At 34.2% G+C, this 71,456-nt stretch overlaps 4 protein-coding genes across 8 annotated transcripts; 1 reads left to right on the top strand and 3 right to left on the bottom strand.

Annotated features, from left to right (window-relative positions):
* Window positions 1-12,914: 12,914 nt before the first annotated feature.
* Window positions 12,915-35,013, bottom strand: LOC114369467 (CLIP-associated protein-like). Of its 4 annotated transcripts, XM_028326698.1 has the most exons (22): window positions 34,385-35,012; window positions 32,796-32,951; window positions 32,595-32,657; window positions 31,865-31,933; window positions 31,518-31,683; window positions 30,674-30,835; window positions 29,601-29,698; window positions 29,036-29,110; window positions 28,882-28,950; window positions 28,102-28,187; window positions 27,912-28,029; window positions 26,936-27,034; window positions 26,498-26,852; window positions 24,573-26,350; window positions 23,805-23,906; window positions 23,255-23,359; window positions 21,770-21,844; window positions 21,616-21,684; window positions 21,417-21,485; window positions 20,669-20,770; window positions 14,076-14,152; window positions 13,263-13,394 (listed from the first exon to the last, which is right to left on the bottom strand). In XM_028326698.1, the coding sequence occupies exons 1-21, from the start codon at window positions 34,715-34,717 to the stop codon at window positions 14,120-14,122; spliced, it is 4,182 nt and encodes a 1,393-aa protein (XP_028182499.1). In that variant the 5' UTR covers window positions 34,718-35,012; the 3' UTR covers window positions 13,263-13,394; window positions 14,076-14,119. The 4 variants fall into 4 exon arrangements, 3 of the variants coding, with proteins under 3 accessions (XP_028182498.1, XP_028182500.1, XP_028182499.1); XM_028326697.1 differs by lacking the exon at window positions 14,076-14,152 and having other exon boundaries at window positions 12,915-13,394; window positions 34,385-35,009; XM_028326699.1 differs by lacking the exons at window positions 14,076-14,152; window positions 34,385-35,012 and adding an exon at window positions 33,997-34,043 and having other exon boundaries at window positions 12,915-13,394.
* Window positions 35,014-37,222: 2,209 nt separating this feature from the next.
* On the bottom strand, window positions 37,223-42,110 carry LOC114370563 (GDSL esterase/lipase At4g28780-like). Its single transcript, XM_028327950.1, has 5 exons — window positions 41,797-42,110; window positions 41,493-41,620; window positions 40,314-40,556; window positions 39,327-39,579; window positions 37,223-37,735 (listed from the first exon to the last, which is right to left on the bottom strand). Exons 1-5 carry the CDS (start codon window positions 42,038-42,040, stop codon window positions 37,500-37,502), a joined length of 1,104 nt encoding a protein of 367 aa, XP_028183751.1. The 5' UTR covers window positions 42,041-42,110; the 3' UTR covers window positions 37,223-37,499.
* Window positions 42,111-56,896: 14,786 nt separating this feature from the next.
* On the top strand, window positions 56,897-61,604 carry LOC114370373 (tetraspanin-18-like). The gene is made up of 6 exons (XM_028327693.1): window positions 56,897-57,270; window positions 57,794-57,893; window positions 58,243-58,323; window positions 58,430-58,534; window positions 60,341-60,544; window positions 61,111-61,604. Exons 1-6 carry the CDS (start codon window positions 57,068-57,070, stop codon window positions 61,150-61,152), a joined length of 735 nt encoding a protein of 244 aa, XP_028183494.1. The 5' UTR covers window positions 56,897-57,067; the 3' UTR covers window positions 61,153-61,604.
* A 1,846-nt stretch (window positions 61,605-63,450) lies between these two features.
* LOC114370371 lies at window positions 63,451-68,329 on the bottom strand. Of its 2 annotated transcripts, none has more exons than XM_028327689.1 (4): window positions 67,904-68,329; window positions 65,781-67,656; window positions 64,883-65,039; window positions 63,451-64,365 (listed from the first exon to the last, which is right to left on the bottom strand). In XM_028327689.1, the coding sequence occupies exons 2-4, from the start codon at window positions 67,569-67,571 to the stop codon at window positions 63,617-63,619; spliced, it is 2,697 nt and encodes an 898-aa protein (XP_028183490.1). In that variant the 5' UTR covers window positions 67,572-67,656; window positions 67,904-68,329; the 3' UTR covers window positions 63,451-63,616. The 2 variants fall into 2 exon arrangements, with proteins under 2 accessions (XP_028183490.1, XP_028183491.1); XM_028327690.1 differs by having other exon boundaries at window positions 63,496-64,365; window positions 65,781-67,674.
* Between the last annotated feature and the right edge of the window lie 3,127 nt (window positions 68,330-71,456).

Here is a 71,456-nt window from a genome sequence, read left to right as displayed (position 1 = left end):
AAAAAAATTAATTTTTTTAAAAAGCATTGTGGTTGATGGTTTCGTGCTCCACGACAACTACGGAGGAGATTATGGAGGTGCAAACAACATTGCAAAAAAAGTAAAGGTTAATCACGCATTAGGGTTGAGGTTACAATCTGGGATATATAGAATCCACATTTTAGGCTTTGGGCTGCATTTTGGATGCTCTAGAAGATAATTAACCGGATGTGAATGAAAAATAGAAGTGTGCAACAACAAATTATAAAATAATTAAGAAATTAAATAATTATATGTGCAATGACAACACTATTTGGGTTAACTTAAAACCATGAGAAATTAACATAGAGACCCTATTATAAATTTAAAATTAATATAAGGACCTAATTAAAAAAATAAAGCACAAGGAATTTAATTAAAAATTTTGTAATAATATGGGAACCTAGAGACTAGTTTAACTTTTTTTATTTAGATACACAGAGGATTAAAGGGGCAAAGTGGAATATTTTCAACCTGTTTCAGATTAGTGGCAAACATTAATGGGAAACTCCCCTTATGATGCGTTAACCTAATTCAGATTTAAAAATTTATGCAGGGATCTCCGATAATTTTTTTTCATATAAAGTATCGATAAATAATTTATACCTTAAAAAATATTTTCTTTAGCTATACTTGTCAGGGCCATAAGGCCCAAGACTGAATAAATAAAATGTACATAAAATATACAAAAAATAATTAAATTTAATTACATTTTCATTATTTGAGTTTTTTACTTCAGGTGTTCATAACGTCCTTTTATTATTTTATTTTATGTTGGTTTAAGCGATAAGAAACTTGGTTCTTCTTAAATAATATTTCAATTTTAAATCTTATGAAGGAAAGAAGAAATAGACTTAAGAATACTTTTATTCTTTAAATACGTTCATTTAACTTGACATACATTTTTTTATGGATAACTTGACTTGCATAGTTACATTAATTCAAGTTTAATTAATCCTGTAAAAAAAGTTAAAGTTTAATTAACTTTCAAACATTATGGACCAAATGGACCAAGACCTAAAATCATAATGGGAAAACAAAATAACTTCATTTAATTTTTCAGTTATTAATTTAGGGCTTCGTTTTCACATTAAAATTGAGATTACAATTGTCTTGTTAGATTTTCTTTTTTCTTTTTTTGGTGGATGGACAAAAGTGTCTTGTGTTAGATTTGACTTTGTGAAAATGAGAAGTATATACTTTAAATAATAAAACATGGAGTCATAATAATTAATTAAAAAATTAATATAAAATTGTAACATATATATTATTAATAATAACTATTAATAAAAACAATTATTTCTTTTGGTTAACTTCTAAATCTTTTTTTTCTTTTTTATTTTTATTTAAAACATGTAAAGAGGCACAATCTTTCTTTCCCCTAATTTTTATAATTGTAAGTACATGCATTTTTAATTATCATAATATCAATTATTAATTTTAAGTTAACTATTAATCTACTTTTTACCATTAAAAGTGCATCCAATATTTTAACGGAGTCAAATTTTGTTTCAACGAGTGAATTATGACTTATAGCATCTACAATGTATATATGTTTATATGAGTAATTTATTTTATATGAAATTTAAACATTTTAAATAAAAATTTAGTCTAATGTTAAGGTCGTTAAAGTGTGTACTTAAATTAATTTTATGAATCCTACCATACTTAAAAAATATGTTATTTATTTTATGGTATAATAATGTTAAACAACAATTGTTTGTATAAATAATTTCATTTTATATGTTCTAGTTAAAGAAAAAAACTTAAGTCATGTTACTTTAAAGTTAAACCACTCATACAAGCATCTCATTTGAAAAAACTCTTATAATACTTTGAATATGAATTTTTCATAATGAATTATCTTGAATTGATTATTAAAAAATTATCATAATCACATATTTACATTTCCTTTTTGTTTTATCGTTTAATTTCAAAAGCAATGCAAGTACATCATCATTATCAATGTAAAACACAGAATCCACCGAAATAATCTCTTCGTTTATTCAAGTGATTGCAACCCACAACAAAACATCATTATCAATCTGAAAACATATATATTAACCAAAAATAATCTCTCCGTTCGTTTAAATGCATGGAAGCTTGTTGGATGCAATAGTAAGCTATTGCAGCACTCTTAAATAAGGTAACAACTGGGGACTTCTTAATCATGGCGTACGGTATTATCCAGAGTAGTTACTCACATTAATATTGAAATGACTTTTTTTTTTTTACAGAATATTGAAATGACTTGAAAAAATTTAATAATTATTAGGAGTGAAAATAGTTCCTCCTCCATTTTATGTTTTATATAGCCTAAGCTACAACAGTAGAATAACATATAAAAGAGATTTGATTCCTAGCTATACATGTGAATAGAATAATATTTGTAGGAAAAAAATTAATCTAATAATTTTTTACTGTCAAAGTATCTTACTTTTTTTATGAAAAAATATCTTACTTTCAGTAAGCTTCAACAATAGAAGAATCCAAAATTAGCACTTTCACAGATTCACACGAAATCATATTACAAGAATGTGGTGTATTACAGTCCACGTACAAGTTAGCATTGGGCATGATCAATGTTATCAGCGTCAATTTGATCGATGTTAATTAACTTGGTGTGATTGATACTATGATAATTTTTTTCTATTATAATTATATATTTGTGTTGACTAGGTCAACACTATTTTTTAAAATTAGTATTGGCTTAACCAACAAAGCGATCATTTATTATATTGGTATACTCCGTGTTAATTAGCTAAGTATATATAATATTAAGCATTTTTTCTTTTCTTTTCACATCAGTCAAGTATTAAACTTATTCTTGCCATAACCACCTTTCTCCTTCACTCCATCTAATCCACCAATGTAAAACAACCCGTCGACACACTTCCACCAGCGCAGCACCCCTCTGCCACTAGAAACTTCAAAAATTTTCAGTTGCTTCCCATTGTGATTTATCTATTACTACTTTTTTTTAAAAAAAATTTCCTAATCTATATGTGCTTACATTAATTTTTTTAATTCATATAGGCGTTATGTACCAAAAAATTCAATAAGCTTTTGCTCAGGGATGAAAACAAAGTTTCCCTACCTAATTATCCTTTTACATATGTACGCAAATATTAATTTTAAATTTCTACATATGAAAACTCTTGATTTATGCTTGACATCAAAATAGATAGTTGAATTATCTTAAAAGTCATAATAATTTTTTTAATTAGTTAACTGTACATCTATTAAACTCAAATAACAATTAGTTAATGACATGGACTTTAAAGATTATTCCATCAATTTATGAGAAAATTATAGTATTGTTTCAACTTTTTCGATGTAACTGTGGTATAAATATTTTATTCGGCCTATATTTTATATATGATGATCCTATCATCTCTTCATTTGTATTGATGTACACAAAACGTCTTAGCAATTGCATTGTTTCTAAATCATTTTTTAGCACCATGTGCATAAATTAACTAACCCAAGATTATTTTAACTTAATTAGTTTTCTCAAATTTGAGTTATGAGTATATAATTATATTAAATATTTATAGATAATTTTTTTTATTTATAATAATTCTATTCAATTTGATGATTTTTTTTTTGGAAATATGTGTATCTATATTGCCCATCTATTTGTCTATGTGTTATCCAAGGAGTTCAAGTGTTTGAAGAGCATATCTTTTCAGACCAGATATGATTGCTTCAACATGATATTTCTTTCATTCTTCTCCAATGTTGCTTAGAAAATCTGGTTCAAATTGATGATTGTTACTCAATTTCATTGCTTTCAATAGAAAATACTTGTGATTAAAAAAAAAAAAACAAAGGAAAGAGAGAAAGATGACAATACTCAAGAGGAAGTAAAAAAGAAAGTGGTCCAACTATGTATGTGCTACTGCATTGGAGAATTGTGACGTACGAAAGCTGAATAGCAAAGGTGATGGAGCGAGCAATGATATAGTTTGAAGACTGCGTATGATTAGCAGTAATGAATTTGCATCATGGTTGGATCTTGGATAGAAAAGTACCTAATGAGGTTATGTCTGGAAAATGACCTATCTTGTAATTATATATAGTCATATTTATCCCAGCAATGAGAGATGTTAAGAAATAAGTCAACACTAAAAGCCACTGCCCACTTGAGTGAGTACTTGACATATTGAAATAAGGTACAATGAACCTAAATAGTTAAGTGGATCATCTTAATTCATTCACGTACTCATATAGATTGACTAAGGCTACCAACTAGCTAGTTTGTAGTTTTTGTATAAATGGCCTAAACAATATCAACTAGTAAGAGTTTAGGATAAGAAATATTCTTATGTTTTTCTATCTGAGCATCAGACTGACTGAAAATTTTAATCAAAATATTTTATTTTGAAACATGGCCACAGTTCCAAAAAGGGATAATTATACAAATGTCTCTTAAGGTGATGATAGTTACACATAATTCCTATTTATTTTAAAAAAATACACTTATCTTATACATCCATGTCTTGTTTGTTTATTTTAAAGATATTAATTATGTGTATAGTTCATACATAAAAGTAAGGGTAACAATGTAATTTTTTGAAAATAAAAAGTGTCAAAATAAGAAGTAAAATTTCTGACTCAAGCATGATTATATATCTGGAGAATAATAACCGTTAACCTAAGGGAAAATCAGTGTAATTATCCCTAAAAAAAAGAGAAAAAAGATAATCCATAACACCTTAAACATGACCAAGTCCATAGTTAATATATATTACTGTTGAGTCATGATGGCAATTACGTACGCCCTTTTTATAAAACCAAACCTGTGATCCAATGATGCTATTTCCCGTGGTAGCTAGTCCTCCAATGATGTTTCTTCAAATTACACTCCATAAGAGTATGAGAAATTATTGTCACTCTTAACAAGCAAAAAATCATCATACTCCATCTAAGTAAGAATCAATGGCATGTTGATTTGAGTACCAGCAACGAACATGCTTCTCCAAACATAAATTACAGCTACCACCTTGCTAACAAAGCAATAAGACTTGCATGACCAAGCATAATAAATTACCATTTATTATTGTAACACACCTAAAAATAATAAAGGGTGTGTTTGATTTACATTTTCATTTTATGTTTTTATTTCTTATTTTTATTTTTTGAAAATTGTTTTCATTTTCAAAAGATTAAAATTCTGAAAACATATTTGGTTTGACTTTTTGTTTTCTATTTTCGGAAAATAAAAATAAGCAAATTTATGATGTATTAACTTTTTATCTTTTTTGTATTTTTAGATTTACTTAAAATTATATTTTTTGTCATTGTATTTTCATTTTAGTCAAAATGAAGTTTCTGTTTTCAATTGAAAACGAGATTTTCTTATTTTCATTTTCTGATTATTTTTTGTTTTCATTTTCACTAAAAATATTTTAAAAAATTTAACCGAACACATTTTTGGTACCATTTTCTGTTTTTCAGTGAAAATGAAACCAGAAAACAACCAAATCAAATATTCCCTAATGTATCTCACAAGGGACACAATGGTCAAATACGTGTACATTAATAATCAATCAAAGCAAGCATTTTATGTTTTAATATTTGTCAATAGTTTCCAAGTAGCTCCATCAGTTCTATATGTCCTCTAACATTGCCATAAAATCGAAATTAATTGGTGGTGTAAAATCGCCATAAATCTAAAAAAAATAAAATCGTGTGACATTTTTGATAATGCGATACTGATCGTTAGAATGTGTTCGATCTCCAATTATCTTTTTTGCATAAGTGGATATTTACCATATAATTTAAACCTTATCCTAGTCAAAATATTTTTATAATATTAATACGTAAAAATATCATCTATGTTCTTATCAAATTCCATATAGTAATTTTAGCACCTACTTTTTACCAACGTTTGAACACTAAATAAAGAAGTAAGAAAATACTTATGTTTAATTCCACTTTTATCCTTTAGGTATTACAATTTATAATTGTGTCCTCTTAAATTTTAATTGAGTTAGATCTTTTAGGATATTGTAATTGTGCGATCTTAATCTCTTCATATGTGTTAAATTAAATTTGTAACGGTCTTTACTAACATAACATTTGATTATAACATGTCAATGACGCAAAAATTGATTTGTTATGTTACACAAGTTTTTGTGACTTATATAATTGTATTTTTATCATGCAGGTATTGCAGTCTTGTGTGAGGAACCATTCATCAACATATGCTAGACAACATATTAATTAAGATCACATTGTCAAGTCAGTGTCACATTAATAAATTTGTTAACAAAAGATTGATAAAAAAAACAAATTCTACAATTGCTATACCTAAAAAGAATCTATTTTTTACAATTAAAATATAAAAATCAAAATCACACGATTATAAAATTTAGGAGAAATAAGTATAATTAAGCCATGTGTAGCCAGGCACATGTTAACATTTTTCTTAAACAATTATTTTTCAAATGTTGTCTAACTTTAAAATTTGAAAGTTTTTTTTAATTTTTTTAGTAATTTCAAATTTATTTTTTCAATTTGAAAGCTTTTTATGATAAGTGTGATATTCAAATATCAATAATAAATAAATAAAATTATAAAAAAATTCTAAAGAAACTTTTATTTATTAGGGACTTTCCAAAACTCACCAGCACATTTAATCAAATTGAACATTTTCTTCTCACTTTCGAAGAAATCAAAATGTCTACATTGTCATGTTACAAGCCGGATTCTCACAAGTAAATATAAACTATAACCAAGATAAAGCAAAACACTAGGTTGGGAAGAAAAATAAATAAATAAATGAGATAGATACTAATCATCCAATAAAAAAATATATAAATATAACTTTTTTTACTGAAAAAAGATTGGAAAAGGAATGTAGTCACTTTCAACTCATTGGACATTTATGTTGCAAATTATTATAATTATACAATGATGAGTACCTTTTCCACATTATTGTTTCTTTCCATATTGTGTCCCTGTACTGTTTCATCAAAATAATACTACATAACAGTTGTATTAATATTTTAATAGTGATATTTAATTTTAAAAATTACCAAAATGTATGATTTTAAAGGAATAATATAGGAAGTAACAATAAAGAAGATAAATCCAACAAACAAGGAGCTTTCATCTTAACCTGAAAGTGGACATGTCAAACAATCTAAGCATTTGACTCTTTCAACGCGCGGCATCATGTAACCAAGGGCAATTTTTGGTTCTGTCCATGAAAACTCTATTTATTATGCAGACCAAACCAATTACTAAACAGTGTCTTGCTATTAATTAGTGCTAAGCACAATTATCAATCAGAGGAGATTGTCGTCCAGAGAGTGAAATCCAAATAATTCGAATCATTTCAGAGGTAGTACGCAGTTCTCTCAGCTATAGTTCAGTGACTGACATTAATTTTATTTGTTTGAATAATTGTAAACATTTTTTATAAAATATTTTTACTAATCTTCCTACTTGGTAAATTAAAAAAAACTATTTTTTTTAGTTTTAAAAACTTTAGATGTACTTATTTGTTTATTTCATACTTTCTTTATAAAGTATTAAACAAAGGGTTTTGCTAACTAGTTAAGAAATTAAAATAAAAAATATTTAGTGTGAAAATTATAAAAAAACACAAAAAAGATTATTAATAATATAATTTTTCATTTCTTAATAAAAATATTTATATTTTAAGTTTTTTAATTAGTATCCTATGAATAATGATTAACATGGTCTTAAACAAATTTTACGAGCTAGAAATTCTAAGAGAATGTAATAATATTCTATTTCCTTTTTATCTTTCTTGTTTTTTATTATGCTTTTTAACTTGTGGGTCATCACTCATCACAACCCATTGCAAGTGATAAATAGTCAGAAAATATATGGATCTCCATTTCTTCAGTTTACAGAGGATTAAGCTCTTTTAGATGTGAAACATTGACAACTTTAATCCAATAATTTATTAACTTTGAGCAAAGATGAGCTGAGTGATATCAATCTTTTTTTTATATAAATTTCTACGTACCTAAAAACAGAATGGAGAATCTACAAAATATTACATAAATATGCACATATTTCTATATTAAAAGTATTTAATCGTAAGGCATGCAAGCATGGCAAACGTAAGAGCGTGCCATGTTGCGAATACACCGACAATTGGGGCTTGAGTTCCATGCTAAGACCCCATTCTATATATCTTGTTCCATTCTCTCTCACTATCCACTTGCAATTTCAATTTATTGCAAATTGCAATGCTTTCTTTAATACTGTGAGTGCCTCACCTAAGCCACCCAATCCTTTGGCTTATTGCTATTCCTACTTCTTCTTGTTACCCTCATTATTGAAGATAAATTCTTGATTAAAAAAAGAAGGTTGAAACTCTCCGTTTGTTTCTTTTTATTTTTTATAGAAAAATTTGAACTCTCATGTTACATGTACGTGCATCTTCATGATTTTATTAATTGATTACTGTCTGAAGTATTCTTTTTTCAAATTAAGACTAATTTTCCTTTGGACATTTTTAAAATTCACGATTTTTTTATTAGCTTTTACTTATTTTTTTTATCACTTTCTCTTTACTGAGTCATCTTTTAAGATTGTTGCTTACAAGGATTCTTTCAAGTTAAGCCACGTTCCTTAACAAAAGTTATCATTAGAGCATATAATCCCAAGGGCATTAGCTTCCATCGTAGCTTTCAACTCTTGAGGAGCTTGCGTAAATATTACCAAGGGCCTCGCACTTGTTAATCCCATCTTGGTAATAGCATCAATGCTTTGTTTTGCCTCTCTCAACGTGTGTTCTGACATGCAAGCCCAATCTCTCTCCATGAGTTTCTTGACCAGGCTCATTTCATTACTATACTCATGATGCTCCTTCAACGATTTCTTAACCAACTCACCTGTTAAAGCAGAATATGAGTAGCAACAGACCTTCCTGAAGCCCTTATCCAAAACATCTCAACTTGAAGTGTACCTTGATTGGCTGACCCGCAATGGAAACCAAACAGCAACTGCCCTTGCCAATCCCTATTGGCATGGTTGCTTCCACCTGATCATCCTTACATCAGTAGTCACACTCCCAGCTCCACCAAAAGCTTTAACCGTGCAAAAATGGCAGGTAACTAGACAATGCAAAATGTCTTCTTGATGTTGCAGGCAACGAGGACAAACCTCCCCCATAGCCAGTTTTATGCGCTCTTGGTAGTGTAAATACCCAAGACCTCCTTTTCCCTTACCTACACACCATTCATATCCTCCACTATCATTGGATTGACAGCTTATGCCGCTTCCTCCAGAATACTCGTAAATAACCAATCCACGTTCCAGCAACCTGATTCTGAATCCATCCTCTAGCACTACCAGCGCCTTCTAAATAAAGTTCCAAATTGATGACCCATGCTTAGCCCTCCTTTTAGCCAAATTTGGGCTTGCATAAATCATTGTGCAACATCAGGCCTGGACTCCTCGTTTTATAGACACAGTCACACCTTGAGGCATGGATTCTAACACATCAACCTTAGCCTAGATACCTTTATGCGACAGTATCCAAACTCCCCCCTCATGTCCTTGCACTTCCTCCACCCCTATTGCTCCATACCCTATTCTTTGCCAAAATTGCCCTGACGATTCAATCCTAACGTGAGTCTCAAACAAAAATACTAAATCTGGCTGGTAACGAGTCAACAACTTTCTCATGTGAGTATGACTCCTCTTGTTCGTAAACCCTCGAACATTCCATGCCAGGATAGAAAAATCTCCAAACCTTATCATTAAATATATAAGGGAATGGAACATTAGCCAGACACACACTCCTATGTTGCTCCTATTACTAACTCTTTCTCCATATCTACTACAAGAGCATCTTGTGCATCAGTCACCCCATACCCAGTTCCACTCGAACTTCCCAGCTCCATTGTACCCATAATTGTATCAGGGGGTTCTGGTGGGTCCAAATTTTTCTTCAAATTGGACGAAATACCTTCCCTAAGCGCTTCCACCATGTTTCCAAGCATCGTCGTACCTGGTCCATCCTTTGACATGGGAATGGCAGTCGTGTTCTACAAACAAGGAACCCTCTTTGAGACTTGAGACATACCTTCATGCACTTTTTTATGAGTTTGCCCCTCCTGAATAAGAATACCATGTGTGTTCCCCTTCACGTGATTCACTTTTCCCTCACCAGACTTTAATTATTAATGTTTATATCTTTTACCACTTTTACCCCCTTATGTCCCTCTCTAGCTTGAGACCCCACCGTATAGCTTAGGCTAGCGCCATCCACACTCAATCCTTCTACTCCTAATGAACTACTTTCTTGTTTCCCCCTGTCAATAGAATTCAATGCATTGCATTTGTTACCATTATTTAGTCTGAAGCAATATTTTTATCGAATCCACCAAATCCCTTGATTTTCGCAACCCCTTTATTCTTCAGTTTATGATTTTTGTTGCCTTTTTTAACACAATACAATCCCCATACATTCTCTCTCCTCCAAAATTCCCGCCATCCTCATTAAAGCTAGAGTTTGTTGCCTGGGATCCCTCCCCTACACACCAACTCCATTGTTTCTATTATGGGACACTTCCTCGTTGTATGCCCATACAACCCACAACTTTGACATACCGGATGCAACCCTTTGTATTCCACCCTGAACTAGTGATCACGACACCAAACACGTCCAACCATAGGTACATATTCAGGTTTATCTCGATGCACACCCTTGCAAACCTCTCCCTTGACGCGTCAACAGAGCGAATGTCCACTTTCAATGGTTTCCCTACTACAGTTGCTAATGCCAGAAGTAGACTCTCATCATAGTATTCCATTCCCAGACACGAAAATCGAATCCTCACTGTTGTGCTTTCAATCTTTACCTCTGAGGAGACAAAGTTAGGCACCCAGGCTCGCACCACTAAATAGTGATCGAATAACATCCATGGTCCGCCCGCTAACACCTTTTCTCAGTCGTTTGGGAGATCAAATTTCACCATATAGAAGCCCTAACCTATATCCACCATCTCGAAACCACCCAACAACTTCCATATCACTCTAAGCCAATCGTGCATGACAAAGAAGCTTAGCCTTTTTCCAAGTAGTTTAATTATGACTGCCTCCTTCCATGGATTCCACAATTCTTGCGAGATTGTACCATCCACAAAACACTTAGATTTTAGCCTATCCTCATCCTCGTGCTCTATCGTAAACAAGTTTTTTTCTATCAAGTCCACCTTCTCCGACCCTACCTTCCTCATTGCCTTATCCTTGAACGAGGTTTTGGTAAACCCCTCCTCTCCCTTCCCGTTTGGCGATTTGGGTTGGGGTTGAGTAGTTTTGTACGCCATCGCCTCTCCGTCCTCTACCTCTACCTTCATCATTCTCGAAGCATTTGACATGTAGATAGGATAAAATGCAACTTTTATCTATTAAAAACTAAAACATATTGGATTAAAAAGTTAAAGATCTTAATGATTATATAACTTATTTTAATTTTAACCATTAATGTTTTTCATGGATGGCTATTGCTGCATTTTAGTTATCCTCTAAATTATATTTCGCACATCAAGGGAGACAAATCCTGTTTATGTCACAGTTTGATAATGATATTCTGCAATAATTTATTTCCACCCAATTGCACCGTCGTAATTTTCTTGTAAAACACTTTTGAAGGAGCTATTGTTGTTAACCTCAACGGAGAATTTCTGACAACTCTGCCAACAATACTTAGACAAGGAATCGTGGGCTTGTAAGGATTATGAATGTGCATAGCAAACATTTTCACTCTTTGGAAAAGATATGAAACGAGGGAAGATCAGTAACAGATACCCTAGGTAGTACTAGTAGGTACCGACTACTAAAGGCATAGCTATTGGATTACATAGGTGATAGATCCAGCATGCTTTTGTCGTTTTTTGTGGAAGAGTAGCTTGGCACATTTTTTGTTTTGGTCCACCCCAGTTCAGCACTTTAAATATGTATCTATTACTTTCTATAAATTAGAACGATTTTTGTGATTATATTAAAACAGTTTCATTATTCTTGTGCACCTTTCTTGTCTGAGTTTGTAGTCAATTCTTAAGTTGTCATTTTCAATCAGCATTATAAATTCGTTAATCCCTTCATCACTAGACTTATTCGAAAATAAAATTTGATCGGTATAGTTTCAAACCTGCAAATCTGACATGCCGACCTATGTATATATTTATCAACTAAACTATCACGCTACAAAGTACCATATGTTGAAAAAGGATATCTAGACTCATTCTCATGTGGTTTTATAACATGATTTCCATTAATATAATTTGAATTTATACAAACATCAAATTTTCACATTTATTTCTGGAGAAAATTATAGCATGTTTTCATTAAATGCAAAAAGAAAGTTGTAAAATCTCAAGAAAAGAAATGCCCACAAGAACCGCAAGAGTTTACGATATGGAATCTGCACTGCTTTTAAAGCAATCAAATTGCATTATTTACGTTTATATCGCGGCACATTGATTCAACTTCTAAACTTGAACCAAATTTGACATGCCCAACAGATTGAACTTAAAACACGTTTTTGCAAATTCGAATCTGAAACCTAAAGTGCAAGCTAAATCTGAAGACCGAACCTTTTTCCTCAGTAACTTACTTTCTTTTTCCCTAGTACAACAGAATAAAATCCATAACCTTTCCCAGACCCTTAAACCCTCACAACTTGCAGATATAGTTAAAATTACATGCAATTCAACATTGGTTCTTCAATTGCTGTAAGTGCACTTTTCCACCATGAAACAACCATGCCTGATGTGCTAAATTTTCTGAACTAGTAATGCACTGAATCACTGTTATTAAACAGTTTTTAAATAAAATAAATAAACTGTAGTGTGGCGACAACGTGACAAATAAATAACACGACAAATATTACAGGTTGGAAATCAGCTTCCCAAAATTTACATAAAAACTAAAACTCAAGTAACTGAACCAATGACAATATGGCCTTCTGGAAAACCATTTAATATAATCAAATAATGTTTCTTCAATAAATTACAATCGCACTGTATTCCACCACCAGCACTCACCAAATCTAACATCCATTGGCAGGGAAAAAGGAAGACAAAAAAATATAGGACAAAGGGGGAGGAAAGAAACACAAGGAAAACCCACCTAAAAAATTCCATGCACACAATATACAAAATACACAACAATGAATAAGAAAGCATTCAAAACCGACGAATTTTCATCTGAATGAACCGCTAATCGTGTGTGGTATCAATTGATTTTCTTGTCCTTGCCTGTGAGATACGATTTGCGTAAATGGTGACCAACTTCAACTGTGTGCTGTTAAGCCCTTCCAAATATGGCAAAAATGCTTTCCCAAGCATGATATAAATATCCACTAGACAGAAAACAACGGTCTGTACCATGCACCATTAACAAAATGAGAAAAATGAAAAGAGAACAGTTATGGAAATGGAGAAAAATTACAGCAAAAGCATGCCAACAATTTATAGCAATAGAAATGATACCAATCCTCCAATTCAAAGAAACTTATCTTGCACAGCCAATCATATTAATCTAATTTGGCGCCTCTAAAGTAAAAGAAGTGTACTTTAGAGAATAAAGTACAACTATAGCCATTGGTTAGAAAAATAATCATTGAGATTTAGAAACTTAATGGTTTATTATACATTTGCATATACTTTATTACATTCTCAACCGTTGATTTTCTAATCAATGTTCAATATTCAGACCGCAAAAAACAGAGAACATACTGACCAGATTTTCCACACGAAAGATATGTGCATTGGTAAGTGCAATATTTAGCTGTAATTATAGTTAATTGGAGAGTGAATTGTGTGATTTAGACTGTTGCAAGAGTAGAAGGTATAGAAATGTGGCATGGTTTTTATGTTTTGTTAATAGCTTGTGTTTCTCTAATTTTGTGTTAATTTGTGATTATTCCCCTTCTTTTAACCATCATGGCAGGGGATTTGACAGGTTGGAGTTTGAACTTTGAAGCAGATTAGGTAAGAATGGGAATGCCAGATTTGAGTGTCAACACATGAGAAGTACAATACAGAATGGCATTCTACCACCTGAAGGTGGGCAAATAGTGTGGCCATGCCCAGTGGCTGATCTTTTATGCAGTGAGGAAGGAAAGCCACCCGCCCCCCTACAAAAAAAAAAAAAGTTAACAGGAATAGGTACACCCAAACCTGATACTGAGAAGACGGTTTTCTGTTTAGAGTGCATGGGCACACCAATTTTCTGTTTAGTGTGCATGGGCACACCAAAACTCAGCATGGCCACACAAAGTAATAAGGAATCGATGTTGAGGTGTTTTAACTTGCACATTACCATGCAGGATATCAGCATGGCCATGCCAACAGCTATTGAAAACTTATAAATAGCTAGACTCAATCAAAACAAGAAATTTTTGCTGCATTCACTCAATCTGTTAGGATATGAGAAGGGAAAGTTAGTCTGTTAATGAGTTGGTTAGTTAGAGGGGTTTATTAGATATAAATAGGAGAAGAAGGCTAGGAGAGATGAGATTTGTTGTCATTGTAAATTGAACATTAGCTCTTTGTGAAAGGAGAAATCCTTGGAGAAGAGTCTTCTCTCCTATTTCTGTTCTTTTCTTGCAGTCAATAAAATCACTTCTTTTCTTTCTCATTTCAATTCTTGGTTCCTAACAGAATCCCTCTTGTGATGATGGCAACTAGGGGAATCAAGCCTTGATTCTCAATCTAATGAAGTTCATTCTACTATCTTCATTTCAATTTCACCTCTTTCTTCAAGTGTAATAAGTTCTCTAGGTTAGGGGCTGATGAATCCCAACCTGTGTTCCTTGTAATTTGGGTTTTCTTGCATGTTGCATCTCAGTTCAAGTTTGTTTTTCTTTCAATTATAGTGTGATTGCTTCCTCTCCTAATGCTTCTATGGTTTTTTATCACCTATGGACAGATTGTATATTCACGCTCAAAATAGGAAAATTTGTTAGTGATCTAGGAGTAAATCACCATAGTCATTGATATACTACGGATAGGAATTGATGCTTGTGTGATCATATGAATTCTTGCACATAATGCAGTTCCAGTCAAAGCTCTTAGAGATTAGGGTTATTAGCATGGAATAAAGGGATAACTATCAAGGAGCCAAATTAGGGGGAAAGATGGCACGTGACAGCCAGCTGGGAAAAGAAGGGGGGGATAGTGGGCTGGGCTTTTCTATCCACACCCCCCCTGTAATAAAAATTTCTTGTGGAGCCAGCCCACATGGAATAAACTCTGTCCCCAGTAATAATCTGAAATTTTATTCCAGGAGGAGGTACCAACGGCAAAAAATCATTGGAAGCCCAATTGAACAAAACGACACATCACAACAGCAGCACATGGCAGAGCATGATGAAGGAAGGTGTCCAAGCTACGGTGGACTTCAAAAATCAGAAGGATGTTAATTCTCAGATATTGGAAGCACAAGTTATTTGGAACATGGCGAGGGAGCTGGGGATGACATGGGAGTTAGATCAGGAGAAAATAATTGGCAGAATAGAGGAAATGGAGGAAAGGGACTTGAAGGAGGCAAACAAATTGGGTGCAAGATCCAAGAGCCCATGAATATTATCTCCTACAATGTAAGAGGCTTAGGGAGGGGAGTAAAGTGGGCTGCAAATCAGGAGAATGGTCCACAAAGAACAAATTGATTTGCTGTGCATTCAGGAAACTAAGAAGGAAAGCATTGACATGAGGTCGTGCCAAGCTCTATGGGGGGACAAGGAGATAGGGTGGGAAATGCAGCCAGCGGCTAACACAGCTGGAGGGTTACTGTGTATATGGAGTGAAAAAGCGTTCAAATTACAAAGCTCAATCATAGGCAGTGGTTTCATTGTGTTGGTAGACCAATGGCTCAAGGAGGCTCAACAAGTCCATATTGTCAATATATATTCATCATGTGACATTCAGGGCAAGAGAAGTCTATGGGAGGCCATAAAGCAGTTAAAAACTTCACAGAATGGGGGCCTATGGTGTATTTTGGGGGATTTCAATAATATAAGAAACAATGCAGAGAGGCTTGGTAGCTGCCACAGAGGACAGGGGGGTAACAGCATCGAGGAGTTTAATGAATGGATAGATGAATTGGAGGTACAGGAAGCACCGTGGTTGGGAAGAAAATTTACTTGGTATAGACCGAATGGATCAGCCAAAAGCAAGCTTGACAGATTTCTATTGTCACCTGATTGGATGACTAAATGGCCTAACACTATTCAAAGCACCTTGGACAGGAATTTCTCAGATCATTGTCCAGTTATTCTCAAGTCGAAAGTTACTGATTGAGGACCTAAACCTTTCCGGGTTCTTGATTGTTGGCTTCTAAACAGATCTTTTAAAGAAGTTGTGACTGAATGCTGGACATCGGTTCAACAAAGTGGGTGGGGGGGTTTTGTACTCAGAAAAAATAAAATGCCTCAAAAGTAGACTGAAGGTATGGAATAAGGAGCAATATGGGGATATATTCAAGAAGGTCAAGCAGATCCAAGACAAATTAAACAAACTTGAACAAGTGACAATGGATAGACAATTATCACCCCAGGAGGCAATGGTTAGACGACAGTTATAGGAAGATTTGTGGGTGGCTGCACACTCTCATGACTCCTTACTAAGGCAAAAAGCTCGTTCTAGATGGATCAAAGAAGGTGACAGCAACTCAAGGTATTTTCATCTCTTGATGAATGCGTCTCGCAGACATAATCTATTGAAAGGCATCATGATTGAAGGTTCCTGGGTGGATGAACCTCTAAAGGTGAAGGTTCCTGGGTGGAGGTGCGTGGCTGGGAATCTAGCCACGCGACTTGCAGGGCTGAGTCGCGCTCCTCGAGGCGCACTCAACCCTGGATTCGCCGGAAAAAGTGGTGGTCAGAGCAGCGGCGGACGGCGACGGCCGGAGATGGCGGCGACGCCGAAGACAATCAGAACGGGATCGTACCCGCTCTGGTACCATGTTGAAAATTAGGACTACATTGCTTGAGGATTTGAGATACTCTAGAACTTGAATTTGAATGAGTGGAGAAAATTGCCACACTCTGCACACATTAGCTTTTTATTAACACATATATATAGTACAGAGAAAGAGAGAGAGGGGAAAAGCTGCCTTTGGATAAGGATTAGATACACAGCTTCTCACACACTCAACATGACAACACATAAAACTTAATACACACTCAACCTCACACACACTCAAAACAGCCTTTTACTTACACAGTTGTCTACACAATACAGTTGTCTACAATATATATTTAACACTATATTTTTTGGGGAGGCGTCAATGGAGAACACCAAAGCAATCAAAGCCATTTTGAGGGCATTTGAAATGGTATCAGGGCTCAAGATCAATTTTGCCAAAAGTAGCTTCGGAGCTATTGGCATGCCTAATTCGTGGAAGCAAAATGCAGCAAATTTCTTGAATTGTAACTTATTGACCATTCCTTTTGTCTATCTGGGGATACCTATAGGGGCAAACCCAAGGAAGAGTCAGATGTGGGATTCAATTATTCAAAAGTGTGAGAGGAGACTAGCAAAATGGAAACAAAGAAATATATCCTTGGGGGGGAGAGTCACTCTTATTCAGTCAATCCTAACTTCTATTCCAATTTATTTCTTGTCTTTTTTCAGGGTCCCTAAAAGGTTTCTTTGGGGTGGCTGAGACGACCAACACAAGATTGCTTGGGTAAAATGGGAGACGGTATGCCTCCCTAAAGACAAAGGAGGCTTGGGAGTAAAGGACATCACCAAATTTAATCTTGCATTGCTTGCCAAATGGAAGTGGAATTTATTCCATCACAGTGGAGAGCTATGGGCAAGGATTCTGGATTCTAAGTATGGCGGCTGGAGGGACCTTGATGCAGCAACAAGCGACAATAATGTTTCTTTATGGTGGGGAGATCTAAAATTAGCTCTTCATCATCCCCAACATGAGACTGCTTTACAGGGAGGGATAGCATGGAAGGTGGGGAATGGAGATAAAATCAAGTTTTGGGAGGACATATGGAATCATGATGACACAACATTTCTAGCAAAATATCCCAGACTGTATCTAAGTTCATGCCAACAGAACCAGACTATTCAGGAGATGGGAACTTAGGCGGACAATGGGTGGGAGTGGAACTTTAAATGGAGAAGACACCTGTTTGATAGTGAGCTTGGCATGGTTGATTGCTTCCTAAATGATGTTGCTGGCAGCTGTATTCAACCTCATAGAAGAGATGAGTGGTTTTGGAAACCAGAACCAAGCGGACAATATTCAATCAGAAGTGCCTATGACGTGCTGAAAGGAGAAAAAGTTGAGGGGGATGGTGTGCGGGTGTTTGAGGAACTATGGAAGATAAGGATTACATCTAAAATTGCAATCTTTGCATGGAGGCTACTAAAGGAAAGATTGCAAACAAAGTCAAACTTGAGGAGGAGACAGGTGGAAATCAATGACACATTATGCCCATTCTGTGGGAGCTCTAAGGAGAATGAAGCACATTTATTTTTTCTCTGTGACCGAATTCTCCCTCTATGGTGGGAATCCATGTCTTGGGTGAACAGTCATGGAGCTTTCCCGCAGAAACCTTGGCAGCACTTCTCTCAGCATGCGATATGTTTGCCTAACCGAATTTGTGATAACAGATGGAGGTGTTGGTGGTTGGCTCTCACATGGTCAGTGTGGCAGCACCGGAATAAAATAATATTTTCAAACGACACTTTTGATGGTAACAAGGTGATGGAGGATGCTATTTTTACACTATGGACGTGGTTGAAGAGTTTTGAGAAGGAGTTCACACTTCCCTATAGTTATTGGTCGTCTAACATCTCATCAGCTTTTGATACCTTAGGGGGGTAGAAATTATAGGAAGTGGGAGCAGTTTACCACTGTTTGTACCCAGCTATTGGTTCCTGTCGAGACTGTTATTAGTCTGATTCTGGAACCATGATGCTGGCAATTTAATTACATGTACTGTTTTGTACCTCTGGTACTGATTATATATATATATAAGTTATCTTTGCCGATCAAAAAATAAAACTATCAAGAGATTGAAGTTGGCCTAATAAAGTGAATTCGATGTTAATTGAATGTTAGAACATTGAGTTGAGGTTAAATTAGATTGCTTTAGAAGGAGGATCAGGAGGATTTTGAGTTTTAACCTTGACAACTATTGTTAATACACTAGCTTCATCATATTATTATTGATTCAATTGAGTTACTACACTTTAATGCAAAATAATCCTTTTTCACAACACTGGATCCAAGTGTGACTTGGTAACGGAGACGCAATCTTCACAGGAATTATACTCAGTCACTTACTTCAGTGCACTGTCAAATCTGTCTATCAAGCATAGCAAGTTTTGGTGGGTCAGGTATAATGATGACATACACAAGGTTTGACCCATGGAAATGATAACTTCCTAGCATAAGATTATATTGTTTTAGCTAGAGTATTTCTGTTTCAAAGTAAGGTGAATGGAATGGAATAATTATTCCCATTACCTGCCCATACATTTAGTATGCAAAATTTGACAGTGTTGACGGAATAGAATGAAAACAAAATAAAGCTAGTGGAGGAGACAGCAGTCACAGTGGTGTTGTGGCATAAATGGTAGTCATGGGTTGGGGCAAATGTGAGGTCGATGGATAGGTGGGACTACAGTGTCAGTTGCAAGGATCAGGGTTGCAGTGGAAGGAGATGGTAGGATGTAGTCGCAATGGGCAGTGGGACTACAATTGGTGGCAGGGGAGATTGTCATTTAAAAATAAAAAATAAAAAAAGATATATTTGTTAACTAAACTAACCCTTGATGAAATGGAATGGGCATTTCCAAGGAATGACCATTATTACATTAGGTTTTGTTGGAAAGCCACCTTAATTGATGTCACCCCTAACCCGCCTTAATTGCAGCTTCTTTGGGGACTGCCTTAATTGCTGTCTCAAGGGTGGTGCTTGGCCTTAAATTGACTAGAGATACAGCTTAAATAGAGCTTATAAACCTTAGGCAAACCTCACCTTACAAACTAGTTTTATAGGGTTACGTTAGGCCCCTATGACCTAATTCTAAAGAGGTTTCAATAGCAGCCACCAATCCAGAGGCTAAGGCTGTGTTTGGGTGCCAGTTGCATTCAACACAACTGCATTGAAAAAAAAGTTACACTCACAAGCTTTGCCTAGGAATGTGTGTTTTTCCGTTTAGACGCATTGGAATTCGTGCAATCAAGGTTTTAAAGGGGTTCCCAAACATGCACTAAGAAATGTCAAGCTTGACCAACCAACCTAAGCCACAGACAGAGCATATTTCTAGGGGGAATAGTAAATACAAGGCTCCCTCGTACAAAAGTGGTAAATATTCATTAAAGGTTCAAGTAATGTCCTAATTATAAAAAATGTTTCAAATCATATCACAGCCTGGGACCAACAGAAGCCTTTCAAAAACAAGCTTTGTTCAATAATCCCAAGAAATTTCAAATAGGGAAACTACTAATGTTGGAACAGATTAATATTTTAATTAAGTGCAAATTACCAAATAGACCTCAAGCATCGAATTTCCAGTTGAATAAATTTGCTAGAACTAAATACACCACTTTACAGTGTTAAAAGACTGATAAGAATTACGATGACCATTAATTCATGGATGCAATCGAAAGGCCTAAGTACCTTGCGAACATCAGCACTCTGGTTTCCAAAAGCTTCAAACAAAGCAGGCAGGAAAGAAGGTAACTGAGCCATCACTTCCTCCTGAGAGAGCCTCCCCACAAGCTGAAGAAGGGTAATGTGAAGTTAAAACGTTCATGAAGCAAATTTAATTCATGCAAAAAAATGGTAACTTCCTAAGTAGTACGGGTAATATATGATATAAATTTAATTCAGTATATACAAGTAAACTTTAATTCAGTATATACTAGTGATGAGATATTTGTGTGGTTTCTACTGACTATCACTAACTGATAATATCATTTTATGCTTTTCCTGAGAATGAAAACGTCAGGCTAAGATATAGTCAATATAGAGTATGGCATAACAATTATCATTCGAGAAAGAGAGAATCAGTGAATTGCATATTCAGGACTGTGTTGACCAAAGTTCAAAATTCAATGAAGTGTAAACAACAGGTACCCAAGCTGTATCAGTGTATCTATAATTTTAAGTAAACAAATCAGCAGGATACTCACAGGACATGATTTTATAAGCAACAGAAGCATAATGATATTGGGTATGGGTATGAACTACGAAGAGGATTATTTTCCTATTTTAAGAACCATTGCTTCACAGGACACTTCCAGAACAGAACAGAACAAGGCTTTATAAGAAACATGTATTTAGAAAGTGGAGTTCATTAAAAATAAGGTTTTATCAGAAACCACCAATTCGAGCAAAACTGACAATTCATTCTTCCAGGCAATACCTTTGTCAAGCAATTTATGCAAGTAACAAGAGTTTTCTCATCCTCGGTAACCAGTAGAGGGACAATAACCTGAAACATTTTAAATTCTGAATCTGAACATCAGTTTGAACTTTTAAGTTTAATACAAATCCCTGCTCCCTTCTCCAATTAAACATTTTAAAAGGATGGCCAGAAGTTAGAGACACCAGGAAATACATACACTTAAACATCTGAATGGATCATTCTGAGATAAAACAATGGTGAGGCAGTGCTCTGCTTCATTTGAGACCTGAAAAAGGGGTGAAAATTGCAATGCCTGGGAAAAGAAAGCAACTATATAAAAAGAAAAACAAGAACAGGATAAAGTTTGTTACCTTGGGAACAATATCCTTTGTAACATTAAGCAGCTTTTCAACAACAATCTCAACTGAATTTTCCATGGCATCTTTCTGGAAACAATAAACACAATACAATAAAAAATCTCTTATTAATAAATGCTTCTTCCTCCAAATAAAAGAAACCAACAAATCCTCCGCCTCACTCAAAAGTGACATCTGTCAAACTAAAATATTAATTTTAATCTTTTAACTTAGTTCTTTTTCCAATCATATCCCCCTCCCACACAATTATGTTACTCAAACCCAAAAGGCAAACATCTGTCTACTGCGATTCTGTGAACACAATGTTGCGGTGTGGAACAGGTCGTGCTTTTCCAGCACCACAAAGAGGCTTAAGCCAAGACATTGAGGATGTTACCGCCGTTTAGGAGGAGGTTTTGCAGCTTGAGATTGCGGAGGCAGAAGCTAAAAGTGGAGACGCATTGTTGGAAGTGGCGGTGGTGCACCGTGGACTACGACAGCCAGCAACGCAGTGAGATTATGCCAATGATACATTGCACTGTTTCTCATTGTGAAATTAGTATATTTTTCATGTTATTGAAGACAGAATGCAAGCACTCAACTGATTGGCTTTGTTTCTCTGCCTTTTCTCAAATGGAAATCGCTTCTACTTTTTCTTCAGTAAAAATGATAACTTGTGGCTACAGTATAAAAATCTTCCCTGAATCCTGATTGCAAGAATGTTGCGAAAAAGGGTGGAGTTTGCATTCAAACATGATTCTAGTAGAAACAACTTTCAATATTATAATTGTTTTGAAGATAAAAGTTTTCAGACAAAAATTTATTTTGATAAATTTTTCTAAATCTTCTTCATCCAACACACATTTAGGATGCATAACCAAAAAATTGAAGTTCAGTACTGAAACAAAGGGAACATGGCACAAATCTATTTTTCTTTTCAGTGTTTGATGATCATCTCAACCTGTGAAGCTGATCGATCCAGCATTTTCCAGGAACTTGAGAGGCTCAATTGGAACCACTCCACACAGCCTCCATCACTCTTGTCGTGTTCTTCGCCGTTAGTGGCGCATTCCTCCAGTTTTTGTCTTCTCTCAGCACTGCCTCGAATTTCTCTTCCTTTTCATCATTGCTCTTCTATTCTCCAGATCCATTTCTTCGCAAGGTGGTGCATGCCCAATTCTTTGAAATCTTTTGGCTGGTATTGAATAGGTTGTGGTCGCATGAGTCAAGGGTAAATTTGGAAAGAGATAAACTTTTAAAACATTAAATTAATTGAATATTTTAAAATTGAATCAGTTGATAAGTTTGACAGATGGCATCCTTTGAGTGGATCGGAGTCAGAAGTTTGTTTGCCTTCTTCTTTTCGGAGGATATAGCAATCCTCTCTCTTATTTTGTCCCCAAAAAAACCTACAAGAGGGGGGGCATATGTGCAGTTGCAAACACTGATATGAGCAAGGGTGTAATCCAATGAAAAATGGCACAAAAAAGGAGTAAGAACCTGATTTTTAAGCATTTCAACTATCAGAGATAGAGCATGCTCTCTGATTGAGGAATCTGAATCATCCAGCACCTCAAGCACAACTGTCAAAATCTGATTGAAGTACTGCAATTACACCATTTAACTATCAATATATAGAAGCAAATCCAAATATATTGTTCAATGTTGTTTAATTTAATATAACAAATTAGGGATTTTTTTTAAGAAGCAGAACTTCTCTATATTATCTATTGATGTCATGTCACAGCCAATACCTATCAAAGAATCAGAGAAATTCACTATTATACAACTAGATTTTTTTGTGGAGAAAATGTCCTAATATTTTAGAATAGGAAGATAAATAGCATTACATAGATAATACTTAACATTAACAACCAATAAAATAAAATGGTATTTTTTTGTTACAAAATAAATAAAATGGTATGACAATAAAAAACTGCATTTGTATGTTTATGAAGTTCAGCAGACTATATCTTTCATTTCAAGTACAATAGACAATCAAACAACTTGGGGACATGAAAGAGACAGATACTTGTCAAATTAAAAATACCAGAGTCCAAATAGAATGTTCATTGGCTATAGACACTTCAACTAGCTGTTGAAGTGCAGTCTGCTTGCTTGAAATAGGGCTTCCATCACCCCCACTGCATATCTACACAAAACATATGGTATATCTTAGCCAAAGGAAATCTAAGATGTAACTCTTAAAATAAATTTAAAGAATGATTATTTACAGGCAAATTCTCCAAATAGGCTGAACCAGAAAATTTAAGAGGGTTCTAAATACATTTTCATATACACAAACCATTCAAAGAGACAGCAAATTTCATTTATTTGAGGAAGCTACATAGTAATCAAGGAAATAATTTGGTTGTGCCCCACCCATACAAGTAGTTCCACCCCCAACTGGCCATCACTTGTTCTTACATCGCAACATGGTTTAATGGCGTGGAACAAGCTCTTGCCTATTTTTGAGAGTTTTGGGTTTGCTACACCACCTTAGACAACTTTCTAACAAGTGACCAAAATGATTGTTTTCTCGCAAAAAAAATATAGGGAATTGTGCACTCTTAGCCGGTGTATGACATCATTAGCTCAGCATAATGCTAGGTTTTGGGGTGTCTTTTGCTGTTTTGCAAAGAGATTTTGTTAACTTTTGGGCTGATGAATATTTTTTATTTCTATACATTTCTGATGTACTTTGCTGTTCTTAGATGTTACTATATCCTCCCCAGTAATTAACTACATTTCTCTTTCTAACAGAATTAAAAAAAAAAAATAAAGTACCAATGCATCATCTATTAGTTGTATAACTCACCATATGAAGAATCTGGGGAATACTGGGTCCAGTGTCTGTCATGTAGTTTACGTTCACATCTTCAGCTGACTGATGATTATGGTTCAATTCCGAAGGATGTTCTTTGTCGGGTCCAAAGTCTTCAGTAATATTTAAATGTTCTGATGACATCAGACCATTAACATCCAGATCAGATGATAGACCTTCAAAATTCATGCTACTGTTCACATGTCTGTGGCTAGTTTGTAAGCCAAAGTTTTGACCCATTGAATTGGCTGTGTAAGCAAGATCTTTAGTTTTGAAACCATAAACACCACTATTAGAATCAGTGTGTTCTTCAGTTTCATCAGAAACTGCTTGGCCAATACTGCCTTTAATCAGGGCAGAATCTTGGGAACTCCACTTCCTGCTACCATCACTATCTAGTGAACCAGCAGAATATCTTCCAATATAATGAGCTTTCCTTGACAAACCAACATATCCCTCTTCAGAGGATGCTCCCACAACATCAGATGGATCATAGGAAGACTTAGAACGTCGCTCTTTCTTGTTTTGCAGATAATTCATCAAGTCTACTTCAATGCGAGGGGTGCGCTGCTTAAGGGCTCGTCTCAAAGAATTTTGTTCATCAACTGACAAACTAAGAATAAAATTCAAAACTGCAGATGAATCAAAGTGAGAGTATACTGATATAATGCATGTAATAGCTGCTTCTTTAAGTTTTGTATTTTTATCATGAACCAATGGGACTAACTTGGCAAGCCATAATTTTAGGATGCCAATATTAGCAGCACCTTCTGGATTCATTGCATGCTTATTAAACGAACTTATTGCAAACTCAATAACAGCCAATTTTGCCTTTGGTGACCTTTGTTCATCTAGTGATCGTAGCAATGCAGGTAGGAGAGAATCTATGCTGTATGTTTTGCTAACAACTTCCAAATTCATTGAGCATGCTTGCCTAACTAGCTCTTTGGGGTCAATTAACCGAGAAAACACATGGGGTAACATTCGTTCCATGTAACCTTCAAAGGGCTTTCGGAATGCCAGAATAATATCTCCAAGTGTGGAGAGAGCAGCCTGTGCAACTTTATGATGGGGATCATCCAAGTGCTGAAAAAACAACTTCATTACCTTCTCAAAATTCTGGACTACTTCTTGAATTCCCTTTTGGCCTTGCTGCAATAAAGAGTGAAGATAATTAAAGGCAGCAACCCTAGCAGACCAGTCAGAACCTGAGCTAAGTCCTTCACTCAGAGCTTCATGAAGAGATGCTGGGCCATCTACATAGTTTGACTTCTCTCCAAGAGATAATTGGCTATCATCAAAACTCCTCCTGCTGCCAGTAGTCACACGTCCAGCTACATTCTTTCTCAATAGTGGCCTCTGGAAATTAGGCACATAACTATGCTGTGAATCCCTATAGTTGCCATCTCTATAATGGGTATCCATACACTGCCTATCTATGTTGGGATTCATATAGCATCTAGTCTCCCTCATGTCACTGTTTTCATCAATAGAACCTCTCTCTTGCAACTTTTCAGTAACCCTTTTACTTGAGTATGATGAGAACGTTGATAAAGGCTCAATACCAACATTAGTATTATACGATAACCTGCCAGAATCTTTGGAAGCTTGAATTTGGGTGATTATGTCAGACATACCCAAACCACCATTTCGGTTACTAGCTTTATTGGCACCAGATGCAGTTGATTCTGTCGTTAAAGAGCTAGTTAGATGATTAGATGCTGTGACAGCAGCAGGGAATGGTGGATCACGAGATGAGGGAGGGTCAACTCCTGCACTAGGGGCAATAAGAGATAAATTTAGCCGCTCACAAAGTTTAAAAACCATATCACTAGCATCATCAATTGTTGAATGGCAACAAGTCCAGAACAATGAGGTAGAAAAAATATATATATTTAACAAGTAAACTTATTTGGTACCTAGATCCAAGCTCGATGACCGGAGAGCAGATGAACCATGTTTATCAAACAAATCCAAACCCCTAAGCATGCTTTCAATAGCAGTGACCTTCTGTTTGCTTGCATGCAACACACTTTCCAAACTACGTTCAGTACCTTTACCAAGTGACTTGGCTTGTGAAAGAACACCAGAGGCGATAGAAGTCCCCGATGATAAACTTGAACTTCGGTCCATTGCAACAATAGCAGAAGTTCCATAACCAGTTAGATTAGAGGGTGCTGAAGCTTGAGTAGTTATTGACATCAGTGCACCTCTATCACAAACAGAAGGTGATGCATGTCGCCTATGCATTCCTCCATCCTCTTCGTTGATTAACTGCGAGTTATGTTCACTTTAAAACAAATTAAGCAAAAAAAAAATTAATAAAGGACAAATAACACCTTCAAATAAACATATACCCTTTGAATAGCAGGGTCAAATGATGAAAACAGGCGACGGGAACGTTCTGGCCAAGTCTTTGCAAACATTCTGTAACACATCCTTGCAGTCGACCGCACCTATCAAGTTAGTATTGTAATTATTTTTATGCACTATTGCACTTATTACTTGGCACCAACAATACGGCCACATGAAAAATGTCAAGTCAACAAATATGCTGACAAGCTTCTGTTTTAAAGTTTAAACCAATATAAATTTTGACAAATGAAAAGAATAAGGTTTGCAGAAAAAAAGTGAAAGATCCTAGTTTATAATATAACCTAATCTGTATACTGCATGAGAATTTTTAGAACATCTTACCAAACATGATTACACACTTAAACAGAGTAATGAAATAATCATGTCATTTTGTACCCCTTTCCTTCAAAGGTTAGAGATTAATAGAATTTTCAAATCAAATGATAAAAAAATATATGCAAGCCAGATGACATAAGTCACTGATTCTGGTTTCTGAGTCCATAAGGAACATGATGACAGAAGAGCAATGGGTTTTTTACAACACAACTCCCTCTTGTGGATACGTCTTTGTACAGCTATGTTGGTCAATTGATCATTAGACATTGCATTTGCATGAAATAAAGAACTTTTAGTAAGAATTAGACAGATACCTAATCATAACAGAAGGTTTGCTTCTGCATGAGCTTTATCGTGCAAAGTTTCAGAATTTTAATTACTCTCCTCAATTGCTTATTCGATTTTACTATTCAGCTAAAATATTGCATTTCATCACATTATACATTTTATGAGAACTTAGCTTTTGCCAAAATAAAAGCAAACACAGAGAACCACTTTCGCTTTGCACTACTGCAATTGCAATGCAAATTCTTAATAGCCCAGGAAAAAGAGCAAAACAATGAAAAGCTAGTCCAAGTAGAAATATGATGTACAGTCTATATTGATCAAAATCATCATATAACCTAAAACTATAAAAGTTACCTCACTCATTGCATCTGAAACACAGCACCTTATCATATCCTCATATAGATCAGCCGATCGTTGTACTTCTGCTGCATCAGGCCAATGTTCTAATATCAAAAGAGCATAATCACAACACCTACAATACAAATGGTATTAATTAAAAACCAAAACCCTCACACATCGATCCCCAAGAGTAGATAATTCATACCTTGCACGTAGAACAGCATTACGATCATTTTTGGCACAATCAGCTATCCGAGGAAGCACACGAGCTACTTTGCAGTTGTGCAACATCTGGAAAGTAGAGGACAAGGGTCACAACAGGATACAAAAAGTTATAATACGATGCAGAAAATTAATAAGTATTAAGTATTAAGTATATCAAAACTTGAGGAGGCGTCACATTCAGCTTGGAGATTCAAGATGTCCATTCTGCGGAATTGAGGAGGAAAGTGCAGGTCATTTATTCTTCCTTTGCAGCAAGATCCTTCCAATATGGTGGGAATCTTTATCATGGGTGAACTTATCGGGAGTTTTCCCAAACCAACCAAGGCAGCACTTTCTTCAACACATTTATGGAGTGACAGAAGGGATGAGATCTAGTAGATGGAAATGGTGGTGGATGGCACTGACATGGACCATTTGGAAGCACAGGAATACTATTATCTTCTCAAATGGCTCACTCAATGCCAACGGAATTTTAGATGACGCAATTTTCCTACTATGGACGTGGCTTACAAATTTGGAGAAGGGGTTTAATATGCACTACAACTACTGGTCTACTAACATCAGAGCAGGGTTCCTAAATAGAATAGGATAGAATAGCAGTGCAGAATTCTGTATTATTTAAATGTTTTTCCAGATTGGCCAAACTATGTTAAGATCAATTCTGGATTGATACTTGTACTGTTAGTACCTCTGGTACTCAATTAATATATATTATTAAGTTTGCTGATCAAAAAAAAAAAAAAAAAGTATATCAAATTACCATTTTTATGCAGTTGTCCGCAGATTCTGCAATTACAAGCACAGTAATCACAACCAGCTTCAAAAGGACCTGATTATCAGATCAAGTATCAAGAGTTCAGATACATCCAAAAACCAAAACATGATTATCATAGACAAAAAGTAGTAGAACTTACTGGTATGAACAATTCAGCACATGCTTCAAAATCACCCAAGAAGTCCTTCGACAAAAAGCATAATAGATGGCAAGCCTAGAACAAAACAAATACCCAACAGAAAGCAACCATGTATTGGTAGTAAAATATAATCAGATATTGATCATCAATAATCATGCTTACTTCCAATAAAACATTCCAATCTAAACTACACTAAAACCATTCAAACATAAGGAGTGGAAAACAAAAAGAAATTTCAAACCACTATTTTGGGCTTTAAGTGTGGATAATGCACAAGCCCAACTACCTTGTGCTTAATTTCAATTTCCTTTTATCCGTGCAAGCCGCAAGGATCATGGTTTTTACCACTTGGTCATAAAAGCTGACACCATATGAGAATTGCAAACATACTATGCCTAACCCAACCCAAACTCAGAGAAGGGGGGCATGGGGAGTTAGCCCAAGCCATCATAAGGGATACTTCGCCCATGTACCTAGTCAATACGGGATCTTAACATCATAAAAATAAAAGTGCCATTTCACTTTAAGATAGATAGATAGATAACCAAAGAAAATGTCAGTGCACCTGCTTCACAATGCTTGACCTTCGATCTGACAATTGTGTGCTTAAAGGTCCAACAAGCTGCTTCAGGAGTCCAAAGAAACATGGATAATCAGCAGCACCTGATCAGGAGAATATTCAATAAATATTAATCATTCACGCCACAGACAAAAACAGATAAAGGTGCATTGCATTTTAATATCTCAGTGAAAATTACAATACAACAATAGCTTAATCCCATGGATCACACAGCATCATCGAGCTATCCCAAAAGACTAGTCCATTAGCTGGGAGAGAAATGTGGGACTCATAACAGAAAATTACAACAAAGAATAAAAAAGGTAAAGCCACTTTTCCTCAAGTAATAGTAAATAATTTTTTGACAAGTAAAGAAATGCAGAGACTTCTAATAAATAATTGAACTTTAACCATGCTAGTTCTAACCTCTTACTAATTTAAAGTGACTTTTGACCCCCCCCCCCCACCACCTCTATGATAATGATAGAGCTATACATTATGGCCCCAACCGCAATATTTCCTCTATTGTTTATCTTAGAATTTTGGCTTATGGCTGAACTCAATCCCACAAAACCGGGTCGTAAGGTAAGGATTACCCAAGCTTTATAAGCTCTATTTATATCACATTACTAGTCGTTGTGAGATCTCAATCTGCTGAGAGCCAACATCCCGGTGCCTGCACACGAAGATCCTTCACTCAATTTCTGGACAGCCCATCCATAGGTAGCCATTTTCAAGACTGACAACTAACTCTGATAGGCCACAATTAAGGTGGGCCAGGGGTGACCACAATTAAGACAGCTTTTCAACAGTTTGCAAAGACATTATTATTTGATGCAATAGTTCTGTTAACACAGACTCATATTGAATCCATAGCTACAAGTAAAATCTAATACCAAATTCATGTAAGATCACCATAAACACCCTTCACAATAATCTTGTGTTAAAGATATACCTACAATAACAAATGTTCTTGCCCTTCTAACACAAAATAGGAGAAAGTTTTTATGATTGGATTCTGGCTATATAAAATTCTATGCATACTACATACTCCTGAAATGAAGATGGAAAACACCAACCTCCCAAAACAAGACCTTCAATTCTTTGCATGGCAGCAATACGAATTGACCAGTCCTTTTCTGGTACAAGGGTAGAAGCAATCTTATCAATTTCTCTGATTAACTCCTTCTCTGAATACACCTTGATGGGGTCTATGAGTTTCTCTGTGGCATCACCTTCTCCTGCTCATATTTAATAGTTAATAAGAAACAAATGTGCATTAAGTTAGAATATATGAAAAACATCCAACAGCATGTCAATTATATCTCAGAATAATTTAGTGTATACAGACTATGGATTAGTTTTCATATTTCCTTATTATCTCATGATTTGTTTCCTTATTAAGATTGTAATCTAGTATTAGTATAAATAAGGATTAGTGCTTTATGTTTTGATCATATTCAAGAGAATATTATTCAAAGTCTTTATTCTCCCAATTTCCTCCGACCTAAAACACTATAATTTCAACACATTTAATAAAGCACAGCAGAATATAAAAAATATGGCTAACAAACAAATCATAAGTGTAACGCATACTAGAACTAGCAGTATGATACAAAAGCTCTGTTTGATAATATCATAAAAAGTCTATCAAATGAAAGCACAATTTCCTATGCAAAATATCAATATGTCCATCATAAATCCAAATCACAAAATTTAAAATTTAAACATATGATCAAGTACAGTGATGCTCATGATAAATGGAAAACAAAGAACAATTAAAGAGCAGGTTATAAGGTTGGTAGGCAATAACGGTGCAAGAGAGAGATAAGGTATGAGCCATGATACAAAAATTACATTGGTAATTTGGTACTGAATTAGAATAGAAATATTTTGCAATCCAAAAATAGCAAATATTCTAACCTCCAAAAAGAGAGGTCTCCCTTGATGAACTTTTATGCTTTGGACTACTTTTCTTGGGATTAACACCCACAGGCTTAATTTCCCCAGCATTATAACCGCTAGAAATACCATCTGAAGAGCAAACATTTGGTTGAATTCCCTCTAGCCTAGCATTAATAGCTTTCACCTGAAATCATTGTAAATTTGTAATGCAATATAAAAAGAATAATAAACTCTCATTGTAGTTGTTACGAAAATGTTAAAGGACCTTCAATATCTCAATTACAGATGTAAAACGTATATTTGCATGTGTAAAATATTAAACAATAATAAAATCAGGAAATTGATTCTTTTTATTTCATGCTTACCAAAGATGAAGGGAGATTGTGGCGCTGAAGTTCATCACGAAATTGGGACCCAGCTTGTGTATACATTTCCTGTTAAAAAAAAGAGAGAATAATAAAGGAATGTACTGAGATCCATCTTAATTTTAAATCTCAAAACCACTATTCACAAGTATGCATATATTACTATTCAATCAGCCTATGTCTAATGTATGACAATATCAATATCAATTACTAAAGTATTCAATTAAACATTGGAAAAAATTCCGGTTATACATAATTTGCATAATTGAATTAAAACAGAACACCAAACTTCCAAGAAAAAGATCATCAATTCTTGAATTTAGAGCCGTATCAACTTGGCAAGATTGAAAAAATAAGTATTATGACAAAGTTTGACAACATCAACTTTGACTATACAATATAGTCAATAATCTACTCCTAGAATGGCTCTAACACCAAATTACACCCACTAGAGCCACATCTTTTTTTTCCATTCCTTAATGTTCATACAATAAGGTGTTAATGATATTATAAATCACATCAGCATAGATGCACTCATAAACACAACCGTAAGTTGAAAACAAACACACAATTTTAGCAATCCTGACATTTGTTTTGGCTAATATATTTACTAATTTAAATAACTACTGAAATGGCATAAATCCCCAATATTTGGATAACTGTATGAACTTAACGATGTAAACAAGTTCAAACAATATAAAATGACAAGAAGTCAAGAAGACATTTTTACCTCAATACACAAAATAGCTGCTTCCCTAACAGCAGGATTCAGATCATTCAGCAACTGCAAAATCTGCAATTGATCAATTTTTAAAAGGAGTTAGTATCACATTCAAGAAATGTTGAACAATAAAAAAACATGTACTTTTTTTGGGAAAAGAAAGAAAGAAAAAAACATGTACTGCTTGTTTGTAAAATTCAATGAACATACAGGAGGAAGAATAGCACGTTGAAGGGGAAGCTCAGTAGATGAAAATAGACCAATTGCAGATGTGACTGTTCGTGCAAATTCCTCTCTGACTCTCCAGCTTCTGCTTGTCCAAGCAAAGGACCCTGCTCTTTCAACAATTATTGTAGGAGATGAAACCTGTAAATAATAAAAAAAAAAATCTCCAAATGAAAGGAAATTCAACAATAGCCAGAATTTAAATTTAAATCTGCAGCAAAACCAGCCCCAAGAAAACAGTGAATTTTCTTCACATTCAGATGGATATAAATAAAAATAAATACCAAAAGTTAACACAGAGTGTATGGAAGCATTTTACTGCTAGGATAAACACACAGAATTGTATTACAATTTCCAAAATAAACATTCAACGTACTATAAGGTCATGTAGATAAATATATCCAAACTTGGAATTTACATGGACTAGCCAAGCAAAACTCCATTTATGTGGCAATATATCATAAGCAAATGCCAACATCATCATTTTGAAATGAGCGAAGCACAATGTACAAAGAAAGCAATCACTTATTCTAATAGCTTCCAGCTTAACTTGTTAATTGTTAAAGACCTATCCTCATTCAAACGTTATTTTAAAAAGTATGCTTTATCTATAGCAGTTTATGAGTTGGTGCACAATTATTGTTAAGTGTTAAATTAATATTGTAACCACAAATTTCATCATATATGAATAAGGTGATGTTTGGAAGAGCTTACTATGACTTATGTTTAACTTTCATACAAGCTCTTTTTAGCCCATCTCAGTAAGGTCCATGTTATAGCTGATCAAAATATTAGTTTATTTTAGTAAACTTTACAAACTTATGATATAAACACTCATGTGATAAACTTATCGAATAAACACTTACTTAACCTATTTATGCATGCATAGCCTATATCCCTTATCACAAAGACTACCTAGCAGCAAATCATTGAAATTCACTCCCAGCACCACAGGCTTGCATGTCATTAAAAAAATAACCAAATATTATAAATCTTATGTTCAGGATCTTTCATTCATCCAACCTACTAGGATAACATAAGGAAGCTGTGACATTATGGCATTGACTGCAATGACACTACATCAGAACGCTATAACCACGTGCAAACACTAGAGAGATCCTACAGTTAAGTGCAATTTCTGATTAAAGATCTAATAAGAGTCAATACTCAATAAACCACTACTAACCTTACATCCAAGCAATCATGAATCACCACTCGTAAGAGTTTTCATTTGCCAGAAACCAAGAAGAGTGAAGCGTTCATGCACAATTGCTAAGATTTAAATAACAACGAGTTTCCCCTTCCTACACTCAAAGTCTTATTCCCGATCTCACTTTTCCAACCGACAACTACCTTTATCAATTATTATTATTATTGTTCACTCTCATCTATCTTCACTCATAGCACTCACTTTTCACTTTCCATATACCAGATTCCGAGATTCTCTCTACTTTGCAAAAAAAACTACCTCACCTGCCTCTCTTTCTTTCCAAGTTTCACACTCACAAATAACAATTCACTAAACTGCAACAGATACAGATACGATAAATAAAACAATAATTCGAGGAATGTACCTCCATGAGAGTGAGAAGGAGCCGCCTGGCGGCGTCGCGGACGGGCTGCTTGGCGTCGCCGAGGCGGTCGACGACGGCAGGGACCAGCGCGTTGAAGTGGAGCTTGAAGTGGTCACCGGCGCGCACGGCGGCGGAGTCGAGAGCCTGGAGCGCGCCCTGCGAGACCTTGAAGCTGCTGTCCTTCAAGAGATCCAAGCAGCAATCGACGAGAGAAGTGACCTCACCGGAGCTGAGGCTCCTTCTGGAAGCTTCCAGCACCTCGTGGAGGCGCTCCACGCCCGCCATGCGCTCCTTCGCGTCCTTCGCGCGTGCGAGCTCGAGCGCTTCCTCCATCGGATCTGGCACGGCCGGGTGCAGATCTGGTTTGAAATGTCAGCGGATTCACCACCACATAACGGCGCCGGGAAGTTGGGAAATGCGAATGCAAATGCGGGATTTAAAAGGAGTGAGAGGGGGCGTCAGTGGTGTGGGGTGAGAGAGATGGTGAATTTAGCGGAGGCCTCAAAATGAGGGGAGAAGTTGCCGTAGGAGAGAGAAACAGAAGGGAGGATGACGCGGAAATGAAATGAGAATGAAAATGATTTGAAAACTATGGGGTTGCGGTACTGGCAAAATTAACCATTTGCCTTATTCTAATTTACGTTTCATACCACTGTTAAATGTTTTGATGCACTAGACTTAATCTTCTTTGATTGGATGGGATCCTTATAAGTGATAACTAATGAAGGTACGATAGTATTAGGTATTTAGGTTGCTTTTAAAGTTTTTTTATTTTGACTATTTTTATATAAATTTAAACTTATTCTATCAAATTTAACATAATTATACGTCAAAAGATAATTATATGAAATCATTATTTTAGTATGATTTTAAAATAAATCATATTGGTGTTATATACTATTCAATCATATAATATTATGTGATTTATTTTATCATATTATTAAGTCTAATTTTTTTTTAATTAAAGTCTAAGGACTTTTCTATAAATTTGATATTTTTTAATTATTTTAATTTAATGTTTTTAAAAAAACACAATAATCTCTGCTTAATTCTTAATCTTTCTAATTTTCTCTCTGTTCTATTAATTTTTCTCACTTTCATCACCATCAACTTCACTTGCAACATCTCCTTTTGTCTCTTCATACCTTTCTTTATTGTCGTCTTTATCACATCCTTCCTCGTCCTTGTCTACTTCCATAGCTACGCATTCGTGTTCTTCTCTATAGCTTCAACCCTATATGACGTCATTTGTCGCCTCTTCTATCGCTTCCTTAATGTTGTTGTCTTCATTAACTACTATCTCACCCTCAAACACCCCTCTCAATACAATAACAATTACAACGTCTTAGAATTCCTTGACCAAAACAGTATCATGTTGTCACATGTTGATGTCACAAAGTGTTTTTTGGCGGGTGCGAACTTGGCCTACCATGTGGTCATTCAGGTTTGTAAAGAAAAGCTTTGAATGATGGATGTTATCTGATTGGTTTCGATTCAACTATTTTTCAAAGGAGAAAAGAGAACAAATTCGAGATAAGATTCACACAAGCCCCAGTTGTTTCAACAGATAAAATGGATTTGGCATTAGAAGACATTTTTATCAAATGGGTCGAATCGGGACCATGAAGAGTTAACATGAGTGGGTCCAATGTGATGGATATTTCAAGTTTGGATTACCCAAATACAATTGTGTTTACGGGTGGATTTAACATGTTGCGTGATTGACAAAGTAAGTATTTTGATGTGTAATTAATCAATTAATCGATTGTCTAAGACATATTTGTTTATTTTTTATATTAGGAATTTTATGATCAAGCAATCGTTCAATATGGATTGAAGATTCTTTTCTTATTGTTGGAAAAAATAAAGTAGGAAAATTTTTGTTTTATAGTTTTCATGTAAGTAAAGTTAGTGTTGCTCATGGTTAACTTATTTGAATAACCTAACCATAACTATTTAATAGCAAATATGCCAAGTGGTTATTATAACCAAAGTATATTCGGTTATAAAGAAAACAGTTATATAATTGAGTGTTTATCTATAATTAGTTATATAAAGCTAATTATGGATATACAACTGGTTAAAAATATATATATTAATTATAATTAATTTTATGCATTCTTAATTGTGTCCTGGTGGATTAAAATTAATTTTAAAGGTTAATTTTTTAAAAGCCAAAATCAATTATTATTTGAAGATATATGACAAGTTATATAACTAATTTTAATTTTTTCCCCCTAAAGTAACCGATTTTAGTTATACTCGGTTATATATATAACCAGCTTTAGATAAATAAATAAAGAATCGGTTGTTTAACCATTTTTTTGTAAAGTTATGGTTTGGTTATAATAACCACATGTCATATGTGATTAATTTTTATAATTATTCTTAATTAATAGACTATCATATAACTAGTTAATTATGGTTATGGTTATGGTTTGGAGTAATCATTTTGACTTACTTTAAAAATATATATGAATTAAATTAAACTTTGTAAAATACAAGAGATCAAAATTAAATATAATTGAAAAGATAAAAAATTAAAGTGTATTTTAGCCAAAATTTTAATGTGATGGAAGAACTGTATTGGAGTGTGTTATGCAAATATTCCTCTTGTAACACCATTCAGGTTTTATGGACAATTGGACATTAAAGCAGGATGCATAGCAACAAATAATGGTTTGATGAGAGTAAATCATATGTGGTGGCTTGATTTGTTGAAGCCTTGGCCGAATGGTTAAAAATCAATGTTTGTACGAAATCAATTACATAGAAGTGTGTGTATGCGCGCGCAAAGAGCAAAAGCAAAAATAAGAGACTTCAAATTTGCAACCAATCAAAGCATAGATTATTGGCAAATTCCTTTTAGATTTTAAAATTAACTTACATTGAAATCCTCAGCCAGTCCATTATAACTAAACTATCTCACACACTAGCTAGTAGTGATGTTGCACCTGCACATACATTACATGTAGTATATGCTATCACATAACGTGAGGAAGCTTAACAAAGGTACGCACGTAATTAATACTGAGACACACATCCAGGCACATACAATTACAATGGTGATGAGGTTTTTGCCCCTCACTAGCTCACACTAATAAATTAAGACCTCTTAATAGATGTTGGAGTCAATGGCCATGATGGTGCTAAGGTTCATAGGGGTCATAATGTCAGAGGTTCCACTAAAGATGTCTCGAACAATAAACCCTAGAGCACGTTGAGATGGGTGATAAGGGTCCCAAAATGCATAAGTATCACGGTTTGGGCATAGGTTTGACAATGCAGTGCACAGTCCCACCCCATTGAAACGACCTTGTCCACAACAGGCTATCTTTGATGTAACAAAACCTGCTACCACCAACAATTAAAGAAGACCATTAGTGGGTTACATGTAGTTAATTAGTAACACAAATATTGGACTATAGAGAAAGCTCTTCAGAAATAAAATGAAATCCAAATAAGTAAAATTTAAGCATAAAGTCATCTTAATCTTCTACCTTTTTCACCCACTTAAAATTAGTCCATGTTCTTTAAAAAAAAAAAAACCTTTCTTTTAAGTTTTAAAACTATCCAAAGTTTATTACATTTTTCAACCCACTTAATCTTCTACCTTTTTCACCCACTTAAAATCGTTGATCTGGATTCCATTATTACATATTTGATTTTTAGTAACATTTTTTTGTTTAACACTTAATAAAAATATTGATGAAAGTCTTTAATCATATTAAAAAAATATTATCAAATTATGAATAAATGTTACTAATATTTTTTTTTATATTTTATCAAATGTTATATATAATTCATATTGCTAAAGTTAAAAATGTCAAGGAAAGATTTTAATAACATGGGTTATATGCAACATTTGATAAATGCTATAAAAATATATTAGTTCATAATTTTATGACCTTTTTTAATATCATCAAAAGTTTTAAGTAATATTTTTATTATGTGTTTGATAAAAAAGAATATTGCTAAAAATCACATTTGTAGTAGTGTTTGGTGGTGGAAAACATTAAGTATAAATCATGGACATGGTTGGAAGCTATTGTGAAGGAATCTTTTTTTTTTTTTTTGAGTGGTACTCTAAGCCGACTACATGCTTACAATGCTTAAGGTTGTGAATGTATATCATGAATCTGCTAACCTTTTTGGGAGGGCAGTTTCGTGTTTTTGGGAAGATAAAACATATAGAATTGTAGTGGATATAGCTAGTGTACAAAAAGGGATATGTTATTTAGCCTCTCTGCAATATGCTACGTAAGGGATATGTTTTCCTGTTTTTCTGTCATTTTGCTGGTTGATAATTGGTGTTGGGTTGGGAAGGAAGCAATGGAACTAATGGTATGTAATTACCACAGGTACTTCTGGTACCCAATAATGCAATCATTTTTTGCTGATAAAAAAAATCCAAAGTTTATTACATTTGATGCATTTTTCTAAAGGCAAAAATACAATTTTGTAGTTAGTTTTAATGTTATTCTTCTATCAGATATAGAGTTTTGTATCAATAATTTATGTTGACTTATAATGTAAACTATTATTATATAAGATTAGTTGAATGAAAACTCCTTAAAAGAACACACAGACACAAAAAAAAAAAAAAAAATTAAGGAAGTGCATTTAAGTTTTGTCAAAAAAATTTAATGTGCAAGGGCTAATTTAATTGGGTGGAAGAGTTAGAAAGCTAATTAAGGTGAGTATTTGCTCAATAAAACTTCTAGAATTAAAAGGTGAAATTAAGCAAGAGATGTGTTAGAAACATATTGTTTAACACACTCTTTTAAATAAATTCTTTTTAATTAGTTAAAATTTATTTGAAAATGATAAAATCAGAAGAATGAATTATTATATAATATATTAGATCCACCAAATTTTGTCTTTTTCTATAAATTTAAACCAATGAAAAAATAGTGTTTAAATTAAGTAAATGTTGAGAGACCAAATCTTTGAGGGTCGGTGATGAAGTTCATGTTCATTTGGAAGGCATTGACAGCAACAAAAACGTCAGAGCCCACTTGGGAGTTGATTTCTCTAGTCATTTGGACCAGAAGTGGGTTGAAAATTTGTGCAGCTTGTTGTAACTCAGGCACGCACTCTCCGTTACTACTCCTTGTAGCAAGCTGAGCAGGAACACAGCCCAATGGACCAGTTCCGGTCACAAGAACCCTTCTAGCACCCAACTCATACAACCTCTGCATTGTCATTTATGTAACAATTAAATTAATTGACCCCATATCAATATGATTTTGAATGCCGCACTTAAAAGGAAGGTAGAAATGTGACCAAAAGAAAAAATAACACAAAGGAATTAGAACACCCATGTATCAGTTGTACGTGATTTATGAGTTACAACACAAAATTCAAAAGGAAGAACTTTGCATTTGGATGCCCCAACATGAAAAATAAAAATACTCTGCATTTTCAGCAATCATATTTTTCTTGTGTATTAAGCGAAATAGACTAAGTTCAATAACTTAATTCAAATTTGATAAATAAAAAAATAAAATTGACGTGAATATGCTGATATACTCTCTCTTGAAAATGAAGTATCAAGGACTACTTCCAAAAACTTGAGTTGTTAAATGAAAACTTATTATATCTCTATCATGAATAACGTTATAGTAGCCTCTGGTTAGGTTTTTCAGAAAGTGCATTAAGCCAATAATCTGGCTCTTTCACTTTAACCTTTTTTTCCCCCAGAAAACTATCTCCTGTATTTTATTTTCTTACACATACTTACATAGTGACATACATCTTCCTATAGCTTGTATTTGCTTTTCTTATAACTCCCATTGAACTTTCCATTGAAAATGGAAGTATGTGTCTTAATCAAAGAGTTATGCTAATAAAAGAGACAATTAATTTTCTGTTAGTTTTACCTTGAAAGAGAAAGAAAAAAAAAACTTTTTATGGAAATTTGAACTACCATGAGAATTTTACGATACTCGGTGATGAGGTAACGACAATACTGGGGGACAGTGAATTGGCGAGACCTGGCAGAGACAGGAGTGAGAAAATAGTTGTTAACGAAGTCGTTACCACCCAGCGTCATCAGGAACAGTGCACCATTCACGATTCGTTGTGTCTGCGTTGCTCCCACTTCTGCACTTAACCGTTGCTGGTACTGCTCGAACAACGCATACTGCTGGAACATTCGTAAGATCCCCACCTGTGTATCACACCACGTAGCTACTATATATATCTTAATTAACTCATTATCAATTATGTATGATCCAATGCTTTTAAATAACGGTTGTGGTCGCATGCATTCGCTGGAATTCATTACACTCTGTATTTATTTATATATAATTCCCAATAATGTCATGGGAAAGGCTTCAATTAGTTATTATCTGCAATATTTCGGTCATGGTTAGTTAGTATGCTTTTTTGGGTATAGAAAGATATAGTACGAGAAATAAGTAATTGAGATAGTTAATGGTATGATGTAATAAAAGGGGAAAAAATGAGATATTAACGGACTATTTTTAATTTGTGAGTGTTCAAATATTCCTCACATGGAAAAATGATTTTTGAATGCTTTTAATTACACTCACTTCATTAATATCTACTACCATTTATTTATATCTTTTTTTTCCCCATAACATTATATCACTTATCATTCATACTTAGGTTTTTCTCTCACTATAGTTGTAAAGTAGTATGTTAGGTGTTCACAAATCATTTTTGTAATACACAATCAAGTTTTATTTTCTTTTTAAAAAAAATCAATTGCACATCACATAAATATTGAGACTATAAATACATTTAGTTTAGATAATGTAATAATTTCTCCATAAAAATGTGGTAGTAACACACTTTTTAAAATATTCTTTTGAACACATTCTTAATTACTAGTTGGTTAAAATTTAAAAAAATCACAAATTTTAGGTCTCCTTTCTTGCGTGATGAATTAATTGCTCTCTTAATTTTGTTATTTTTCGTAAATTTTAATAATAAAATGTGTTTGAAGGAAATATGCTAAAAGGTGTGTTCTCATTTCTGCATAGTACATGGACATAGATATGGTTAATTTAAGTGCATTGAGCAATATTATTATATTGGATACATATAGATAGAGAGAAAGGAGAGCTGGTAGATTAATTACAAATTGGATGCCGGTGTCGTTAAGGATTCCTATCCCTGCGGAAGCGAAATTGGCCCCAACTAATAGCTTTTGTCCGGTGAGTTCAGGGCTCAAGTATGGTAACGTGGGTTCAGACCCAATATGCTGGCCTGGAACAATATCATTCACATAAATTAATTTCATACTCCATACATATAATAACATGTGAGCATGTCTTAATTAATTAATGTATCATATATTAAAAAGAAAATGTGCATATATATATATAGCATGATGATATGGTATATGAATGTGTTATATATATATATATGTGTGTGCTACTGACTGATAAGGTCAGGGAGGTTGTAGCCATTGGAGAAGCGGCCGGTGGGGCGACGGGTGGGATAGTCGATGCCATAGGGAGGAGAGTCGGCGCGTGCGGTGGTCGGCAAGTAATTGTTGTTGCCACTGTCAACCAGAGAGTCCCCGAACACAAAGAAAGTGCGAGCACTTTCAACACTCTTTGTGTTGATGAGAAGTGTCACCACCACCAGGGTGAGGATCATGAGGACCACTCTCATTCTTGACATCCTCACCAGCTCAATCAGTTTTTATGTTATAGTGATCAATGTATGTATGTGCTTGTTTGGAAATATTGGATTGGGGGTGATTGTGCATTCTAGGACTGGGATGCATGGTCTTTATATAATGAATTAGTCAATATGTGAAATGTTTCTATCCAATTTGAATATAATTATTTCTAATAAAAATATTTAGACAAAAAAATCTTATTTGATATAGAGCTATTATTATCATGAGATTCTCAATATTTTATTGAAGTTCTGAGTGATTTGAGCTGAACCAAATGATCCTATTTAAAATAGTAAACCCATTAAAATACTTTTTATTTAAAAAAACACAAGTTAGAAAAGAAAAGAAAAGAAAAAATAGTGATTGCCGCGTTGCTATGGGTTATGGACTTACGGCTAATATGGCCATAAAGATTTGAAGTTATTGCATTGACAAACGGGAACACACTTATTGTTCAGTACTACATAGGACACACAGTCAACCAAGTATAAAGAACCTAAATTTAATGCACCAACAAGTGCCCGTTTTTCAATTTTGATATTCTTAGACTATTATATATCCTTTTGCTATCCTTCCTTAGTGGAGTATTTTAAAGTTTAAGGAAGTAGCTGCTATTGAAATAGTAGGAGTTTTGTAAAATTCTACTCATTGAATGGCTGAATGATTGATAATAAACACTATTCAGTTCATTTTTATTTGTAAACTTTTATAATATTTTTTTTATAAGAGGTAATTTTATTCAAGATAAAATTCAGCATTAAATGCAAATATCTTTAAGTAAGAATTGAAATCATAAATATTACTCATTTTTCTCATTATAATTATTGTGTAAGAAAAACCATTTTAATCTAATATAATTATCATTTTAATTTTTCAATTTAATATTAATTACTCTTTTTTACTTATATTTCTTGTTTATTAATAATGAACTATAAAATCTAAAAATAAATTAATAATAATGTAAGATTAATTTTATAAAATTATATTTTATTTATTTATTATTATTTTTTGTCTGTAAAAAATGACATGATTATTATTTTGGGGGCGGAGGGAGCAATTATTTCATAAAAAAAACGTACAATTTCTTTCATTAGTCTAATTCCAGTGACAAAGTCAATACATTAGCCCAGAGACAATTAATGATGCCCAGTAAACAACATTTTAACCCCCTTTTTATCTAAAAAATGTAATTAAACAACATTGTAGTTAAATAAAATAACCCAAGACCAGCTAACTCCTATTTGAGAAGGTTTCCTACTATATACAAGTGGACTAATATAACTATATAAGTGTGACAGTTTGAAGCACCAGATTTATAATTGAATGAAGTATCGAAAAAAAAATTATGGTTGAATGAAAATGTAAAAATCAAGTACAGTGCAGCATACACTCCTAAAAAAAAATCAGCATACACTATTCCGTATCTTTAAATCAGTTTAGCGATTTTGGAATGATTTAGAAGAGTTATTGAATACCATATTGCGATAATCAATTGTCCGTTGAAAATCTATTTTAGCATTAATGGAAGACTTTTGCATCCCTTGTCGGTCTTCAGTATAGCTGGGCCTAAGCTGGATGACGTTATATTTAAAATTTAATTCGAAGGGTGCGATTCAAAGCAATTTAGCACTCGAAGTTTTAGGTTTTCATTATTTTTTTAATAAAAAAAGAACACAAATTTTTTTAAAAAAATGCTTAGAATTTTAATACACATTTTATATTTTTTTTATATGAATACTTAACTTTAAAAAAATTATAATAGTTATTTATCTTTTGGTTTACACTTTAGATAAAGATATCTCATTATCAATCCTGGAAGATTAATTCTTTCATGGTATAAAGATGGTTGAAATAGGTATTGTCTTTTTTAATAAAAAAAATGGTCAAAAATTAAATCCGTGACAACTTTTTTTTTTTATATTTTTTAACAAATTAAAATTACACATGTATAAAAAGTGAAAACTATATTGATATTATAAATTCAATAAATAATATACTAATATTGAAATAAACCTCATCATACAAATACCAATTACTAATTAGTGTTTTAAGATATTGGTTAAAGAACTAAAAATAATAATAAATTATTTAAAATTAAGCTATCTAAGATTTTTTTTATGTTCTTTTATGATTAATTTTCATAATAAATATTTTATATTTTAATTTCTTGATCAATATTTTAAGGACACCGACATCAAGATAATATATATATATATATATATATAATGAGTTTTTCTATATAAGAAACCAATTCTTAAGTAAATCTTTTAAAACAATATAAAATTTACAATTGAGATTTAATTTAAACATCAATTTCAGTTACTTTAATTTTAATATTTTAAAGTTAATTATGAGTTTATGTATATTGTTAGTGTATAAAGTTTATACGGTCAATCAATTAAAAAATATTATAAATATAACTTTAAAGATATGTATTATAAAAGTTAATCAACTTTACAAAGACTGAATTCTTCTAAGCATGATTAAGAATCACTAAACTAAAATATTAATACTAATAAAGTTTTCTCTATACATGTGATTCAAAACTTAACCCCTTGCAACATTCTTAAGAACTTAGCTGTCTATTAACTATACTAAATCTATTAACTGAATGTATAGACTTTTTCTCTAATTCTATTTAGCTTATAGTTAAAAAAACAAAAAAAAAAGTAATTAAACAACATTGTATCTTAAAAACATTCTTAAGAACATAGACTTTTGTTTTACAATAATCACTAAAATTAGAATATTTAATCTCATGCATATTATTCAAATCTCCCACAACTGTATTGACCCTAGTGGTTCAAAAAACGGAAACTATATTTACTCATTTTGTAAACACTTAAAATCAAATGTTTTTTTTTATGTTATTATCATAACATACCTTTATTGTAAAATCTGTAACTAAATTTATTTTATTATGCTGCATATATAGATCTCAGTTATACTTATTTAACCATTTGAAATTAATTTTATCATTTAATATAAGTATGTATCTATTTATTGGAAAAAGCTAGAGCGAATAGGATTCTCCTTAATTTAAAACTAAATCATCAAACCAGTTTAATTAAATCAAGACTCGTAACTGATGATCAATATTGGAATTAACTACTTAAAGTTATCTACTTAAAGGCACGGGTAGCCTCTATAAACAGATATTTTCTGCTGAAACCCATCTGCATGCATGCTTTAAATTTGTTTTTTTTCCACGTATTATGTTAAGCAGCATGATTAACTTCAAAATATCTACTCATAAACGTGTCAATACGTCTTGTCAGTTGTCACTGTATTTTTGCAATATGTGCTGATCCGTAGGGCAACAGACATTTTTTTTTTAATTATTACGTTAACTAATTAAGACAACAGATTTTCTAGGCATTGAATTTTTACGTACGTAAGTGACACTACTAGAAATGCTATACAATGCATACAGGAACTTAGGTCACTTTCTAATATTAATGATGAAAATGCAATTGTTGATCACTGGCACCAGCCACCAGCACAATGCCAACGACTATTATTATCTAACTGTTTTTATTTATTGGGTCGGTAGAAAAAAGCACTATTAGGAGTTGAGCATGCATGTGATTGTACATAAATGGTTAAGGCTTCGACAAAATAAAGCAAATGACTGAGGCTAAGCCGCGAAGGTAGATCGATCTTCGTTTTTTTATCAAAGGGAACAACTGTAGGGGATTGAATGGAGTAAATATGGGAATGTTTACATCCATAATCACATATGAAAATTTGACATCACACTTTAATTTAAAATATATGAATTTTTTTTCATATATGAATTTTTTTTCATTCATATGATGTTTAACTTTTTTATTTTTAATCACACGCTTACTTTTGTATTCCAAAAAAAAAAAAATCTAAGTAATTTTTCCCTTTCTTCCCTCCTCAATGTTTCATCAAAATTTAAATGCTACGTGGCGGGACAGGCACAAGACGTGACTACTAGACAAAGCTAAAAGATGATGTTTTCCACAGAGGAAATTTCCCAAATCTGTCAAGAAAAGTAGTATAACGTGAACTACAAATTTCAGAGGCTAATAATTTACACACGTTGTATGATCTACACTCAAAAAGTATGAATGGATTAAGTTGTTTCTAAAATATTTAAACTAGGATGAATTAAATGCTTAATTAAGTTTGTTTATTTAATTAAGTACTTAATTAAAAATTCTTAAAGTTTATAAATTTGATATTAGTAACTAGCAAATAACACGCACATAGAGTAACTATGGGAACAATTGCCCCCACAAAACAACTTTTTATTAAAAGAAAGAATTTTGTATGTTTAATATGATAATGTCTTCTTTCTAATTATTTTCATTTCTTTAATTTTAATGTTAACAAAATTACTTTTCAGTTTTATTAACCTTAAGACTAATTTTAAACAAAAAAAAAAGTGAAAAATATTAAAATATTATATTTTGGACATATAGAACATTTTGTTTTCAATAAAAAAATTATTTTTTATTATTTAAAATTAAACCTAAAATTTAATGTTAACAAAACTTTAAAAAAAAAAACTTGAAACTCCTGAACCCAAATATTTGAATAAAGGATCCGACATCATTTTCTCACGGACATCTACCCTGGCAATGCCAATTAATGGCGGAAATCAATAACTAAATGTGTTTGAATTAACCAGGTATGTCTGACTAATAGTAGTAGTAAATTAATTTTATTTGAGTTGAAAAAGAAAATAAAGAAGAAATAAAAATATAAGTAAAAATAAAGCGATGTAAAAATTTATTTGATAGAGATATGAAAACGTAAATTGAAAGAAAATATTTTTTTCTTAAATAGTTAATTATATCCTATTAATAACATTAAGACCCGGATAAAGATACAGGTATAAGATTTTTCAATAAACTCATCATCATAAAAAAAATATTTTCCAACAACTCATTGAAATTAGTTTAAGAAAACTTTCAAAAAATCATATATTGTTTTTATAAACGTAAATAAACTCTATATATAAAATCTCGTCTCTCTACATCTAGATAAAGTACTGATATAAAGCTTATAAAACTTGTTATTTTGACTCTCGTTTGCAATCTATTAATCTTGATTTTTTAATCTAGTAAAACAAACAAGAATTAGCACACATATGACTCAATTTAATTTGTTTACATCCTAAATTCCAAGCTTAATGCTAACTATATTACCAATTCAAATCTAACTTCTTAATCCGTGTTCCCTACTAATTAATGAATGATGTTATACCGTAAATGCACGCCCTCTTATGAAATTCAAACGTGTTTAATTTACACTTTTTAAAATCATTTTCATAAGATATTTGATACGTGATGCAGGGGGAATTCTGGTTTCGAGGACCAGGGCCTCCAAAAGGGGTAAAGGAAAGGAAATAACTAAGAAAAGACAATTCTCATATTCATTCCCCTTTCTGTGAATCATTACATTTATTTATACTGATTCTTATAACAGAATTGTTATTCTATGGAATGTTCAAGATTCAAGTTTGTTACAATTATCTCCCACGTGTTGTAATTGCTCTAACATAATGCATATATGCCTTTAATACCATCCCGCCCCTTTCAGATGTAATCTTTGAGGTACGTTGGTCTCTCTACCCTTCTCTTGGGCCTCTGCTCTTTGTTTTCTGAAATTGCTTGTTGCACCTTATCCTGCTGGTTGTTAATCTGCATTGCTTGTTGCACCTCATTCTGTTGATTGTCTCCCTCTGCTATGTTTCCCCCTGTATCACCCTTGGGCCCTTGGGAAAGCACCTTGTCCTCAAGGTGATAATCCCGGCATAAGGTTGACCAATCCTCCCAGGAAGTCTCATCAGGGGAGAGCCCATGCCATTGAACGAGGACGTCCCACCCAGAAACAGATGATGGTCGAGAAGCAAGGATCGCAGCGGGTTGGACGAGGGGGTGATCGTCATGAAAAGAAATCGGCAGTGGATTAGCAACAGGGTCGTTAGGATCACCCTTGAATGGTTTTAACATGGAGACATGGAAGATGGGATGTATCTTAGCATCAGGTGGTAACTGTAATCGATAGGCAACCTTGCCAATGGCCTCGAGAACCTGAAATGGCCCATAGTAACGTTTTGCCAACTTTCCCGAGATGGTGGGATTTTCCCGGGCAGACGTTTGACGGTGAGGGCGCAGGCGAAGTAAGACCCATTGTCCCGGCGAGAAAACTATATCACGACGGTGTTTGTCAGCTTTCTCCTTCATTAAAATCTGGGCCTTTAGTAATTTCTTACGAATCATGAGGAAGGTTTCCTCCCGGTCACAAAGCAGGGTATCTATAGCATCAATGTTAGAGTCACCGGCAAGGTACTCCGGGAAGTTAAATGGCTTCCGGCCAAAGGTGACCTCATATGGAGTGGCCCCGGTCGCGGAGTTCCAGGAAGTGTTGTGCGACCACTCCGCCCATGGAAGGAGACGGCCCCAAATACGAGGGCGCCGATGAACGAACGAGCGTAAGTATTGCTCGATAATACGATTAATAACCTCAGTCTGTCCATCACTCTGGGGGTGATACGCAGAACTCATACGCAAGTGAGTGCCACTGCGCCGGAAAAGCTCCTGCCAAAACTTGCTAAGAAACAGAGGGTCTCGATCGGAGACCAAGCTCCGGGGAACACCATGAATTTTGACCACCATGTCCAGGAATAATGTGGCCACCATGAAAGCAGTGTGCGCAGTAGGAAGCATCCCCAGATGAACCCCTTTAGAAAAACGATCCACGACCACCAATATGACTGTGTGACCTTTGTACGGCGGTAGCCCAACAATAAAATCTAAGGACAGGTCCTCCCATGGACGATGAGGAACCGGGAGAGGGCAAAGAAGACCAGCGAGCTTCTTTGTTTCGTATTTAGTGGACTGACAGTCACGGCAGTTGGCCACAAAGGTCGCGACATCCTCACGCAAACCAGACCAATAGAAGTTCTCAGAAACGCGAGCAATCGTCTTGGCAATGCCAGAGTGGCCCCCAGTGGGGGTCGCATGAAATTCAATGAGGAGGGTAGGAATAATAGGAATATCACGTGGTAACCATATGCGGTGACGGTGCAAAATAAGATTGTTAACCACAGAGAACCCAGGGTGTTTGGCGGGATGATTAGCAATGTCCTGTCGACGATGCACATAGTCAGAATGTTGGTCGAGCTGAGAACGGAGTTCGTCCATGAAGGTCAAGCATGGAACCGAAAGCATGAGAGCAAGGGAAGAATCAGGGTCTGGAACACGGGAGAGAGCATCAGCAGCCTGATTGCTAGCACCGGACCGATAATGGATTTTGTAATCGTAGCCCATGAGCCTGGCGAGATACATGTGCTGCTCGGGTGTCTGGACCACCTGGGTGAGAAGCTCCTTCAAGCTCCGGTGGTCGGTCAGAATGACAAAACGGTGTCCGAGCAAATATTGCCTCCATTTTTTGACGGCGGCCGTAATAGCGTACAATTCACGGACATACGTTGATGATCGGAGCAATTTGGCACTAAAGGGTTTACTGAAATAGGCAATGGGGTGTCCCTTCTGAGAGAGCACAGCACCCAAGCCCACCCCAGAGGCGTCAGTCTCAATGGTGAAGGGAAGGTGAAAATCCGGGAGAGCTAACACCGGTGCGGAGGATAGAGCGAGCTTCAATTGGTCAAATGCAGCCTGAGTAACATCAGTCCATTGAAAGGGATCCAATGTGGTAGCTTTGACCAAGGGGGCAGCAATCGTAGCATAGCCCTTGATGAATCTTCTGTAAAACCCAGCTAATCCGAGGAAGCTACGAAGAGCTTTGGTGGTGCGCGGGGAAGGCCATTGACGGACAGCTTCAATCTTGTCGGTAAGAGGTTCCACGCCATTGAAGGAGACCAAGTGGCCTAAGTACTCGACCTGTCTCTGTGCAAAGGTACACTTAGAAAGTTTTAAGGCAAATTGATGTGTCAGTAGTACCTTGAAGGTGATTTCCAGGTGTTGCAGATGAGCATCCATGGAAGTGCTATAAATGAGAATATCGTCGAAGAAGACGATAATGAAACGCCGCAAGTAAGGCTGAAAAATCGAATTCATGGTTGCCTGGAACGATGATGGAGCATTACACAAACCAAATGGCATTACTTTGAATTCGTAATGGCCATGGTGAGTACGAAATGCAGTTTTCGGAATGTCCTCAGGATTCATACGAATCTGATGGTAACCTTGGAGCAAATCCAACTTGGAAAAATAGCAAGCGCCGCCTAATTCGTCAAGGAGCTCATCAATCGTTGGAATTGGGAAACGATCCCGTATGGTAAGCGCATTCAAGGCTCTGTAGTCGACGCAGAACCGCCAAGAGCCGTCGTGTTTCTTAACCAGGAGGACCGGAGAAGAAAACGGACTGGTGCTGGGCTGAATGAGACCTTTCTGTAGCATAGCATCAACCTGTTGCTCGATTTCTTGTTTCTGATAGTGGGGGTAGCGATACGGTCGAACGTTGACCGGAGTTGCCTGAGGGATCAAGTGGATGTGGTGGTCTGTAGCTCGAGCCGGCGGTAGGGTAGAAGGAGTGGTGAAGAGAGCCTCGAATCGGAGCAGCAAGTCCTGAATTGGGGCAGGGAACTCCTGTGGCAGGGAAGGGGTCGAATTAGATAGCAAGGTAATGTGATAAAACAGAGCATCACCTTGTGTTCGACTGAGCCGGCGAAGCTGGACCGGAGTGAGGAGGTGAAGTTTAGCATCTAAGTCACCCTGTAGCTTAATGATGCGGCCGTCTGAAAAAAATTGCATCGAAAGTGTGTTGTAATCGGTAAGCACGGGTCCCAAGGCTTTTAACCATTGGACCCCAAGTACTACGTTAGCTCCGGATATGGGAAGGATATACAAATCCACTATAAATGTATTGTTCTGAATGTTGATGGCAACAGCTTGGCACATGCAACTGCAACTCAATTGTTGCCCATTTCCGACCATAACGCGCAACGGGGTGGTGGAAATGGAAGGAAGGCCCAACTTCTCGACCAGCTGTTGCTGAATGAAGTTGTGGGTGCTCCCTCCGTCCACCAGGAGCACCACTTCAACGTCAGCAATGGAAGCCACGAAACGCAGCGTTTCGGGCGCTAAGTGACCGGCCATGGAGTTTAAACTAAGTTGGGCCGGATGCGGGTCATGGGTTTCAGTTGGGTCAGGGTCAGGTTCGAGGGTCGGGTCAAGTGGGGCTATATGTGGTGGGTCAGGAGCAGCGTCACCTTCCGCGATGAAGAGAAATACCCTAGAGGCACAGCGGTGACCTCTGTGGTACTTCTCATCGCAGCTAAAGCAGAGGCCGCGCTCACGGCGGCTGGCAATCTCTTCAGAGGTCAGGCGTTTGAAAGGTTGGGTGGGGGAAGGTTGAGGAGGTGGCGGTCGTATGGCTGACGGTGAAGGGAAAAGGGGTGAAAGGGGTTGCGGGCGTGGTGAGAAGGAGGAAGAAGAAAGTGAGGGAGGGCGAGAACGCATGGTGGACGGTGGTGGTCGGAGGTCACCCAGCTTTTCCTCCTGGAGGCGCGCGAGGCCGGCCGCCTGTGAAAGAGTGAGGGGTTGGTGGGCCTGAACCTCACGGCGGATCTCAGGAGTCAGCCCGGAAATGAAGCAGCTGAGGAGGAAGGCCGGCGGAATCCCCACGACACGATTTGCTAAATCCTCAAACTCAGAGAGGTAAGAAGCTACTGATCCCTTTTGCATGAGTTTGCAAAGAGTACCCGTGGGGTCCTCATATTGTGATGGTGCAAATCGATTTTGTAATGCTTGAAGGAAAACAGGCCACGAAGTGAATTGACCATTACTGGTCATCCACTGAAACCATGCTAAGGCCCTTCCTTCCATATAAAATGACGCAATCGTTAATCGGTCGTACTCCGGGGTCCCATGATACTCGAAGTACTGGTTGATCTTAAAGATCCAACCAAGGGCGTCCGTTCCATCAAAACGTGGAACATCTAATTTGAGGCGATGGTGTTGTGCAGGAACAGGAAAAGGGCGTGGAAGGGATGAAGGCATGTGGGAAGCAGGGGAAAAAAGAGGGGTAATGTGAGAGATGAAGTCATCGATTTTGCTGGAGAGAGTAAGTTGCTGTGTGGTGAGGCGAACGAGGAGTTCTTCAATTTTATCAGAGGACGAAGGGTGCGTCATTGGAGGGCAACGAGAGCACCAATGATACGTGATGCAGGGGGAATTCTGGTTTCGAGGACCAGGGCCTCCAAAAGGGGTAAAGGAAAGGAAATAACTAAGAAAAGACAATTCTCATATTCATTCCCCTTTCTGTGAATCATTACATTTATTTATACTGATTCTTATAACAGAATTGTTATTCTATGGAATGTTCAGGACTCAAGTTTGTTACAATTATCTCCCACGTGTTGTAATTGCTCTAACAGAATGCATATATGCCTTTAATACCATCCCGCTCCTTTCAGATGTAATCTTTGAGGTACGTTGGTCTCTCTACCCTTCTCTTGGGCCTCTGCTCTTTGTTTTCTGAAATTGCTTGTTGCACCTTATCCTGCTGGTTGTTAATCTGCATTGCTTGTTGCACCTCATTCTGTTGATTGTCTCCCTCTGCTATGTTTCCCCCTGTATCAATATTTCAGTTAATTTTTAACTTTTTTTATTAGTTAAAAAAATCATTTGACTATTTGATAAACAATTTTTTTAATAACTTAAAATGTTTTTTAAACATTAACTTATACCTTTTATATTTTCTTTTATTTTTATCTTTGATATTTTTTTTATTTTTCTTATTATCTTTTTTAAAATAAATCATGATTTTATTATTTCTTTTATTATTTTACTTCAACAGTTAATTTTTACTAAACACTTCTAATTTAAATAAATTAATTTTTCAGCTTTCAACTACTAATTAATTTTTTAACTTTCAACTAGTTTTTCAATTAATTTTGCCAAACATATTACTAACGTAAAAACAAATCCTTCCTATATTTCTGTATATTAGACTCAATTACTTACTTCATCAAAATTAAGAAAAATAATTAATTTAATTGATAATAATAAATTTGTCTTAAATTTATAATTTTTTTTCAAAATTATCATTATTTTTAATACTTCTCTCTTTTAATGATTTGTCAATAATTTTTTTCTTTTTAATAAGAGTATTCTTAGTCTAAAAATAATTAATACAAGAAATATTATATATTAAATCTTATAAAAAAACAACAATTATCATTTCAAATTTAAATCTTAAAAATAAAAACGGAAGAATAAGAGTATATACTCTTACAGGTTTTGGGTCCCTCTTCTCAATAATTTTGCTTGGAGGTCACTCTTTTAAAAAAAGAAAATTGTGGCACTCCCATAGTGTAAATAAATAGTTTTCTCTCATTCACGGCACTCATGTAGGTAATGTGATGACTAAATACTTTTCGTTAGGAATAAATATTATTAGACGGTTATTTAAGATGCACTTTTATTTTGAAATTCCAAGCACGATAATGTTAGGCTGTGTTTATTTGTAGAGAAAAAAATAAAAAATTAGAGAAATGAATAGTAAAATAACATGGAACTCATATTTTTTATATTTTACTTTAATTAAAAAAATTTATCTTAATTTATTTGTTTCCATTTCTTTTCATTCTATGAACGAGTTCTAAGGGATTAACTTTTGATAGCCACGCTTGTGAAACAGTGATGGCAAGCCTAAATCACTACTCGATATTTCATGTGAAGGTATTTTAAAAAAAAGTGCAGAATGATATCTCTGAACTTGGGTTTTTTTAGAAGAAATGTATGGTAAAATATATAGTTATTTAAAATTTATTTGTTTTTTTATTATGGTAAAATTTAATTGTTATTTCTATTTAACTATACAATCGTTTATTTTACTCTTGATAATAAATTTCAAAGGGTTGAATCATTGATTACCAAAAGAAACAAATGGAGGGAAAGGAAAGCACTATTATTCTCAGTTCACATTATTAATTCAGGCGAACTTCCCATTCCATGCCAATCATATCCCAACGATCTTTGCGGCCAATCAATTCTCCTCTGAAAAATGTCCCAACACACTGTACTCAAAGTAGCTTCGCTTTTTATTGCACTTTGTAAATAAGCTTTTGAAAAGTAATTGTATGATTTAAATTCAGCCCCATTAAAAGGGGGGGATCCATGACATTTTGTCTTTTGAAAGGATGATGAGATTAATTCTTGATTTTTTAAAATGTATTAGGAAATTTTTTGTGTTTTATTTCGTACAAAATCATTTTCACGAGGGAACATGTAAGTGTGAATTTAATTTTTCTTAGATGGAAAATAATTTTTAATGATGTGAAAAATCACAATATTGTTATTAATTAGTTCACCTAATACATTTAGAAGATAGGCTACCTACTAAGAGTATAAGATAAGCTTACACTATTATTCAATTACTTATTTTATAAGAAAACAATTTTTTAATAAACATCTTATGAAATCAAACATTTACACATGTTTGTTGAGAGAAGAAACAAAAAGGAAAATAAAAAGAGAGAAGAAAGTAAGGTGATTTTGTAGACTCTTTAATAGAAAAGAAAATAGATGAAAAGTTAAAACAATTTATTTTCTCTTATTTAATTGATATATAATATAAAAAATTATATTATATTATATTATGAACAAATATTTTCAAAAGAAAATAAAAACATACAAAAATAAAGATAAAATAATTTTGGTTTAATTGTGCTTTTAAGTAGAATGGATAAAAATAAAAAAACTAGTTCACGGTGTTGAAGTTGGGATTTTAACCCTTACTCTAACATTCCAAGACTTGTAAAAACAATCATCCAGCAAAATTCATTCTGAGTATATATTAAAATTATGGGTGAGTTTGTTTAAAATTAAAAAAATTTTCAGTAGGTATTTTTTTTAAGAAGTAAATAGGCTTTGTTTCTTAAAATAAATATTTTTTTAAGCATAAACAATTTAAACAAACACACTAAAAAAATAAAAAATATATATTTATTTTATTAATTTATTTCAACAAATAATTTTAAATAAACTGAAAAGAGAGACTAAAATCGTACATATATTTACTACTACTAAATACATAATGTAAACTTATAAAACAATAATAAATGAGAGAAAAATATAAATATAAAAATGCTATAATATTTTTTCTTATAATGATTGTTGTCTTAGGCTATGTTTGCTAGATCAAAATAAATTTTTTTATACATAAATTTATTTTAGTAACTTATTTTTTATATGCTACTTCAATTAGCTTATCAAAATAAGCTATTAACTTTTTTTCTTTTCAATTTTATCTTTATTATTTTATTTGAAATTCTATTTTATCTATTTATTCAATTTAAAAGTCTTCTTAACTTTTTTGTTTGCTATATGAAAAAATGTATGTATCTAATTTTAGATTTTTACATACACATGATACACACAACAATCAACTCATATGTTTTTTCTAAAATTATGACTTAACTCATTGTCTTACATAATTTTTATTTTATCAATTTAATTTGTAAAAGCAAAAATTCCCCTTTTTTTAAAAACTAAATCCTACTCATATTTGAATTGATGATGCACACCCTGTGCAATTGTATCTTTTTCATTTTCCAATATTATGTGTGCATTTCTTGTTTCTTCATTCACGCGATTTGCTTTGGTCCATGAAAAGAGTGTTCCCTCTATGATTTGATGGTGTGTATGCAGTAAAATGATTGATGATATATGGTTAGAACTAAACATGCGAGTAACTCTTTCCCTCGAAATCAGGAATTGTAAAGTTTGTAATATGTGAAGTCTGTCCGGTGAAGTTTGCATTTTTAATGAGTTCATTTTTTTCCGGCCGGCACCCGTCCCGCACCGCATAGTCCACGAGGTTAGTGCGCAGACTCATTTGATAAAAAAGTTAAAAAAGAAAAAAAAAGGAGTAAAATTTGATTAATTGTAAATCATTTTAAAAACTAATTATGAATGGTCTTATAAAAAAATTATTTACCAAGAATGATATCATAGTTTACACCTTAAGCTACTAAAAAATATTTTTATATGAAATTAAAATATTATATTATCATTTACCAGCTGTTAAATCATATAAGAAATACTTAAATTTAATAATTCTTTTTATTATTATTTTTACTTTATTTATACCCTTATTTATTAGTATAATATATATTTTTAGATTTGAATATAAAAAATTCGTGAAAATCCATAGATAAAACTTGTTTAATTCGCCTGAATTAAGTAGGATGAGTTAAAAAATCCACAATTTAAATAGACTCAAAATATTAAGACCCATATAATGGATATGATAGATGCAAACTTTGCACACAATTAAACAATGACACATGTTAGCAATATTAAATATACTTTTTTAAATCGTTTAATATTTATCTGTTATTTTTATCCAACACTTTAAAATTAATTTACTCTTATCTTTCCAATTCCAAATTTATAACTTATAAACTAGTTTTATCAAACATAATTTATTCTAAAACAATTGATATCCATTATTTTCAAAGGAAAAAAAAAACTATGGATCCTACAAATTAGTTTCCATACTTCCACTTATAAAATGGACCAAACAATGGAAATAAAGAAGAAACAAAAAAAAAAAAGAGTATTCTTTTTCATTATGGTTATATTATCCATTTCTCTCTATATATTTTAAATAAAAAAAGGTTTTAAAGTTAAAAAAAGCAAAGAAAGGAAATAATTAATTAAAAATTAGTGGAACAGTTGTTAAAAATAATTAAATTAATGAAAAATAAAATTATCTAAAAAAATATATACATCAAACAAAATAATTCTGATTATTAATAATTATAAATTATGGGATTTTATGATTCCAAACAATAAGCCTTTTTTCAAATAATTTTTTTTAAATGTATGCAGAGTCAGAGAGTACCTGACGGAAAAACCAAAAATGAGATAAAATAGAAATTGGGGAAGGAAGACAAGTAAAGAGTGGTGGACGAGATCTGATTATCTAGTTTGCTCTGGCTTTTGGAAATCCGAATAATCAAAACCAAACACACGCAAGGAAGAAGAAGAAACCCTAAAAAATTATTAAGAAATAAGATGCGGCTGAATTTGTGCCACGTTTCGCTTGGTTTCGTTCTGAAATTCCTGAATTTCCTTCAATGCTTCGTTGGCCTTTCCATTCTGCTCTATTCCCTATGGATGTTCAACGAATGGGACCATAGTGTCCCTCCTGATCCTCCTCTTCCTCCCGCCTTCCATTTCTATCTCAAACTCAATTCCATCAACCTACCCGCTCCATGGTGCTACTACTATTTTGCTCACATTTTTGTTAATTTTTGTTAGAAATGTCATTTTGAAGATTCCAACTTGCAATCTCTCACTATTCATTTCTCTTATAATTTTTATTCTCAGTGGTAGTGTTCTGATTTGGGTGCTGTCAAGTGTATTAAATGCCATCAACTACTTTTTTCACGCCTCAAAGGGAAATTAAATCTTTACGTCTCTTTATTTTATTTTATTTTACTGTTTTAGTGCATGTTGAGATATCCGTTGCAATCAGACGCTTGGTGGGGGCAAAATGAAGTTTGCAAAAGCATCCCCACTCTTTCTTTTTGCATTCAGTTTGCGGTCGACTATTAGATTTGATCTTGTAATTCGTGTACTGCGAGTCGGACGGAAAATCAAACATGCTCTTAGTTACTTTTTTTCTTTTTTAATTTAATTTTGATGTGATTGTAATGTCTTTGGTGAAATGCTTAGATGGTTATTCATTTTTATTCCTTGCTAATGCCAACCTTTTTTTTTTCCCACTTGATGAGACAGGTTCATCTACAATTTCATGGGATTTGGAATATTGGTGTTATGCATTTCTTTCTTGGGTTGCATTGCAGCTGAAATGATTAATGGTTGCTGCTTGTGTTTTGTATCCCACTCAAACTTGGAATGTTTATTTTCATATACTACTTCGGAAGCTCAAGCTTTTAAACTGTTTTGTTGCGCTCGTTGATATTGTGGAAAATTGTAGACAAATAAGGCTGATGTAGTGACGTTATGGTCATAGACACCCCAAAAATCTCTATGTTGTAGTTGAAATTGCGGTCAATGACCATTTTTTAAAACCTTTTTGGCTGAAAGTATAATGATCTTTTACTTTGAAGTAGTGTAAACTTGTGTGGAATGCTTTGAAGTAGTAGCTTTTTACTTTACTTTTTATTTTAATTTTTTAAAAATTATCTTTGCTTTTCACTCCTTGACCTTTTAAAAAATGTTAGTACTCTATACTCGTGGTGGTGCTTCTTCTTCTGGAAGCTTCTCTGGTGGGATTCATTGCACTTGATAGTGATTGGGAAAAGGTTCTTACTTTCTTGTTGCCCTACGTTGTTTATAAACATAGTTGCACAGTTCATATTTCGTGTCCACTTTTTGATGCCTATAGTATGTTAATTGTTGTTTTTGCAGGATATTCCATTTGATCCAACTGGTCAACTTGATGAGCTTCGAGCTTTCATTGAAGATAATATAGATACCTGCACATGGGTTGGCATTGCTGTGCTTGTGATTCAGGTATGTTCATTACTGTTTCTGTTTTAGTGTCAGTATCTGGCCCTTTTTTCTTGACCTCTTGTTGGTAAATAAATTTTAGTCTATTAGTCCATTTTTCAGAGTTCAGACATGTTGATGTTGATCATTGATGTGCACATCTATTATTATCTGTCATCTTCTGAAGTTGGTACTTCTTCATCAATACTTGTAAAATTTTGGAATTCTTTATAACTTGTTGCATGTAGATGTCAATATTCTTTTGTTCAGACGTCTTAACAGTTAGTTAATGTAGGATAACTTGATGTGCCACCATCCACATGTTTAGTTCATCAACTTCAATTGTATAAGGAATTTGGACGTGCTTTTTGAATCAGCTCTGACTTAAGGTTATCATTGACTCTGTTCACTAGAGTCTTGGAGTCAGAGGTATTATTAACTTTGTGGACCACTATAGAATGCCGTCATGGTAGCTGCTGAGTAATTTGGTTTCAGTAAATATATGTAACAAAAATTAATAATAGAAAAGAAAAGCTTTGTTGAATCTGGTTTTAGAACTTGGGATTAAATTGTTTGCCATTACTAATATGAACCAATTAATAGTATTATTGCTATTTTGCCAGATTATATGTTTGTATTATGTTCTCGAAACTATTTCTTTGGTTATTAAAAGAATCATTGGTATTATTGATGTGCGTGAGTATGAGAGAGAGAGAGAGATGATGATGGAGTTTATATGAGTTCTTTCTAAGTAACATTAATAGTTTAGGTACATGTTCTGATGCATCATTTGATTTTCTAAAACTATACCATTCACAAAAGAACATTTACAATGACTGCCTTTATTTCTTTAAAGTTAATACACACTTTTTAAAAAATCATGCTATTGCACAAATTACTACAATAAAATAATAGTCTTCTTTTGACAAAAAATACCCTTATTAAAATAGTTAGATTGTAGTTGTCAATCTACTTTAGTATTTAGGTGAGGTGAGATACTAATATATGAGTGTGTTGTTGAAAACAATAATTAATGTTTTCTTAGATTTTTTAAAGTGATAAATAATTTGAGACATTAAAAAACTCAATGACATATAATATGAGAGAGAGGGATTAATAACAATACTTTTTCACTTATTTGATTTTAATTATTTATATTTTTAACTAAGCAACTGCAATTTATAAATAAAACAAACATTCTTTTTTGGTTATGATCTTTTTACCATAAGTAGCAAATACCGGTTATTAAAAATAAAACAGGGTAAAGCATCCAATGACCATCTTAGTGATACTTCTTACATGCTAGAGGAATCATTGGTCAATGGGCTATTCATGTGTGTTGAATCTTATCCCTAGAAAATTTGTTTATCTTTACCTGTTGTTGTCCGTTCTTTCATTTGGGAGGATGTTGTTTGCAGTCTCTACACACATTAGTTGGATTTGGAGATAATAGCTTGTGCTTTTGATTTTAGATTTTAATGCTCTGTTGACAGATTGCAAGTATGGGAAGTAGAGCCTGGTATAAAATATGCTGCTCCTTTTACTTTATTAAGGTTGAAACAAGAAAACAGGACAAAATTCTACCCCAACACTGTGCCTAGCATATTTCATGTCTGTGATTTACATATTGTAAGGACAAGAAGAGATTGCTATGACCATTGGTTTTAAATTTCCAGCATTTTCCGTGTATCATCATGAAAATAGTATCAATTGAAAACCTAACAAACAATATAACAACCATGTTGTATGAATGTACAGCATTTTCTGGATTTCCTTTTATCCCATTCCTCCCTTATTGCTATTGCTCATTTTTCTTGTTGTCAACCTCAGGCATTATCTCTACTACTGGCATTAATTTTGCGAGCCACAGTTTCTTCTAGGAGAGCAGATTTTGATTATGAGGATGGATATGATGTTAGGGGTAGAAGTTGGGAGCCCCTACTGAATCCTCAACCTGGCCAACCATCTGGGTCTAGCAAAGGTGATAATAGTGGAAATCACTCAGATTTTTGGAGTGCGCGGATGAGAGAGAAGGTATGCTCATTCTGGTCTTGAAATCTAAAGTGTAATTTCTTTGATAATCTTTAATGAAATTTACGTCTTTCAAAAACTATTTGTGATTTTATCATGCAATATGCACAAAACATGCACACCTGCCTGGAAAAATCACATTTTCACTATTGTCTATTGTCATTGCTTTAAACTGTTCTTAATTAATTTGTTAGAAACAGAAAGGATATGCAAATGTTTTGCAAAGATCCCTAGCTACTTTTTCTTTGTTATTTTGGTTTGACTGTAGAAATTTGAGGCCTATGTATTAATTACATGGGACTCAAGATCAAAGATTTCTTCATTTAGGCATTTGGGTCTAAGGATAAATGTTGATGGGTTTATGGTTTTGCAACTTGTTTTTGAGACTTTCTCCTCAAGTGCTTGTTTGTTGATCATCTAGTGTCTATTTTTCTCTCCTATGTATTTTGTATTTAGTTTGATACATAGCTATGCGTGCTATTCATGTAAACAGATTACCGATGAGCATGCTGGTTACATTAGTGTCCTTTAACATTAGTAATGTAGGAATCACTATTTCATGTTTGCAGTACGGATTGAACCATGGTGATAAGAGCAGCTACCAACCATGAATTCCAGGCAATGAGTGCTACTAGCCATCATGCAATTCAATGCTGTGTTGACATCTGAGTATATGTGTATATCTTTGGTTTTAATGTTTTGTTTTACTTTCATTTGTTCTCAGGAAAATTTATGATGTAAGCAATATAGTGGTGGTAGTATATGTATTTTAAATTATACTAGTTATTGATTGAAGATTAAGAATCTTGTACTTAAAAAGCTTAGCAAAAGAGAAAAATGAAAAACAAAGGCTACAATACAAAGGACCTGATGTAAGCACCTTCCTCAATGCTGTACTGATCGTGCAGTCTACATAACAGAAAAATAGTTATTGACATTGTTCAATGGCTATGCATCCAGCTACATAATGGAACACGTGAAACACACGTCTTGCATGTGTTGCCATTCAATATTTTGCTTTTGTCAAGAACAAATATTTTGAATAATTTTTGAACAAGCTTAATTGGTGTGTTAAATATTGCACTGTGGAAAGTGAATTTCTTTGAGAACTTAATAAGTAAACGACTCTAATACAACTCATCTGGTGAAGTCGGAGAGGGAAAAATTTCCAATATTCTTGCTGTACTTAATTTGCTTGATCATTGCTCTTGATAGTTTCTTTTCTTATTTTATTTCAAAAGTTAATTTTAGAATAATTAATTGTACTTGTACAGACTCGAGCAGTTTGAAGTCGCATATGACAAGTGGTAGGTACATGTTTCTTGATAGTAAAAAGGATGTGTTGTCATTATTAGCACTTGAATTGTACTAATTTTACTTCACATTGAAGAGTTTAGAGTTTTATTTATTTATCTATAGATAAAGGGAAGTTTGACTGTAATATTTTTCACAGTTGTATGCATTTGAAAATTATCCATGTGACCGTTTCTGACTACTGCAGGACTATGTTGATCATTGAATTTGGTGAGGTCGTATGTTAGTATTTTGGCTGAATCGACCATGGCAAACGGTTGTTGAATATGTTCCTGTAGAACCACATTTTTTTAAAAGGAAGAATAAACAAAAGCACAAGCTTCTTCTCTACACAGTACGTATCACAACACTCTTTCTCTTCCGTTTCTGTATAGGAAAATGACAAGTGATGAGAAATTGTTCTCTCCCAAACTGGAGTCACTGATCTTAATAATTCTGGAAGCTTGTCTCGTGGAACGTGGTCCACGGTGCTGCCACGGTGCTGTCACGGGACTCATAAGTCGTGCCTCAATTTTTAAGTTGTAGATTCCATACTTTGTCTTTTAGTTTAGTTAGAAATTTCACATCGAATGGCCATTGGGGAATATTCTCACCCTTTTATCCACTTGAAAAAGGTGTTTGTCTTTGTCCCCTTATTCTACTTTCAGGCTTCAGTTCCTTCAGATTGCAAAGAGTAGTCCCCTCATGGCTCAGGCCATGTGTTTTAAGAATCTTTCCACGATTTACGTAAAAAAATTGATCCACGAAAAGTTTAGAGGAAGAGGATGATTTCTCAATTCAAGACAAGAAAAAGTCTAAGAACTCAAATAATACTTGCTAAAAAAACTTACATTGATTCATAAAACTATGAGGTATGTGAATTAACTCGTGTGATTATTTAAATTCAATCAGAAGTTTTATATTTGAGTCCTTACATTAATTGAATCAATGCAAGTCCTTCCACTTACATTGGCCATCTCTATCTTTTGATTATATATCCAAATTTCAATTAATTATATCATATGATTGTTTTCAATGGTTTTTATGGAATGATGGATGAGTTTGCACTTCTTTTATCATATAAAAAAAATAATAGTAATACTTTTTTTTACCCTTATATATTATGTAACCATAAGAGAAATTTGAGCCAGCATCTGAAGCGTTTTTTATTTTCTTTGACCACAAACTTAATCTACACCCCATGTGTGGCAAGAGAATCTCACATTGAGTTCTGGCTGGAAAAAAAAACGAGTCAACATATTACATTCTGAATAAAACTAGTTAAACTACTTGCTATCTCCAATCCCAAGAAGGATTGCATTAATTGATTTAGAGAAAGGAAATACAATATGCTCAGATCAATGACTTATTTCATAGTTTTATATAAGAATTGTGAGCATGGTGATACTACAGAGCAGTCATCGTGAGCTGTGACTTGTGATTCCAATTAATCCACGCTTCATCATGAACCCAATATTGTGATTCCGGTGGATGCATCATGCATGCATTATACCAACTGTACCGATGGTACTGTTAGCGTGTCACAGTTATGGCTAAACTTGTACCAACAGAGACAGATAGTGACTAGTGAGTTGTTACAATGATATATATTTATGTTCTTTGTAACTAGTGTGGTAATTATGCATATAAAATTCGAAGGCTTCAATGTCAAATAACTACAAATTTATTGGTACCATAAAATTTAATAAATTAGGTGAGTAGGGTAGTGTGGATGGTGATCAAATGCAACAACAATAACAATAAACTTAGAATAATATTTATTTAATTTAATAAATCAACCACTGCATTCTCCACAAGCTCTTGAATCAAGTCCCCTTCAATCTCCTTCCCTAAAATATCAATCTCCAAATCCGTAAGCTCAACCCACCCTATTTGCACAACCTCTTTTCTGACAATATTTTCTACCACCAGGCTGGTGCTGTTCCCACCACCATTTTCCCACTCACACCTCATCCCACTTGCTCTTAATTCCTTCATTTGGGCCACAATGTGGTCCACCGATAAGGGAGATGATGTTGCTGATGCTGATGCACCCTCTTGGACTAGGACTCTGCAGCGGCTCCCACTTCTCTTTAAGCACTTTTCTGACCCATAACCAACAAGTTCCAATAGTGCATCATTGACATAGTCAAACACAAGCTTATGGTTTGATCTCATCCTCCTTCTTCTGCCCTCATGCATATTTGGCTGAGGCTCCTTCTCATTTAGATTGGCATATAATGTGTCCCTCAGTGATGGGTCCAATGGGCTCTCAAGGGAATGCCATCTAGTGTAAGACGAGTCAAATTGGTGTTGATCATCAAGTCCAGCTGCTGATAGTAGTTTGTGGACCAAGAGAAGCCACTCTTGATCATCTACCTTGGAGTCCAAGGAAGAAACCATTAAGGGTTTTAATGCATAGGGGCTTGCCACTTCTGCACTAGAATCAATATCCCATGATAGGGTCCTAGCTATTGATTCTATAGGTGGTGATTTGTCAATTAAATTGGACTTCAGTGGCACCTCTGATCCTATACGTGTAGAAACAAATAGCACTAATAAGCTAATAATAAAACAATAGTAATTAAGATTTAAGATATGGTCTATATGTTTATATATATCAAATAAGAACTTCAACTGAACCACTAGGTCGTCCTAATGGTGGGATTGGGGTGTGTGCATCAAAATATAGGTTGGAACCATGGTGTTATCATTGTATAAGTTTTTTTAATTACCTATTTAGTCTCTATAATTTTTAAACTTATTCCTTTTAATTCCTTTAATAAGTGGATTTTTTAGTCCATAGGTCTCTGTCATTAAAATTTTTTAATTCATGAGTTGAAATTTTTTAACGGTAGAGATCTTTTGAAAATTAAAATGTAAATTTCAAAAACTAAAAAATTCACTTATTAACTTTAGGGACTAAAGCATCCACCTATTAATTATAGAGACTAAAAAAGATAAATTTAAAAACTATAAGAAGTAAATGAATAATTAAATAAAAAAATTAAAATGATAAAGAAAGACAAAAGGCCTAAGCATTATTACCCTGGTCACCACTCTTCATACAGTCCAAGGACTCATGTGATGCATTATTATTAAAATCTTCAAATGGAGGTTGTAACACTGAGATTGGACTTGGCTGATCCGGGTTTCCGCTTGAATGAATCTCTGGCACCATCGGTCTTGGCATAGTCAATCCAGGCTGTGAAAACAAACAAATCAAGGATTTCATTTATTTATATATGGCACTAGGATACATGCATTCAATTTATCATTCAATAATCTCATCTTGATAAAGAGGAAATCGAAGAGGTTGTGGGTCTAGGCTGCCTAAAAAATTACCACTTCAATTGATTATCAACAAGTACCCAAGCATTTTAATCACAACAATTTCGGTTTTTGATATTTCATTTATTTCACCATTCCAACACATATGAATCCCAACAATTTCAAGATGAAAATTAGTTTCCGTGCACAAAACTTGCCACTATACTCATCCAATTCTCTTATCGTGCAATACGCAACCCAGTGCCTAAAATGCTAAAATACCTGTGCAGCATGAGAACATTTGATATAATAATTTCATTACTTAGGAAGAGAAGGCACAAAAATTCCTTTTATCATAATGGAATATTCAATATCTTATCTTAAAATTAAGGACTTCTTTTTTGGTGTTATCCCAGAATGTGTCCATAACAAATAAAGGTTAAAACAACGATTAGCTTTAATATCCACTAACATGCGAAGTTCACAAAAAGCTATGAATACTAATGTTGTAGTTTCCTATATACTTTCTGAATGTTTCCTTTCTGTAGACTTTTCTTTTTCATTCCTCTCTATTCCCTTTAAAAATTTCAAGCATATCCTAAATTTTCATCGGTCAAAGAATTCATTATGAAATAAAAAAATATAATGAAATTTGCAGAATAATAGTAGCCATTACCTCTAGTGTAATCATGTCTTCTTCTTGTTCATTCGAGACTGAATCTGTTGAATTTTTTCCTGATGATTCACATAGAGCTGCAAGAGAACACTCTTCAAAACCATCCACGTTGATGCTTTGAGACACATCACTCCTAAGGACTCCAAGTGAATTTGCTGGAAGAACTAATGTTTCAGTGACAGTAGAAGTAGATTTGGATTCATCTTTAGATTGAGATGAACTTGTTTTTTCCTTGGTTGATGATTTCTTACTCCTTGAAAACAAAAAACTTGCAACTTTCCCTTTAAATGATGATCTCACACTCTTAGACTTTTTCTGCACCTTGGAGCCTTGTGCTTTGCCAGTGTTCTTATGATCATTTACTACAACTGTGAGGCCATTTTCATAGACAGTAGAAGATGCAGGCACAGAATTTGACCTGGGGAGATTTTTAGGAGAACCTTCAATGCTTGTTTCTGCATTGAAAGAATGGCTGCAAGAAACAGATTTGCCAGGTTCTTGTTCCTCATTAACAATAATTTCAACCTCAGGTGTTAAGGATTTCTTTTTGTGGGTAAGAGAAAGCATCTCACCCAAGGTAGAGCTTTTCTTTCTTGCTTGTCTTTGTTCTTGATGACCCTTGTTATCTAATGTCATCATAGTCCATCTTTCTGAAAGTCTTTTCTTAGCCTCTCTGCACACCGATGACTCAGGAGAGCACGGGACACGGCCCAACGACATTGTAGAATAAGGACTGCCACCACAGCCATTGACGTAATTGTAATCCCATGAAAGCCTTGGCAATGGTGACATTGACGTGGCTTCTAAATCGCTGAAATTCGCGGATGCATACTCGTGATATGATTTGTTGAATGAACTCTCATCATCAGAATAGCCATTGGAAAACACTGAAGAGTATGAAGTTTTATCCTTCTGATAGCTCCTCAGGCCTTTATGCATTTGCTGTGTGACCTCATTTGCCACTCTAATGGATTCTAGTACATCATCATATTCAGGTCCCTGATGGAAATTTCCACTTTTCAGATTCAATGGCGATGATGATGTTGTTGGAGAAACCACAGCCTTTTGCTCAGGTGTCCTCCAAGGGCTAGGCTTTAGCAACACTATTCGAGTGGTTAGGACCGGAGATTCATCAACTTTCTGATTATCTGGAGAGTTTCCAGGATTTTCTTGATCAACACTTGATGGTTTCTTAATCAGTCTATTGTTCTTTTTCTCCTTTCTGGCACATTTGTCATTGTCAACCATCTTCAAAGGTTTAATAAGAGTAATGCGCTTTGTCTCATTAGGTGAAGTTGAGTATAAATCACAAACATTTTGAGAATCCAATAACTTGATCAAGAGATCACTATTGGAGCTTAGAACTTCCAATGCATCTTTGAATTGCTCGGATTGGCGCAGTCTCTCATCTGTTGACAGACGTTTCGCTTCCATGAATTTCTGACGAATTAGAGCCATTCTTTTCCCATCAACATCTTCACTAAACCTTCCTCTCTGAGTTTGCTGCCATATTTCATACATATCTTTGTCAGCAACATGTTCTGTGCTTGGATGAACTTCATGAAGCATTTCCCTATCCATAAACCTATCTTCCTGCTGCCAATGCTTGAATGGTAAGCCTATAGGACCATACATTTGTTGAGAATAGTCTCTCCTGTGACTTCTTTCCATTGATAAATTAGGCTCTCCCTTTGGAAGGGCTTCAAGCCCCATTAGCTTTGCTACTACATTTGGTAGGTTGTGCTTTGAGTCTTTTTGTTTGGACATTTCTTTGTCTATGAGCATCTGCATCTTGATGAGTGCTCCATTTACTTTTCTGGCTAATCCTCTATCCCATCACCCCCATCATATTGATTTGTTGAAAATGATGATGAAGCTGCAAGACAAACAGGCACTACATTTGGTGATGTATAAGAAGAATAATATAATAGAAGATAAACACTTCAATTGCAGAAATCTTAAAGTGCAACTATTCCACACAACTTGGAAAGAAACAAAAAGTAAAGACAATTTAGAGAAACCTCCACAAAGATCACCAGGAAAAGGGAGAGAGATAAAGTGTATATCAAAAAAAAAAAAAAAAAAGGTGGGCAAGGTGCAGAGATGTGGGCATGTTGTCGTACCTCTTTCTTTGTCTCTGCCTTTGATTAGTTCTGTACCATGTCCTCCATCCACTCTCTTTGTGAAATGTTCTCATCAAACTGCTATTGATTTAATTATCTCATTTAGTACAAATGAATTCTCAACTTGTTTCCAATGGAATTTGAATCACATGATCAATTGTGCATATTTGATGACTAAATTAATCAGTCTAACAAAAAAGGCAAGTTGTTACACTTATATATAGGCAAATAACTATGAAATCCCAATGTAATAAAAATAATTCATTCTTCCAAATCTTGGCCAATAAAGTTGGTAAGGAAAGATAACATAAGTATTGAATGTGCCATTACTTGATATAAAAAAAAAAAAACTCTTGAAGTAATATTTCATTTTTGGATAAACTTTACAAGGTCAATTACTTGACTCAATAGCAGGGAACCTTTGAGATGTTATCTTCCTATTTTTAAAAATGAGTGATTACCAAATAGATAGTATAATATGGAAAGGATATTCTTTTAAAGGACATTGCTTTAAAAGGAGTAAAAATAACAGGAGAGGCATACAAACAATAAAACGTGGAAAAAAAAGCCATATCGGTTGCGGCCCCAAAATTTCCTACATTCTGTTAGGTTGATTTCATAATAATAATTTGTTAGATCTCACCTTTAATGCAACAGAGGGTACAAAAAACTTTAGGTTTTATAAGCGAGTGAAAACAAAAATTTGTATCATAGGGTAGCCTTTTAATCTTGGGTAAAAAAAAAATACCGAATGGGTCAGATATCGTTTTCTATTTATGAGTGACGTACAAGTTGCACATGCAACTGAAAATGATCCTTTAAATAGAATAGCAAACAAAACAAAATCTAAATCTCACTTATAATGTTGACTATATGAAAAATTAGAAATTAGAAAGCTTAAATATGTTTTGGTCATGTTAGGTTAGCCCTTTTTTATTTTTGGTCCCTTGTAAATTTTTTTTAATTTAGGATTGGTAAGTTGATGTTGTTCTATTTCTAATTCCTGTGATTTTTTATTTATTTTTAATCCTTATAAATTTGTGTGTTTTATTTATTTTATTTTATTTTAGTCCTTTAAGATTTTAATTTTATTTATAATTCTTATAAGTTTGTGTCAGACTAAAATTAAAAAAATATAAATTTATAGAAACAAAATAAAAAAAATATTTCATCGTGACCAAAATTAAAAAACATAAATTTACGGAGACAACCAAAATTTTTACAAGACCAAAATTTTTACAAGACCAAAATTGAAACAATATGAACTTACATGAAAACAAATAATATTTAAGCCAATTAGAAAAGCAAACAACGACAGTATCATGTGCCCCATACATACCCCCACACGGTGCCGTGGGGCGCGCGGTTCAGGGACGTTGATGTAGGCCTTCAAACACCATAAAGTAGTGCAGAAGAGCATAAGTAAATTGAAATCTGGAGTAGCATGAAGACCACTCCAAAGAATCCAAGAGAAACAAGTTAGAGATAATTTTGAATTCAAGTTTGTGGTTTGCTTAACGTAAGGATTTATACAAATGGTTACGAGTGTAACCCCTTTGGTATATGATAGAGGAAGGTAAATCGGTTATAAATGTCAGCTACTTAAATTAGTTACACCCTTTCAATATTTTTAAGATTTGCATTCGTGAAATTCAATTCATGATGTTTAGCATATACTGTCTTACATGATAAATGCCAAAAATATCGTACTAACTTTTTCTGGTGAATCACGGGAAAGTTAGTTTTTTATATGTCAAAATTATACAATCACTTTAGATACAACTGCAATTTAAAGTATAGACAAAGTCCTGTTAATGCTTCGAATTACCAAAGATGCCGGCCGGCGTGGTAACAATATTAATTTCCATCAAAAGGTAACAGTTGATGGACATGTCTTTTTGTATATCAGTCCAAAGTTAACCAGAAATATCTACAGGGTAATGTTTGATCAAACATTTTAGACTGTTAGACTCTAGAGGAGAAATTTCTGCATTTGCTCTTGTTCTTATACTTAGGACTTTTTTTTTATAAGCAAATTAAGTTATGTATTAATCACAGAAACAACATTAGAGGTAGTTGCCCTGTTACAAACTTGGTTACATTCTATTTAGAGCACACACCACCCCAAATAAAACTAACCAAGTGTTACCCAACATTTGACTGACCAAAACGAATGCACTCCTCCTACCCAGCATATATGCCTGTGTTATTTACAAAAGGAAAAAAAAAAAAAATTAAAGTTGCCCCACCAATTCAATGCATGGTAGTGCACTATTCAATTACCGAGTCTAGAGGGCCACTTGCTATTCACTATGTGTTCTGACTTCCATGTATTAATTCATGCCCCATACCATCATTAATAGCAGCATAATATTTAGGACTGTGTTTCCTGCATGGCTACCAACAATAAATCTCCCTACATTAGTTGTTGTAATGAGACAGATATATCTACTTGCCACTGTGTGAAGGTACTTGTGCTCGAGGAAAACATATTTTTAAGCCATAGCTATAAGAAAAACTTCACATTATCAAAAATCTTCTGAAGTTTCCACGCGGATTGATTAAACAGAATTTGGTTTCTATTTCGCCAGATGTTTCTAGCTGATAGATGCCCATATACATTGTTTCATTACTCTTGCCTTGCAGCCTGCCACCCCACTTTGTGACATAAAATGCTCAATGGTAGTCCCTGGGATAACATACATTTCGTTTAACCACTGCAGACTTAAATTCCAAATTGGTCTCATCCGTCGACGATTTAAAATTAAATGCACATCAGTTTCCACTGTAGAAGAGCATAGAAGACAAACCGTGGACTGGATTTGGATGCCTCTATCAAATAAATTGCTTCTGGTTGGCAATCTATTGAGGAACAGCCTCCATAAGAACAACTTGACCTTAGGAGGCACCGGGAGCTTCCACAACATTGCAAAAACAGGTCGATCATCCCCTACACCTTGCTGATCCAGTAAAGCGCAATATGTCGAACTCACACTATATTCTCCACTACTCTCTGCTTCCCACCACCACCTATCCTCCACATGGAACTGTATCTTCACCTCCTCTAACTAAAGTAGCATCTGCTGGTACTTTTCTTCTTCCCAAACAAACATTTCCCTTCGCCACAAGAAACTTCACTCCCACCCCTTATTAATTCTCACAATAACATCACTGATAACACCATTTTGCTGCTCCGACATTGAGAACAACCTAGGAAATTTTTCTGCAAGAGGCCTGTCACCAGTCCAAGTGTCAAGCCAAAACCGTGCCCTTTTCCTATTTCCAATGTTCCATTTTGCTACTTCATTGAACCATTTTCCTTGTTCTCTCCCTCCGCACGTCTTCACTAGTTGTCTCAACCACAGATTGTTTGTTCGACATCGTACCTTCTACTAGCCCCTTCCAACCATTATATCTTGAGTCCACTATCTTCACCCACAAAGCCTCCTTTTGGCTAAACATGAGCCACTTCCACTTACCTAAAAGAGCCTTGTTGAAGGTTTTTATGTCCCTAACCCCTAAACCTCCTTTATCCTTCTCAAGGCAAGCCCTC

The sequence above is a fragment of the Glycine soja genome, chromosome 10 (assembly GCF_004193775.1).
Source record: "Glycine soja cultivar W05 chromosome 10, ASM419377v2, whole genome shotgun sequence".
NCBI lineage: Eukaryota > Viridiplantae > Streptophyta > Magnoliopsida > Fabales > Fabaceae > Glycine > Glycine soja.
The sequence above is the reverse complement of the archived record's forward strand: the minus strand, read 5'-3'. Positions and strand labels throughout refer to the sequence as shown.

Bases quoted from the DNA above. Each gene is read 5' to 3' on its own strand.
- LOC114370373 (XM_028327693.1), top strand. From the start codon at position 57,068: ATGCGGCTGAATTTGTGCCACGTTTCGCTTGGTTTCGTTCTGAAATTC. The intron at 57,271-57,793 runs GTGCTACTACTA...TTGATGAGACAG, and splicing joins ATCAACCTACCCGCTCCATG to GTTCATCTACAATTTCATGG. The intron at 58,324-58,429 runs GTTCTTACTTTC...TTGTTTTTGCAG, and splicing joins TTGATAGTGATTGGGAAAAG to GATATTCCATTTGATCCAAC.
- LOC114369467 (XM_028326697.1), bottom strand. From the start codon at position 34,717: ATGGAGGAAGCGCTCGAGCTCGCACGCGCGAAGGACGCGAAGGAGCGC. The intron at 32,658-32,795 runs GTATGTTCATTG...GATCAATTGCAG, and splicing joins AACGTGCTATTCTTCCTCCT to ATTTTGCAGTTGCTGAATGA. The intron at 21,685-21,769 runs GTAACAAACTTT...CCCCTTTTTCAG, and splicing joins CAAAGGATATTGTTCCCAAG to GTCTCAAATGAAGCAGAGCA.
- LOC114370563 (XM_028327950.1), bottom strand. From the start codon at position 42,040: ATGTCAAGAATGAGAGTGGTCCTCATGATCCTCACCCTGGTGGTGGTG. The intron at 40,557-41,492 runs GTAATTAATCTA...TGTGATACACAG, and splicing joins ACGACACCGGCATCCAATTT to GTGGGGATCTTACGAATGTT. The intron at 39,580-40,313 runs GTAGTTCAAATT...ATGACAATGCAG, and splicing joins AGTATCGTAAAATTCTCATG to AGGTTGTATGAGTTGGGTGC.
- LOC114370371 (XM_028327689.1), bottom strand. From the start codon at position 67,571: ATGCAGATGCTCATAGACAAAGAAATGTCCAAACAAAAAGACTCAAAG. The intron at 65,040-65,780 runs GTAATGGCTACT...TTGTTTTCACAG, and splicing joins AAGACATGATTACACTAGAG to CCTGGATTGACTATGCCAAG. The intron at 64,366-64,882 runs GTAATAATGCTT...CTACACGTATAG, and splicing joins TATGAAGAGTGGTGACCAGG to GATCAGAGGTGCCACTGAAG.